This window comes from Schistocerca cancellata, chromosome 7 (genome assembly GCF_023864275.1).
Source record: "Schistocerca cancellata isolate TAMUIC-IGC-003103 chromosome 7, iqSchCanc2.1, whole genome shotgun sequence".
Lineage (NCBI taxonomy): Eukaryota > Metazoa > Arthropoda > Insecta > Orthoptera > Acrididae > Schistocerca > Schistocerca cancellata.
Genome location: NC_064632.1, coordinates 181,085,294 through 181,157,382, shown reverse-complemented (window position 1 = coordinate 181,157,382; position 72,089 = coordinate 181,085,294). Strand labels below are relative to the sequence as shown.

Genomic DNA, 72,089 nt, shown 5'->3' with positions numbered 1-72,089 from the left:
AAAGTGTTTTTCTCAGTGGTTCCATATGTATTTTGGGGTGCTGATTCCGAATTTCATGATTTCTATCCTGTAGGAGGTCGGCAGCACAACGAAAAACGCAAAAAACTCAAAATTATAGCATTTTTTCGCTTATATCGCGAAATCTTGTGTTTTTTGAAGATGACAATTCCACACAAAATTAAAGTAGACAAAATATTCTACAAAAATCATTATAAATGTTTTGTTTCCTGACTAGCGGTATCGACGCTGAAATGCGCTGAATAGCAGCGAATTTTTGGCCCTTCGGCGGTATCGGCGCTAGAATACGCTGAATAGCAGCGAATTTTTGTCCCTTCTGCGGAAACGTCAAAAACACCCGCTCCCACCCTCTACAACTCGAGAAATACACCTGTTGGCAACTAGTCCCCTACACCACGTGAAAGGAAATTTCCCACAACAGACGTCTGTAACACTCACTTTTCTCCTAAGGGGGAAGGGTGCAAAGCGAAAATTACTAAAAAGGACTTCTACGCCGTGCAGCGAAATGATATGTCCATATCTCGTCGGAGATATACTTTCGGTATATTATGCTTAAAAACGTTTGTTTTGAATGATTTGATGGGAAAACATGCTTGATGAAACCGATAACAAGTTATGCTAACAACATATTAGATAGATGACACTGAAGAGAAAGGTCAGTATAAAATCTATGTGTATCATGAAATGAGTAAATGTCGAGCCCAAGGTTGGTTCATTACTTCCAATACATTCACCTTTTGGAAATTAATTAAGGCACTTAGTGAAACAATATGGATATAAAAGACATGTAAGCTGTATAATGAACCATCGATTTATCAGGAATTCATGTCGTGTACGCATTATTTTTACTCGCTTCCTTTTGATGTGGCCCTGGACACTAGAAGGTCCAGTTGAAGGGTCTTGGACAACGGAAGGTCCAGGCAAAGTGTTAATAGCTGTGGAAGGTCCAGGCTGAACAGTTAGTTATTGCTGTTCTTCAGCTTAAAAAATTGTAACCAAATGATTGATGTTACGATAGAGAAATATGATTAGTAAAGATGTCTTAATGCTGCAAAATGTTACATGAGTACATTACGCGGATATAGACTAGCAACCGCACATAGCGTATTCGAAGTGCGTGTATTTGACAACACACTTCTACACAGAACCTCCTGGATGGTTATGGAACTGAGAAGCGGTACCTGTCTCTGAATTGAGGAAATCTATATTGGGGGAAGAATTTTGGAGGTGCGTCATTATAATCAGATCAACATCTTCATCCACAATTGCGATTTACTTGGGCGCCGAAGCAAGAGATTCTGCCTTGCGCACTATCAGTGTGCCTGCATCATGAGCTGCCTGCTTGGAGGCGATTTTACTTTCACTTTCACTGATTTCGTATTCGATAGAAAATTTGCTTTTGAAACTGTTGGTGGGTGACAGTGCTGCTTTTTGTTCGAGCTCTTCAAGCGCTCCATGGACGTCTTCTGTCCGTTCCGAGTACCCATCGAATACAGTCATCGCATTTTGATTGTATTTACTTCGTATATAATGGATATACGAGTCGCAAATTTGTTCGAGGTTATGACCATTCGACTATACGAAACAGCCCAACAAAGACACCTCGTCAATCGAATATACTGTCCTACTTGTATCCAGAGCAGTGGAGGTGGAAATTGACAAAAAATTGGTTGGCTTCCAAAATCACATGGAAACTCCTGGCTCCCAAGAGCCATCTTCAGCTTCTATCTTACAAATACAGAATAGAGTGCCAGCTCGAAGTCGGTGTAGGCAAGCACGAGTGCTCTGCACTTAACTTGTGCCAGTAGTGTGAAGTGTTGTGCTCCAACATCGACGACAATTTTAACACAGAAGACGAAGAAGACATGACTTCTCAAGCAGCTGAAGTGACAGAAGGTATTATCACGTAGTATTTTGCAGCATTAAGCATGTTTACTAATCATTTTTCTCTACCATAGCATTAATTATTCAGTTACAGGTTCTTCAGCTGAAGAACAGCAGTAACTCATTGTTCAGCCCGTACCTTACACAGCTAGTGACGCTTTGCCTGGACCCTCCATTGCCCAAGACCCTTCAACTGAACCTTCTACTGAGGACACTGAACCTTCTACTGCCCAATAAACATAATGTGGCCCACCAACATTAAACGGGAAAGAGTAAAAATAATGCGCACATGATATCACTTCTTTGTACATCGGTGGTTCATTATACAACGTATATGTTTTTTGTAACCGTGTTCTGTCATGAAATGCCTTCTTTCTTTTCCAAATATAGAGTCTACTCGAAGTGATGACTCAATCTTGGGAACGCCATTTATTCATTTCATGATACATGTACATAACTACAAAGAGATTTCATACTGCTCTTGCTGTCCATTGTCATGTACCTAATACGATGTAAACTTAACTTGTTATCAGCTTCATTATATAGGTTTTCCCATCAGATCGCTCAACACAACCTTTATTAAGTATAATGCACTGAAAGCATATCGACAATTAGATATGTACGGTTCAAGTGGGAGAGGTCATTTTTCCGCATGGTACAGCAGACCTTTTTAGTAAATTTCGCCTTGCTCCCTTCCCCATGGGAGAAAACTAAATGTTACTGATGTCTCTTGTAGGAAATTTCCTTTCACGTGGTGCAGGGGTATAGTCGACAACAAGGCTATTTCTTGAGTTGTAGTGGATAGGGTTGGACGTTTTTCACGTTTCCGCAGAAGGACCAAAAATTCGCTGCTATTCAGAGCACTCTAGCGCCAATAGTGCTCGTCAGGAAACGAAACAATACTAATAATTTTTGTAGGAAATTTTGACTGCTTTAAGTTGTGTGGAATTGTCATCTTCAGAAAATGCACAGCTTTTGAGATATAATCGGAAAACCGAAAAAAAGTGCGATAATGTTGAGGTTTTTGCGTTTTTCTTTGAGCTGCCGACCTCCTACAAGGCAGAAATTACGAAATTCTGTATCAGCACCCCCAAAAAACGTATAGAACCATAGAGAAAAATATTTCTGCAATTTGTTTCGCAAATGGCTGTTTTGAGCAACAGTTGGCTGTGCTATAAAACCAGGTGAGAATTGGAAAGTGTGGTGTAGGCTACTGTGTAATCGAAAAGTGCTTTCCAAATGTGGATCGCTGCACACGGGTCGCCTTTATGTGACATGTCGTCCACATGTGAGAATCACAGTGACGGGGCAACAGATAATGTCATCACTTAGATGTTCTGTAGATACCGCGAGAGGCCAGATTACGCTGCAGAAAGAAACAAACCGATGATGTCAGCATTACCGACGGTTTTGTTATCTGTGGTTCACTGATTTCGTGGTCTTCTGTAGAACAACATTTACACAAAGCACAATTCATGAGTTTTAACGTAAGATGAAAAATGGATTCGTTCCTCACCACATGGAAAAAGGGTTTTTATTTAAGGCTGAAAAATAAACTCCATGTAGATCCTCACACAGTCGTTTTTATTTTGAATTGGTTTTTCGCATATTAGGTTATCATCACGTGACAACTGTCTAGCATTCACAAGAGATAAGTACTAGTGCAAAGATGTATGTAATCAACATAGAAAGGCTGTCCATACGTACAGCGAAAGAGAGAAAAAACTATAGAGAGACAACACAGGCGACGAGAGGGGAACAAATTGAACATTTCTGCGCCATGTTTTGTGTTGTCAGGACAGACGGGCGTGGTGTAGGATAGTAGATTAGATTAGATTAGATTAGATTAGTACTTGTTCCATAGATCATGAGTACAACACTTCGTAATGATGTGGAATGTGTCAGGTTAATAAAAGGTGTCTATACAAGATATTACATTACACAAAATATTACATGACATTTAATATTTTTAATTTTTTTTGTGGGGCTTGGGAAATTACCCACTTACTATATCCAAAAATTCATCTAATGAGTAGAAGGAGTTGCCATTAAGAAATTCTTTTAATTTCCTTTTAAATGCTATATGGCTATCTGTCAGACTGTTGATGCTATTAGGTAAGTGACCAAAGACTTTCGTGGTAGCAATATTTACCTCCTTCTGAGCCAAAGTTAGATTTAACCCTGAGTAGTGAAGATCATCCTTTCTCCTACTGTTGTAGCCATGTACACTGCTATTACTTTTGAATTCGTTTCGATTGTTAATAACAAATTTCATAAGTGAATCTATATATTTTGAGGCTACAGTGAAGATCTCTAGCTCTTTAAATAAGTGTCTGCAGGATGATCTTGGATGAGCTCTACCTATTATTCTGATTACACGCTTTTGTGCAATGAACACTCTTTTACTCAATGATGAGTTACCCCAGAATATGATGCCATACGAAAGCAGAGAATGAAAATAGGCGTGGTAAGCTAATTTACTGAGATGTATATCGCCAAAATTTGCAGTGACCCTAATAGCAAAAGTAGCTGTAGTCAAACGTTTCAGCAGATCCTCAGTGTGTTTTTCCAATTCAGCCCCTCATCAATGCATACACCTAGAAATTTTGAATATTTTACCTTAGCTACCGATTTCTGATCGAAGTCTATATTTTTTTAATGGTGTCATTCCATTTACTGTGTGGAACTGTATATAGTGTGTTTTGTCAAAGTTTATTGAGAGCCTATTTTCAGAGAACCACTTAATGATTTTCTGAAAAACATCGTTTACAATTTCACCATTTAATTCTCGTCTGTTGGGTGTGATAGCTATACTTGTATCATCGGCAAAAAGTAACAGCTTTGCATCTTCGTGAATAAAGAATGACAAGTCATTAATATATATTAAGAACAGCAGAGGATCCAAGACCGAACCTTGCGGCACCCCACTCTTGATTGTTCCCCAGATTTTTGCATATTATGTGAACTGCTTATTTCAACTTTCTGCACTCTTCCAGTTAGGTCTGATTTAAACCATTTGATCACTTTCCCTTTCATACCACAGTACTTGAGCTTATCTAGAAGTATTCCATGATTTACACATAGTAGATATGATGTCAGGTAACTGTTAGATTTGAGCATTTAGCAATGACTCTAACACATACATAAGAATACTCTAGTTCTAGACGCTGTTGCTCGATATTCAGAACAGAAGGCACGGTTTGGAAAATTCAGTTCACGATCAAACATCGTGCTGATTAGTGTACCGTTTACTATAATTAAGACACTTTCAGTACAGAAAAAATCCGAATTCATTTGCGGATGTGTGACCTTTAATTTCCGGAGAACAGTCTGAAGAGATAAACATTCTAGAAAAAGTTTACGTTAATAGAAATTGTATGCAACATATTGAAACGGATCTGTAATAATCCACTTCATGTTATTCATACTGTCCCTTTTTCGTTTCGTTTGGCAAGTCTGGCTGACGATCTTTTCTTGTCATTTGGTTGAGAAGAGGTTAAGTACTTGAGAAAAGGATGCGGTGGAGCGTCTTTCTTCAGTTTATATAAAGACGGCAACCTCTTTCCTCCTGCCCCAGCCCCTGAGTAATTTTTACGAAGTACAGTTGAGTAAATGAACGTTTTTAATGGATCGGTGGAGGTCGGAAATAATTATCCGCACAAGAAGTAGTACTAACTTGTCTTGGCCCTTGCATGCGTCCTTTCAGGGTGGTCCCACTATTTCTGTGTCTGCGTTTGCCCAGATTCAAGACAGGTAAGTTTTCCCTACCATTCGAAAATAATGTTGGACTCGCCAGCGGGCAATAGTTTACCTGCATTTCGGACACTGTCTCTGGGTGCCGACGTGTATGCACTGCTGTTCTACGGGATATACGATGATTTAATTGTGGATGTAATATTTTATACACAGTTGCTAAATTTGATTCGGGAACAAGTTCATTCATTTAAGTTATGCGGAAGGAAACATTTCCCGAATCATTTTACTAAAATCTAAGCATAATGAGTGAACCTGTAACTGTGCTTTGTTTCTGGTCAAGATATGACCATGTGTTCAATCCTTGGTTATCTTTAATTATTTCGCTTGGTTTGATACATAAAGTATCTCGTTATGCAAATTGCAAGACCTGTGAAATAACTGATTTCTTTGCACTTTCTGAATCTCACTGAGATTCAAGATCAGCGAGTGATTGGTTTCTGCGCGATGTTCATAGGATTTAAAATTGTGAAACATCATGAATATTTAGTAGCTCGATCACCCTCGGCAATTTTCACCTAGCATTTCTGCGCTATTTGTGTGGACCTTGAATTAGATTTGTAGTGAGTTGCTTTATGTACCTCACTTTTCATCCTTGTGAGAGGTTAGCTCCGTTCAACAGAACTGAGTACTGCGTACAGACCTAATCCTTATACGTGCGGTGAATTTTCACCCATTAATTTTTTTACAGATTTTTAACCATTTTCGTGCAGTCTAATTCCTTTGGGTAAGCAGATACCATAGCCAAGTGTAGTCAAACCAATAGTGTGCCAAATGGAGACCAGCTGCTTTCAGTAGTACGGATAATTTCGAGCAAAACAAACACCTTTACGAACCAAGAAATTTTCATGAATAAGGATTGACCAGTTTTAACATAATTTTTTCTGGTTGGGTTTGAACTGTGACTGCACACTGAACCAACAGTTTTCTTGTAATGCTGTAATGAAGCAGAAACACTCGTAGCTTCCCTTGTATGAGCGATCAGGTAAGTTGTGAAGCAAAGTTACTACTTTCTTGGAGGCTTTTAAAGTCTGTAGTCCAACCCTCTCATGAAGTGATCATGCTGATGAAATAATTAATTTTAATTACATCCTACACCAATGTGTGTCAAGGGACCTGTTGTTGTTGTTGTGGTCTTCAGTCCTGAGACTGGTTTGATGCAGCTCTCCATGGTACTCTATCCTGTGCAAGCTTCTTCATCTCCCAGTATCTACTGCAACCTACATCCTTCTGAATCTGCTTAGTGTATTCATCTCTTGGTCTCCCTCTACGATTTTTACCCTCCACACTGCCCTCCAATGCTAAATTTGTGATCCCTTGATGCCTCAAAACATGTCCTACCAACCGATCCCTTCTTCTAGTCAAGTTGTGCCACAAACTTCTCTTCTCCCCAACCCTATTCAATACGTCCTCATTAGTTATGTGATCTACCCACCTTATCTTCAGCATTCTTCTGTAGCACCACATTTCGAAAGCTTCTATTCTCTTCTTGTCCAAACTAGTTATAGTCCATGTTCCACTTCCATACATGGCTACACTCCATACAAATACTTTCAGAAATGACTTCCTGATACTTAAATCTATACTCGATGTTAACAAATTCCTCTTCTTGAGAAACGCTTTCCTTGCCATTGCCAGTCTACATTTTATATCCTCTCTACTTCGACCATCATCGGTTATTTTACTCCCTAAATAGCAAAACTCCTTTACTACTTTAAGTGTCTCATTTCCTAAGCTAATTCCCTCAGCATCACCCGACTTAATTTGACTACATTCCATTATCCTTGTTTTGCTTTTGTTGATGTTCATCTTATATCCTCCTTTCAAGACACTGTCCATTCCGTTCAACTGCTCTACCAAGTCCTTTGCTGTCTCTGACAGAATTACAATGTCATCGGCGAACCTCAAAGTTTTTAATTCTTCTCCATGAATTTTAATACCTACTCCGAATTTTTCTTTTGTTTCCTTTACTGCTTGCTCAATATACAGATTGAATAACATCGGGGAGAGGCTACAACCCTGTCTTATTCCTTTCCCAACCACTGCTTCATTTTCATGCCCCTCGACTCTTATAACTGCCATCTGGTTTCTGTACAAACTGTAAATAGCCTTTCGCTCCCTGTATTTTACCCCTGCCACCTTCAGAATTTGAAAGAGAGTATTCCAGTTAACATTGTCAAAAGCTTTCTCTAAGTCTACAAATGCTAGAAACGTAGGTTTGCCTTTTCTTAATCTTTCTTCTAAGATAAGTCGTAAGGTCAGTATTGCCTCACGTGTTCCAACATTTCTACGGAATCCAAACTGATCTTCCCCGAGGTTGGCTTCTACCAGTTTTTCCATTCGTCTGTAAAGAATTCGCGTTAGTATTTTGCAGCTGTTACTTATTAAACTGACAGTTCGGTAATTTTCACATCTGTCAACACCTGCTTTCTTTGGGATTGGAATTATTATATTCTTCTTGAAGTCTGAGGGTATTTCGCCTGTCTCATACATCGTGCTCACCAGATGGTAGAGTTTTGTCATGACTGGCTCTCCCGAGGCCATCAGTAGTTCAAATGGAATGTTGTCTACTCCCGGGGCCTTGTTTCGACTCAGGTCTTTCAGTGCTCTGTCAAACTCTTCACGCAGTATCTTATCTCCCATTTCGTCTTCATCTACATCCTCTTCCATTTCCATAATATTGTCCTCAAGTACATCGCCCTTGTATAAACCCTCTATATACTCCTTCCACCTTTCTGCCTTCTCTTCTTTGCTTAGAACTGGGTTGCCATCTGAGCTCTTGATATTCATACAAGTGGTTCTCTTCTCTCCAAAGGTCTCTTTAATTTTCCTGTAGGCAGTATCTACCTTACCCCTAGTGAGACAAGCCTCTACATCCTTACATTTGTCCTCTAGCCATCCCTGCTTAGCCATTTTGCACTTCCTGTCGATATCATTTTTGAGACGTTTGTATTCCTTTTTGCCTGCTTCATTTACTGCATTTTTATATTTTCTCCTTTCATCAATTAAATTCAATATTTCTTCTGTTACCCAAGGATTTCTACTAGCCCTCGTCTTTTTACCTACTTGATCCTCTGCTGCCCTCACTACTTCATCCCTCAGAGCTACCCATTCTTCTTCTACTGTATTTCTTTCCCCCATTCCTGTCAATTGTTCCCTTATGCTCTCCCTGAAACACTCTACAACCTCTGGTTCTTTCAGTTTATCCAGGTCCCATCTCCTTAAATTCCCACCTTTTTGCAGTTTCTTCAGTTTCAATCTGCAGTTCATAACCAATAGATTGTGGTCAGAATCCACATCTGCCCCAGGAAATGTCTTACAATTTGAAACCTGGTTCCTAAATCTCTGTCTTACCATTATATAATCTATATTGATTAAATTATTTGTAAAATATTTGGACTGTTTTTTGGAGTAGCCACTATGTGACGATGATAATAAACTGTTACTTTATTTGAATATAATAACATGGATGCTTCCGTCCTACATACACGCCGCCTTCCTTAAATTCAGCATTAGATCACCTCTCCAAATAATAGATTTATTTCACTCGCAGGTGTATGAAAATGCGTATAACTGAATGTGTTCAGTCATGACGTCGTGTTAGTTATCAATACATGGTCGTAGGGAAAACAAAGTGTTATCGAGTGTGTAATTCAAAAGATGTTATCAATTTTATTGGAATAAATAAGAAAAGTTACGTAAGGTTCTTCTCAGTATTGCAGTTGTAGTGATCGGTATAAAATGAAAAATCTGTGAGCAGTCCACCCCGCTGAAATAAAAAGTGGTCGAAATATTCAGATGGCCAAGTGATTCTCCATGAGCCAAAGACTTGACAGTCAAAAACAAAACACACAATTTTTATCTGGTAACATCTGCGTAGGGCTCTTGATATTATTCTAATCTCCTGATTAGTAGTAGGATTACAGAATTAGTAATGTAAAATTTATGTCTCTGTTGAGATCATGTAGTTCTCATTGTATGTAGATTATGCCGTTGACCACAACGTTATCCTTGTAGTGTGAAAAAGATATATTGGTTCGTGTTCTTGTGGGAAAATTTTTGGATACCTGTGTGTTTCTAATTTTTGTGTAGACATGTGAGGAGGTTACTTGAGGGAACGTTGAGAAACTCTTTTTGAGGCTCGCCACAGGAAATTAATTGCCAGTTGCCTGTGATAGGATTCGAAACGCACCAGCGATATTTTTCAGGGTGCGTCAGAATCGTGTTCGCAGTGGCGCGGCTACACAGGGTGTTTCCGAAAGAAGGTGCAAAAGTTTAACACCACATAGAGGATGCTCCACTAAACAATTTGAGCCAGGGAACCTGGGGTCGGAGAAGCCAGCTTAAGGAAATAATAGAAATAAAATCACAGTACTGTGTACCTTTTTATGTAGATTAGTTAAAGTTAACTGCCACTGCAACTCCCCAATCACAGGATTCCAGGTCGTACGCAGCTGCAGTCCACCGTCTTTATTGTGGGTGCTGATCTGATATTTAGATCTTTATTGCTTCATTTTATTCCGCTACCCCAGAAGCCGTTGGTGCATTTAATAACAGAAGCACCGTCGAATGCAATTCGGTCCTCCGTTTTCAAGTGCGTGCTAGGTCACAGATGATTTTTCGGGAAGGCGTAGGTGAAAAGACCGTAGAAAGTAGGTTGTCTGTGTGTCTGAGGGAGGAGGTTTTTAATAAAACTTTCTTCCGACGACGATCGTTTGAGAAGCTTCGAAGTCTTCCTCATTATTCTGGATGTCGGAACCCGAGTCAGTTCTTCGTACGGCTCTTCTACATCTACATCTACATCCATACTCCGCAAGCCACCTGACGGTGTGTGGCGGAGGGTACCTTGAGTACCTCTATCGGTTCTCCCTTCTATTCCAGTCTCGTATTGTTCGTGGAAAGAAGGATTGTCGGTATGCCTCTGTGTGGGCTCTAATCTCTCTGATTTTGTCCTCATGGTCTCTTCGCGAGATATACGTAGGAGGGAGCAATATACTGCTTGACTCTTCGGTGAAGGTATGTTCTCGAAACTTTGACAAAAGCCCGTACCGAGCTACTGAGCGTCTCTCCTGCAGAGTCTTCCACTGGAGTTTATCTATCATCTCCGTAACGCTTTCGCGATTACTAAATGATCCTGTAACGAAGCGCGCTGCTCTCCGCTGGATCTTCTCTATATCTTCTATCAACCCTATCTGGTACGGATCCCACACTGCTGAGCAGTATTCAAGCAGTGGGCGAACAAGCGTACTTCCTTTGTTTTCGGATTGCATTTCCTTAGGATTCTTCCAATGAATCTCAGTCTGGCATCTGCTTTACCGACGATCAACATTATATGATCATTCCATTTTAAATCACTCCTAATGCGTACTCCCAGATAATTTATGCAATTAACTGCTTCCAGTTGCTTACCTGCTATTTTGTAGCTAAATGATAAAGGATCTATCTTTCTGTGTATTCGCAGCACATTACACTTGTCTACATTGAGATTCAATTGCCATTCCCTGCACCATGCGTCAATTCGCTGCAGATCCTCCTGCATTTCAGTACAATTTTCCATTGTTACAACCTCTCGATACACCACAGCATCATCTGCGAAAATCCTCAGTGAACTTCCGATGTCATCCACCAGGTCATTTATGTATATTGTGAATAGCAACGGTCCTATGACACTCCCCTGCGGCACACCTGAAATCACTCTTACTTCGGAAGACTTCTCTCCATTGAGAATGACATGCTGCGTCCTGTTATCTAGGAACTTCTCAATCCAATCACACAATTGGTCTGATAGTCCATATGCTCTTACTTTGTTCATTAAACGACTGTGGGGAACTGTATCGAACGCCTTGCGGAAGTCAAGGAACACGGCATCTACCTGGGAACCCGTGTCTATGGCCCTCTGAGTCTCGTGGACGAATAGCGCGAGCTGGGTTTCACATGACCGTCTTTTTCGAAACCCATGCTGATTCCTACAGAGTAGATTTTTAGTCTCCAGAAAAGTCATTATACTCGCACAATACGTGTTCCAAAATTCTACAACTGATCGACGTTAGAGATATAGGTCTATAGTTCTGCACATCTGTTCGACGTCCCTTCTTGAAAACGGGGATGACCAGTGCCCATTTCCAATCCTTTGGAACGCTACGCTCTTCTAGAGACCTACGGTACACCGCTGCAAGAAGGGGGGCAAGTTCCTTCGCGTACTCTGTGTAAAATTGAACTGGTATCCCATCAGGTCCAGAGGCCTTTCCTCTTTTGAGCGATTTTAATTGTTTCTCTATCCCTCTGTCGTCTATTTCAATATCTACCATTTTGTCATCTGTGCGACAATCTAGAGAAGGAACTACAGTACAATCTTCCTCTGTGAAACAACTTTGGAAAAAGACATTTAGTATTTCGGCCTTTAGTCTGTCATCCTCAGTTTCAGTACCATTTTGGTCACAGAGTGTCTGGACATTTTGTTTTGATCCACCTACCGCTTTGACATAAGACCAAAATTTCTTAGGATTTTCTGCCAAGTCAGTACATAGAACTTTACTTTCGAATTCATTGAACGCCTCTCGCATAGCCCTCCTCACACTACATTTCGCTTCGTAATTTTTGTTTGTCTGCAAGGCTTTGGCTATGTTTATGTTTGCTGTGAAGTTCCCTTTGCTTCGGTAGCAGTTTTCTAACTCGGTTGTTGTACCACGGTGGCTCTTTTCCATCTCTTACGATCTTGCTTGGCACATACTCATCTGACGCATTATGTACGACGGTTTTGAACTTTGTCCACTGATCCTCAACACTATCTTTACTTGAGACAAAACTTTTGTGTTGAGCCAACAGGTACTCTGAAATCTGCTTTTTGTCACTTTTTCTAAACAGAAAAATCTTCATACCCTTTTTTAATATTCCTATTTACGGCTGAAATCATCGATGCCGTAACCGCTTTATGATCGCTGATTCCCTGTTCTGCGTTAACTTTTTCAAATAGTTCGAGTCTGTTTGTCACCAGAAGGTCTAATATGTTATCGCCACGAGTCGGTTCTCTGTTTAACTGCTCAAGGTAGTTTTCAGATAAAGCACTTAAAAAAATTTCACTGGATTCTTTGTCCCTGCCACCCGTTATGAACGTCTGAGTCTCCCAGTCTATATCCGGCAAATTAAAATCTCCACCCAGAACTAGAGGACAAATGTAAGGATGTAGAGGCTTATCTCACTAGGGGTAAGATAGATACTGCCTACAGGAAAATTAAAGAGACCTTTGGAGATAAGAGAACGACTTGTATAAACATCAAGAGCTCAGATGGAAACCCAGTTCTAAGCAAAGAAGGGAAAGCAGAAAGGTGGAAGGAGTATATAGAGGGTCTATACAAGGGCGATGTACTTGAGGACAAGGCCCCCGGAGTAGACAACATTCCATTGGAACTACTGACGGCCTTGGGAGAGCCAGTCCTGACAAAACTCTACCATCTGGTGAGCAAGATGTATGAAACAGGCGAAATACCCTCATACTTCAAGAAGAATATAATAATTCCAATCCCAAAGAAAGCAGGTGTTGACAGATGTGAAAATTACCGAACAATCAGCTTAATAAGCCACAGCTGCAAAATTCTAACACGAATTGTTTACAGACGAATGGAAAAACTGGTAGAAGCCGACCTCGGGGAAGATCAGTTTGGATTCCGTAGAAATACTGGAACACGTGAGGCAATACTGACCTTACGACTTATCTTAGAAGAAAGATTAAAGAAAGGCAAATCTACGTTTTTAGCATTTGTAGACTTAGAGAAAGCTTTTGACAATGTTGACTGGAATACTCTCTTTCAAATTCTAAAGGTGGCAGGGGTAAAATACAGGGAGCGAAAGGCTATTTACAATTTGTACAGAAACCAGATGGCAGTTATAAGAGTCGAGGGACATGAAAGGGAAGCAGTGGTTGGGAAGGGAGTAAGACAGGGTTGTAGCCTCTCCCCGATGTTATTCAAACTGTATATTGAGCAAGCAGTAAAGGAAACAAAAGAAAAATTTGGTGTAGGTATTAAAATCCATGGAGAAGAAGTAAAAACTTTGAGGTTCGCCGATGACATTGTAATTCTGTCAGAGACAGCAAAGGACTTGGAAGAGCAGTTGAACGGAATGGATGATGTCTTGAAAGGAGGATATAAGATGAACATCAACAAAAGCAAAACGAGGATAATGGAATGCAGTCGAATTAAGTCGGGTGATGTTGAGGGTATTAGATTAGGAAATGAGACACTTAAAGTAGTAAAGGAGTTTTGCTATTTAGGGAGTAACATAACCGATGATGGTCGAAGTAGAGAGAATATAAAATGTAGACTGGCAATGGCAAGGAAAGCGTTTCTCAAGAAGAGGAATTTGTTAACATCGAGTATAGATTTAAGTGTCAGGAAGTCATTTCTGAAAGTATTTGTATGGAGTGTAGCCATGTATGGAAGTGAAACATGGACGATAAATAGTTTGGACAAGAAGAGAATAGAAGCTTTCGAAATGTGGTGCTACAGAAGAATGCTGAAGATTAGATGGGTAGATCACATAACAAATGAGGAGGTACTGAATAGGATTGGGGAGAAGAGGAGTTTGTGGCACAACTTGACCAGAAGAAGGGATCGTTTGGTAGGACATGTTCTGAGGCATCAAGGGATCACCAATTTAGTATTGTAGGGCAGCGTGGAGGGTAAAAATCGTAGGGGGAGACCAAGAGATGAATACACTAAGCAGATTCAGAAGGATGTAGGTTGCAGTAGGTACTGGGAGATGAAGAAGCTTGCACAGGATAGAGTACCATGGAGAGCTGCATCAAACCAGTCTCAGGACTGAAGACCACAACAACAACAACAACAACAACCCAGAACTATAACATGGTGGGGAAATCTACTCGAAATATTTTCCAAATTATCCTTCAGGTGCTCAGCCACAACAGCTGCTGAGCCAGGTGGCCTATAGAGACATCCAATTACCATGTCTGAGCCTGCTTTAACCGTGACCTTCACCCAAATCATTTCACATTTCGGATCTCCGTCAATTTCCTTCGATACTATTGCACTTCTTATCGCTATAAACACGCCTCCCCCTTCACTGTCCAGCCAGTCTCTGCGGTATACATTCCAATCTGAGTTTAGGATTTCATTACTGTTTACGTCTGGTTTCAGCCAATTTTCTGTCCCTAGTACTATACGGGCGTTGTGACCGTTTATTAATGAGAGCAGTTCTGGGACCTTTCTGTAGACGCTCCTGCAGTTTACTATTAGCACATTAATATTGTTATTCCCTGTTGTATTTTGCCTACTCCTACCTTGCCGCGTCCCAGGAGGCGTCTTGGCGGGCCTAGGGAGGGGATTCTCTAACCTAAAAAAAAACCATGTGCACTCCACACGTACTCCGCTACCCTTGTAGCCGCTTCCGGCGTCGGATTTTGGCATCATAGCTTGCTCGTTCCATTAGAACGGCACCGTTACCCCTGTCAGCTGGCAGGACGACAGTGAGTGGATCTTGCAGAGAGGAAGGAGGTTCAACTCTGGTCATGTTTGGTGCTGGTGGCTTGGATTTTAAGGTGCTCCGGAACGCCCTATACTTGCAATGTTAATATAACGCTTATAAATTACATCTTTCCTCACAAAGTATTTGAGGTAGGAAGTTGAACTTTTTACAGATTATTTATTGGAATATGGGCTACAACTTATCACAGGGATTTTACAAAATTTTAGTTCAGTTATTAAAGATGATTTTTTTTCAATTGTAATGAAAATTCATAACATTTGTTTGCAATTTTTTATTTACTCTTGCTTGTATTTCTAGACTCTTTACAGCCCTGCCTGCAGCCCGAAGGCGTTCCTTGTCTAAAGCAAGCATCGCTCGTACCATGTTAGAACCTATCTTCATTCCCATATTTCTAAATACCTTGCACCTTACAATGTTGCCATCATTGAAAGTCGCAACAGCATCATACACACCAAAGTGAAGTGTTTCTATTCCAACAAATACAGTCTTGGGGATTTTTATACCGTAAGTAAGTACTGTTCCAACCAATTGATTCACTTTGTATCGATTTTGTCTCAGCAGTGGAAGCTTGATGCAGTTCGTCACTGACAACGCAACTCTGTTTACACGAAGTTTTTTATTTTTTTTATTTTAGCAATTTTTGATATCAGCAATAAATTTTTCCCACTTAGTGCATCAAATTACGCCTCAGCCACGATATTCAAGGCGCATGTAACGTTTATTCTGCTACTTTAACTGTCAGGTCTAGGCCTGACACTCTCTCTAGTCCACCTTTCAGCCAGCAATGATGTGATTCTCTTCCTGTTCCTTTTTTTCTCGAAATTCACTTCTGATTATGACCCCTGTGAATGGCTAGGACTTCACAAACCAACCTGAACCAGTTCATTTGTTTTTTGGACAACATGATTGTGGAGATGAAGCAGCGATTAGTATGATTAATCAATTATTCAAAAACAGTCTTAATCGCATTTATTATTATTATACCGCCAACCTGTTCAACCCAACGTAGGGGTCATTTTCTGGGCGTTTACACTATGAAATTATAGATATTCATCAGAAAGACTCCATTATAGAACAGCTAAAATTACGTAAATTTAAAATATGTTACCCATTGGTTGACTGCTGGTGGTGTCACTCCTGTCTACATAATGGCAGGAACTATGCAAGACTAACCCTTCGTACGGGCTTAAATAGCGTGCTGAGATCATGTGAATGGACGGCAGCACCTCCAGCGCGATCAACGCCAATTATTACAGTTTATTATATGTAATTACTAGTCACCGTGATTTAACATAAATTTAAGTGACAGTAAATAACAGAAAACGGAACGATTTAATTTAAAAAGAGTTACAATTATAGTGTTAATTAGAAAATAATAACAAATGTTCTGTAGTCAACTCGTAAAATTCGTAAAAGTATATTACTTTATGTGCCATAATACAAAGTAAAACAATTTGTGACACAAAAACTGGTGTCATCTTGTATTATAATATACCTATTCGTACATTTACGTAGAAAATATTTGAGTCAATTAACTAAAACGGCTAATATGGAAGGACTACAAAGCCCTCTACTCCTTCTGATGAGGACGCCGTTGTTGTTGTTGTTGTGGTCTTCAGTCCTGAGACTGGTTTGATGCAGCTCTCCATGCTACTCTATCCTGTGCAAGTTCCTTCATCTCCCAGTACCTACTGCAACCTACATCCTTCTGAATCTGCTTAGTGTATTCATCTCTTGGTCTCCCCCTACGATTTCTACCCTCCACGCTGCCCTCCAATACTAAATTGGTGATCCCTTGATGTCTCAGAAGATGTCCTACCAACCGATCCCTTCTTATAGTCAAGTTGTGCCACAAACTTCTCTTCTCCCCAATCCTATTCAATACTTCCTCATTAGTTATGTGATCTACCCATCTAATCTTCAGCATTCTTCTGTAGCACCACATTTCGAAAGCTTCTATTCTCTTCTTGTCCAAACTATTTACCGTCCATGTTTCACTTCCATACATGGCTACACTCCATACAAATACTTTCAGAAATGACTTCCTGACATTTAAATCTATACTCGATGTTAACAAATTTCTCTTCTTCAGAAACGCATTCCTTGCCATTGCCAGTCTACATTTTATATCTTCTCTACTTCGACCATCATCAGTTATTTTGCTCCCCAAATAGCAAAACTCCTTTACTACTTTAAGTGTCTCATTTCCTAATCTAATACCCTCAACATCACCCGACTTAATTCGACTACATTCCATTATCCTCGTTTTGCTTTCGTTGATGTTCATCTTATATCCTCCCTTCAAGACACCATCCATTCCGTTCAACTGCTCTTGCAAGTCCTTTGCTGTCTCTGACAGAATTACAATGTCATCGGCGAACCTCAAAGTTTTTATTTCTTCTCCATGGATTTTAATGCCTACTCCGAACTTTTCTTTTGTTTCCTTTACTGCTTGCTCAATATACAGATTGAATAACATCGGGGAGAGGCTACAACCCTGTCTCACTCCCTTCCCAACCACTGCTTCCCTTTCATGTCCCTCGACTCTTATAACTGCCATCTGGTTTCTGTACAAACTGTAAATAGCCTTTCGCTCCCTGTATTTTACCCCTGCTACCTTTAGAATCTGAAAAAGAGTATTCCAGTCAACATTGTCAAAAGCTTTCTCTAAGTCTACAAATGCTAGAAACGTAGGTTTGCCTTTCCTTAATCTATTTTCTAAGATAAGTCGTAAGGTCAGTATTGCCTCACGTGTTCCAGTATTTCTACGGAATCCAAACTGATCTTCCCCGAGGTCGGCTTCTACTAGTTTTTCCATTCGTCTGTAAAGAATACGTGTTAGTATTTTGCAGCTGTGGCTTATTAAACTGATTGTTCAGTAATTTTCACATCTGTCAACACCTGCTTTCTTTGGGATTGGAATTATTATATTCTTCTTGAATTCTGAGGGTATTTCGCCTGTTTCATACATCTTGCTCACCAGATGGTAGAGTTTTGTCAGGACTGGCTCTCCCAAGGCTGTCAGTAGTTCCAATGGAATGTTGTCTACTCCGGGGGCCTTGTTTCGACTCAGGTCTTTCAGTGCTCTGTCAAACTCTTCACGCAGTATCATATCTCCCATTTCATCTTCATCTACATCCTCTTCCATTTCCATAATATTGTCCTTAAGTACATCGCCCTTGTATAGACCCTCTATATACTCCTTCCACCTTTCTGCTTTCCCTTCTTTGCTTAGAACTGGGTTTCCATCTGAGCTCTTGCCACGGATTATAAAGCGTGTATCAGGCGCCCTCTAATCTGCGTTGCGAGGACGCCGTCGCCATGGTAGCAGCTGGTGTGCTCATATGGTGTTATCTTTACCCTGGCGACGGCGTTCGTTGCCCTGGCCACGGCGTTCGTTGCCGTGGTAGCGGTATGTCATGGCTCTTCATCCACAGAGAAGGTGTCACTTATTTGAGGTTAGGGAAATATTGACAATCAAGGATAACCCAAAAAATCTATTAATGGGATAAAAGTTTACAACACGTTTCTAGTACCCATTAAAGGAATTAAAGTATTAAAATAATAAAAGAATAAGTAGCATCATTGTATAGAAAAAATATTTTCGAATAGTTTGAAATTTTTTTTATCATGACTCTCTATGTGTTCATTCAGCATCGCTGCCTGATTCTGTTTATCATGTATAAAAATTTCCAGGCTCTCTAGAATATCCATCATAGGTTCTTTTTGGGTTGCATGTAGTCTCTTCAGATTTTCCCTTATATTGATTTCTGCATGTTTTTCCATATCTAAATGCTGTCCGTAGAGTGATTTATTACATGCTGTTCCAGTAGTATGTTCTTTAAATTTGGTATTAAAATTTCTCCCTGTTTGCCCAATGTAAATTTTGCTACAATCTTTACAAGTCAATTTATAAATTCCTGATTTAGCAAGCATCTTGCTTTTAACATCTCCTATGCTATGCCTAAGACTATTAGCTATGGTATTTGTAGAGAAAGCAATCATAACATCCGATTTCTTGAACAGTTTGTTTATCTTATCTGATATAGTGCCCATAGACAGAATCTTCGCAAAAGTTCTCTTTTCGGGTATTTTCGCCTGTCTGGCGTGTAATTTCTGTTGTATCGTCTCTATTTTATTTGTTATATCCATTAGATATCGCAATTTGCTTTAATATGTTAATCTCCTTCTGTCTCTGTTCCGGTATTAGTGGTATTGTATTCAATAATTGAGTTCAATGAAAAATTGAGTTCATTTGTATTCCAAACATGGAAAAATCATCTGGATTGTTCTTCAAATTTTATTCTAATTTGTCTTTAGCTTATTGATCAAGGATTACTCAAAAACTCACCAACTTTTTCCATTGTTCCTTCTTCTCCATACCATCTTCTTCCAAATTATAAGTCATATCAAGCAAATACCTTAAAGTTCCAACTCTATGTCTCTTGTTATTGACTAATTATTGGGCCTCCTTGATGACTGCTACGTCCACTGAGTCTAGGGCATATATGAAACGTATGATTTTATCAAAGTTTTAACACAAGAAACCTGCGCATCCATACCTTGAAATGACAGGAAACTATGAATGGTAATCCTGCCATTTCCTGATACAACACTTTACCAGACTCTTATTCAGGGCAGCAATTAAACCATTTACCTTGCAGTAATCCTTCCTGATACTTTTGCAAACACAGCGAATATCACGCGCAATATGTGTAATGCGATTGAGGTAGGGGTCCATGCCTTTCAGTTGTTGGAAAGCCAAAAGCATGCAATGTTCTTGATCATTCACCACAAGCATGACTTTTTCGTACTGTATTCCCCTAGCCACAGGTTCATACATGAGTTGTTGACTAATAGCCTTATCGTGGGAGCATTTGTCTTTTCGAGTTGGTACATTTTAAGAAGCATAGGTTTTATCCGTTCGCCAGATAATGGAATAACCGACACATTCAAAAAGTATTTTTGTAACTCATCAGTAGTTTTATCTGAAACAAATCCAACTTCCTGTTTGCTGACCACCTCTTTTATTTCCTCTAAAGCGTTCTCATGAATGAACTGCATGTAACTTTTTCTCAGAGTGCTCTCATCCAGTTGTAAGGTTGCTATAATTTTGCACTCTACAAGCACTCATCTACATACTTTGCCATGATTTACAACCGGAGTTAGGTATCATTTGCTAGGTTGTACATCGTATATATGAATATTTAAAGAAGACTGACATTGTCACGTCCACCCTGTAAATAGTTGTTAATGCTTATTGCATGAAAGGTGATGAGGTGTCTTTATTATCAAATTGGTGTAATGAATGGTTGCTTGTACCAGCAGAGGTTGGAACGCCAGAGGAAATGAAGTGGCAGGCACAACTCAAGCCCTGACTGGAAAGCCCACACAGATGTGATGGTCCTGCTTGACACAGGAAGTTGCCAAGACGGATGGTCAGAGCACCTGAGCACTGAAGCACAATACAGCGGCGGCCGGCCGGTGTTGTAGCGGCGCCGGGAGGATAACTCGATAATACATCAGGAACTCTGAAATTCTTGGAGTAACGAGCAGGGAGGAACGAGGAAGCGTTACCTTGGAAATCATGCAGGCTTGGCTATTTTCAAGGATATTTTCTCTGAGGAGCGTACCATTGCATGTATTAATTAATGGGGATAGGTATTTCCTCACAGACTTTCCTCGCTGGACGACAAAATACTAAAATATGATTGGTTGGCATTCGGAAGAATCTGTAGAGAGGGAGAATAATCCGTGGTTTCGAGAATAGGTTTCGCTTCCTGCAGTTATGAGGGAGGGGAGCCGAGCTTTGCTGGGAAGCCAGCAACTCTCCATTTCGCATATCTGCGTTAAGTGGGAGTTTCGTGATTTTTCATTTTCCCCAGCAAATGTACAAACTCCCTAACAGGTATATTAGTTCGCGAATTTACTTCCAGGCTGGAAATAAGTTATTCTTGCGCTGCACCCACACAACAACTTGGGCTAACTGCACGTGTCGTTGTCAAATATTCGCTTGTCGTCATGCTTATTTGATTTCGTCAATCTCTCAATTAAAGTATTTGTTCTCGGAGGGTCTAGTTCCTTTGCGGCTAACTTCTGCTGGTAAGATACTATTCTGTTCCCCGAGTTAGAGTTTCACTCAGCAGTGGGGTGTACACATATGAAATTTCCTGGCAGACTAAAACTGTTTGCCAGACCAAAACTCGAACTGGGGACCTTCGCCTTCCGTGGGCAAGGGCTCTACTGCCTGAGCTACCCATCTGCAACTCACGCCCCGACCTCTTAGCTTTACTTTTCTGTTAGCATTTAAAAAGATGAACACACAAGCTCTTTCCCACTCTGTAAACAACTGACTCCAAACACAAAGTGTCATTTTTGGATATGATTGAATTCAAGTAGTAATGGCTATCGACATGGTATCGACATGGTAACTATAATACGAATAGGCACTGAGATCCATAAGTGCCTAAAGGACACAACTGCCTATCCTACATTGAAGTGAATATCGGGGAAACCAGTGATACAGATTTTCGTGAATTTTAATATATACAACATAGTCCTACAGCAGAGATAAATCTATTCACCATTAGATCAACAGATTTCAGAAGCATGAATAAATGCTACTATCTCACGGTGATGTGCTTTAGGCCTATATCATTCTCAGCGCCTCAAATGGGTTGCAGTTTGATAAATTTCAAAACTTAATATGCACTCCTGGAAATTGAAATAAGAACACCGTGAATTCATTGTCCCAGGAAGGGGAAACTTTATTGACACATTCCTGGGGTCAGATACATCACATGATCACACTGACAGAACCACAGGTACATAGACACAGGCAACAGAACATGCACAATGTCGGCACTAGTACAGTGTATATCCACCTTTCGCAGCAATGCAGGCTGCTACTCTCCCATGGAGACGATCGTAGAGATGCTGGATGTAGTCCTGTGGAACGGCTTGCCATGCCATTTCCACCTGGCGCCTCAGTTGGACCAGCGTTCGTGTTGGACGTGCAGACCGCGTGAGACGACGCTTCATCCAGTCCCAAACATGCTCAATGGGGGACAGATCCGTAGATCTTGCTGGCCAGGGTAGTTGACTTACACCTTCTAGAGCACGTTGGGTGGCACGGGATACATGCGGACGTGCATTGCCCTGTTGGAACAGCAAGTTCCCTTGCCGGTCTAGGAATGGTAGAACGATGGGTTCGATGACGGTTTGGATGTACCGTGCACTATTCAGTGTCCCCTCGACGATCACCAGTGGTGTACGGCCAGTGTAGGAGATGGCTCCCCACACCATGATGCCGGGTGTTGGCCCTGTGTGCCTCGGTCGTATGCAGTCCTGATTGTGGCGCTCACCTGCACGGCGCCAAACACGCATACGACCATCATTGGCACCAAGGCAGAAGCGACTCTCATCGCTGAAGACGACACGTCTCCATTCGTCCCTCCATTCACGCCTGTCGCGACACCACTGGAGGCGGGCTGCACGATGTTGGGGCGTGAGCGGAAGACGGCCTAACGGTGTGCGGGACCGTAGCCCAGCTTCATGGAGACGGTTGCGAATGGTCCTCGCCGATACCCCAGGAGCAACAGTGTCCCTAATTTGCTGGGAAGTGGCGGTGCGGTCCCCTACGGCACTGCGTAGGATCCTACGGTCTTGGCGTGCATCCGTGCGTCGCTGCGGTCCGGTCCCAGGTCGACGGGCACTCGCACCTTCCGCCGACCACTGGCGACAACATCGACGTACTGTGGAGACCTCACGCCCCACGTGTTGAGCAATTCGGCGGTACGTCCACCCGGCCTCCCGCATGCCCACTATACCCCCTCGCTCAAAGTCCGTCAACTGCACATACGGTTCACGTCCACGCTGTCGCGGCATGCTACCAGTGTTAAAGACTGCGATGGAGCTCCGTATGCCACGGCAAACTGGCTGACACTGACGGCGGCGTTGCACAAATGCTGCGCAGCTAGCGCCATTCGACGGCCAACACCGCGGTTCCTGGTGTGTCCGCTGTGCCGTGCGTGTGATCATTGCTTGTACAGCCCTCTCACAGTGTCCGGAGCAAATATTGTGGGTCTGACACACCGGTGTCAATGTGTTCTTTTTTCCATTTCCAGGAGTGTATTATAACCGATTCACAAAACCCACAAAATAGTTTTACTGTCAGTACAACTTTAACATATTCGGACATCAGTTCAAATTTTACAACGATATGTAGTGAGTGAATTAGAGTATCTGTGGAGTGTGCTTTCATCTAGCAGGATTTATGCTGAGCGAATGAGAATAAACGTCATTTATGGCCGCTCTATCCACCTCACTCCTGCCCTCAAATTCCTTGGTCTCACCCTCGACTGCCACCTCTCCTGGGCTCCCCATATCCTTACAATCCGACACAAAGCCCACAACTGACTCCACCTCCTGAAACTCTTTTACAGTTGGACATAGGGACTGCAACCTTCCACCATCTTTCACACCTACAAATCCTTGATCTACTCCATCCTTTGTTATGCCAGCATCAGTTGGGTTTCAGCCACTCCCATGTTCTATAAAGCCCTCCAAATCCTAGAACGCCATACACTCTGCCTCACCTCCCATTTCCGCCTTCCATCCCCCACATGCACCCTCTACAACTTCTTGCCCTTCCCTACCTTCTCGTTTTCCTTGAACACATCTGCATCCTGTATACTGTCCACCGACTCTATTTCCCCCACCCCCTGGTGTCCCTGTTCCTCTTCACCCCCAGCACATTGCCGTGCCTTTACCATTGTGTCCTGTCCTGCCTCCATCTCCGAACCCTCCACCTCCTTTCCCAATGCAACTTCCAACACCTACACCTCCTGGATAGTGAACAACGCCCAGACATCTACCCCTCCTACCAACTCTAACCTCACCTTCCTCCTCCCTCCTCCTCAGGGCTTCCTTTCCTTCCTTCCCTTGAGTGGCTTCCCTCCTCCTAGATCCCCTCCCTATCCCATGCTCGACTTCAGTGTCTTTGCACTTCCTCCTGTCTTGTCTTCCCTCTTCATGTCCCGCCCTGCCCATCTCCTGGCTGTTGGTGTGCCCCTTGTCCCCCCATTTCCTCTTCCTCCCACCCCAATCCTTCCCCCCTCTTTTTCCCTCCTCTCCAACCTCCAGTCCCTTGGCAGGTCTCTAACAGTGGTTTTTATTCTTTGTGAGTGTTCCGTCATTTCCAGTGGTTTTGTTTTTTAAGTATCTCGCTCTGTGTGATTTTTGTACTGTGACCGACTTTTACCTTGTGTTTAACTCCTGTGATTTTAGGTGCACAACCAATTGCCAGCTGTGTTCTTTTAACTTCATGTCGACATTTTAACTATTGCCTCTTCGCATATCCCTGTACTAGTGTATATCTTAAATCCCATCATTTCCATTTGCTGTTCTTTTTATGTCATCCTCTTATCACCCCTTTTCTGTAAGCATTCCCCTTGCATGTATGTTCTAAAACCGTTTGGCTGAAGAGCAGTGGACTGTGCCACTGCCACCAGCCCTCGCCATTACAGTAAAGAAAAGAAAAAAGAATAAACAACTGCTGCAGTGTGCTATCGTCTGGTGACACTGAAGTAAATTTCTAGTTGAGTGGCAAGGGCTAGCTGTGCACATCATTAAACGTGCACATTGTTTGTCAAATCCGTATGTTTTTGTCCCCCCAAAGGCAATTACATTACTTGAGTCACGCATATGCAAGAGCTCCTTAAAATGTGCACAACTGAGTGCCAGAGTTTAGCGCGAATTTCAGTTAGCGACAGCGTGATCTCTGCTGGAAAGAACTGCACTCTGGGCTAGGTTTTGGTATGGTACAGACACTGATTTGCCATTTCATTACGCTTTATTACTTACTTCACCGATGTGATTACAAGCTGTTGGCTTTAAACCGTGTCATCATGAGTGTTTCGCCAACGTTACTTGCAGAATTATTTTAGAATCATATTTCTCACAGCGTAATTTATCATGTAACATTTTGTTTAAGTACTAATGGACAATGGTATTCTTTTGTGTTAGATTTGGAAGCAATGGCTCATGGAGGTAAAGATATCCAGTTGTGCCTCTCATATTCGTGTGAGCCCTCATGCAAATCAGACCTTCTCTCTGATAAACGTTCACAGGTAGTGTTGACCATGAAACATTTTTGCTACTGTGCTGCAATTACGAATTTGTCGTTTTTGTGTAGCATTTGTCGGCTGCCTGTGATGTTTCCAAACTACTTTAACATTTAATTGACTTTACAAGAAGTTTCAGAATTTGTCTTTTCACTATATAAAATTGCATTTTTGTGAACATCAAACAATGTTGCTTCACTTATTTACGACCAGTACTGATTTCTTCGTGCCTCTTTGTCTCGTTGCACGGATCATTTGCTACAAGTAACGCACTGGCTTTATACTGACACACACTAGGTTTTATCCTTGCAGTATTTTCACATCTCTTATATGTATTGCTGTTGCACTTTGTCACTGAATGCAGTTCCACTGGAAGCCACAGCTCACATCAGTCTTCTACGTAATTTTTTCGGTAATTGTTAGAGTCTAAAAATTTATTTTCTTGTATATTTAGGTTCAGATCGTACAAACTGCAAAGACATTGCAACTGCAAGAGTCTTCATCTATAAAATGATAGTCACTACATGAAACAATCATTTTCTAAGCAGAAATCCACGCTAAGTTAAATGTGTCAGTTTCCTTCAAAATCACACATATAAAAGTCACATTGCGCTTGTGAAAGTTCAATGATCTGTCGATAAAGCATTCCAAGTAAGATAGAATTATCACAGGGTTACGCCTAAAAATGGCCAATAATCAGTTTCAAAGTTGTTCCAAAATTTCTATTGAGCACTATCGTAATGTTTAAAAGACAGAAGTTAGCTTTCAAATTGCTACCACTGAAGCAAATATATCTGTGTCTTGTGTTCTCTGTCAAGACCAACACAGCTTCCGAATCATTTCTGAAGAAGAACATGAGATTCACTTTCTGCTGTTGCAGTTCCTGTCGTCGAAACATATCATTCTGGTATCCACATGAATGAAAGCCGGGCGTGGGTCAGTGCCTTCGCTAACTGAATATGGCGATAAAGAGCATGAAAGATGCCACCTGTTAAATAGAGGAAGACGAGGGGGTGACCGGCAGTGACCCCACGTTGAGGAGTACGCACATCATGGCTACGTTTCCTAGCAGGCTACTAGCCGGCCCCAAATTGAGCGTTATATAACAGCAACTTGGCGTCTGTGATGTTCCAGCAATTTGTACGCCGTCTCCACCCCTGCAGTGGACGAACATTTGAGTACAGCCCCAGAGGAAAGCTGCTAGCAGAACAACTTCTCGGGCTGTAGGTACGACTTTGTTGCCATCACAATGAGGACTGCGCCACGTTACCACTCTACGCCACATCACATCACGCCAACCATTATGTTAAGTATTTATTCTTGCAGTTGCTTAACATATCTTTAAGAAAACAGCTGGCAGCAGCATGTAAAACAAACTAATGAGAATAGCGTTCTGCAGTTGAAGTGTAAGAAAACTAACTTTCAGACTAACGAAAAAGAAACGCAGAAAGTGTAGGTATTGAATCATTTGGTCATACTACAGAATAGACTATTATTGTTGGCGAGGAAAAGAAACTAAAAATTAATAAGCATTGTGTAGTACAGCTGTCAACTATATAGCATATAATTGAAGCAGCCATCGCTAGTTGACCCTTCACTTGCCCAAAAAATTCCAAGATGGTTGAGGTGGGAAACTGAAAAAGTCAAGATGGCGGTGACAGATATTTTAAAAGTGCAAGATTGGGGTAGCAAGAAATTTAAAAATCTACGATGACAATGGCAGGAAATTTAAAAATCCAGCCGGCCGCAGTGGCCGTGCAGTTCTAAGCGCTGCAGTCCGAAACCGCGGGACTGCTACGGTCGCAGGTTCGAATCCTGCCTCGGGCATGGATGTGTGTGATGTCCTTAGGTTAGTTAAGTTTAAGTAGTTCTAAGTTCTAGGGGACTGATGACCTAAGATGTTAAGTCATAGTGCTCAGAGCCATCTGAACCATTTTTTTTTAATCCAACATGGCAGTGGCAGGAAATTTAAACCGTGGAAGACGGTGTTGGCAGGAAATAAAAAAAAAAGTCCAAGTTAGGGTAACTAGCCAAGCTGTGCTAGTGGCTATTATGGTACCATATTCAAAAGTATTAGAATTATCTGTATTAATCAAAATTTTTCGTGTCAAATACTGTATTTATTAACTCACATACGCAAGAAACAAAGCTTAAAAAAAGTATTCCCAGTATTACAATATTTTTCAAAATTCACTAAAAATTGTTTGTGGCAAATACTATACTGTTGAACGAGTAAATTTCATTTCATACTGCCTCATCAGTAAACTTCATCTCTCTCTCTCTCTCTGGTTTACACTCTACATCAATAAATTTCATTTCTCTCTCTGTCTCTCTCCTCTCTCTCTGCCACTCACCCCGCCCCCCCCCCTTCCCTCTCTATCTATCTGTATATCTCTCTCTGTATTATATTTCAATAAAAACGTTTACGTAACATTTTATTGCTGTCCTTGTCGCTGGTTACCTGAATGAGGCTCATTAATATTATACGCTACGGAGGGGAATGGGGGGAAAAAAAAAACGAAAAATTCTACGTACAAATTTTATTATAAAAGTCCAAAAAGAGTTAGATTTTACATTTTCATATATACACTAAAATCGATGACAAGCCACACTTACTGTTTTTACATTTTCAGGTGGTAGTGACTCCAAGGTAAGGGAATCACATCAATTATATTTTTCACACATACATTAAAGTCACAAGTCACATCACATTTTACAGGTAATAAGGACCTCACGCTAGAGTATTCACAAATTTCGCGTCATTTACATTGTACACATATTAAAATCAGTTGCAAAACGCACTATGCACGTCAGTAGGTGCTACAACTCGTGAGCAGGACTTTCAGCCACTGATTTCATAGTAATTAGACTTACATATTAGGGCGAATAAATCAGATCAAATCAATGACGTACGTGGAATAAAATAACCTTCTCCAGCAAAATTAGCAACGATCACATAAACTTCAGTTATGAGAAACTCAGTTCGAACTCTTGCCACATAACACTATCAGCGCCACGTACAGAGGGAAACAAGTTGGTTCAGCATCACTAAACCTCTAAAAATACGCTTTTGTGTGGGGTATCTAATGAGGTTTAGAAAATTGAATAGAAATCTACCTGACAAAACTTAGCAAGCTGCACTGGATTAACCCCTTACCGCATAATGTGCCAGATATGGCACATACCACTTTTCTCTTTGTCAATCTCATATCTGAGAATATATTTCCAAACTGCATGTTGGGACAGTTATGGCGCACAGTCAAGAGCAGCTGTGCAATTAGTGTATGCCATCTGTTGGGAGAGTAAGGAATTACGTGTTATGAATCTTTGCTTTGTGGTGCTAGCTGTTTACATCCAAGTTTGGTCACACAAACAGTTGCATCAGGTACAGTAAACGATTGATTTCAGTGTTTATATTATTTGCAGAGGGAAAAGGACATCTGTGGACAGTTATAAAGAGGTAAGTTTATATACACTCCTGGAAATGGAAAAAAGAACACATTGACACCGGTGTGTCAGACCCACCATACTTGCTCCGGACACTGCGAGAGGGCTGTACAAGCAATGATCACACGCACGGCACAGCGGACACACCAGGAACCGCAGTGTTGGCCGTCGAATGGCGCTAGCTGCGCAGCATTTGTGCACCGCCGCCGTCAGTGTCAGCCAGTTTGCCGTGGCATACGGAGCTCCATCGCAGTCTTTAACACTGGTAGCATGCCGCGACAGCGTGGACGTGAACCGTATGTGCAGTCGACGGACTTTGAGCGAGGGGGTATAGTGGGCATGCGGGAGGCCGGGTGGACGTACCGCCGAATTGCTCAACACGTGGGGCGTGAGGTCTCCACAGTACATCGATGTTGTCGCCAGTGGTTGGCGGAAGGTGCACGTGCCCGTCGACCTGGGACCGGACCGTAGCGACGCACGGATGCACGCCAAGACCGTAGGATCCTACGCAGTGCCGTAGGGGACCGCACCGCCACTTCCCAGCAAATTAGGGACACTGTTGCTCCTGGGGTATCGGCGAGGACCATTCGCAACCGTCTCCATGAAGCTGGGCTACGGTCCAGCACACCGTTAGGCCGTCTTCCGCTCACGCCCCAACATCGTGCAGCCCGCCTCCAGTGGTGTCGCGACAGGCGTAAATGGAGGGACGAATGGAGACGTGTCGTCTTCAGCGATGAGAGTCGCTTCTGCCTTGGTGCCAATGATGGTCGTATGCGTGTTTGGCGCCGTGCAGGTGAGCGCCACAATCAGGACTGCATACGACCGAGGCACACAGGGCCAACACCCGGCATCATGGTGTGGGGAGCGATCTCCTACACTGGCCGTACACCACTGGTGATCGTCGAGGGGACACTGAATAGTGCACGGTACATCCAAACCGTCATCGAACCCATCGTTCTACCATTCCTAGACCGGCAAGGGAACTTGCTGTTCCAACAGGACAATGCACGTCCGCATGTATCCCGTGCCACCCAACGTGCTCTAGAAGGTGTAAGTCAACTACCCTGGCCAGCAAGATCTCCGGATCTGTCCCCCATTGAGCATGTTTGGGACTGGATGAAGCGACGTCTCACGCGGTCTGCACGTCCAGCACGAACGCTGGTCCAACTGAGGCGCCAGGTGGAAATGGCATGGCAAGCCGTTCCACAGGACTACATCCAGCATCTCTACGATCGTCTCCATGGGAGAATAGCAGCCTGCATTGCTGCGAAAGGTGGATATACACTGTACTAGTGCCGACATTGTGCATGCTCTGTTGCCTGTGTCTATGTGCCTGTGGTTCTGTCAGTGTGATCATGTGATGTATCTGACCCCAGGAATGTGTCAATAAAGTTTCCCCTCCCTGGGACAATGAATTCACGGTGTTCTTATTTCAATTTCCAGGAGTGTATTTGTTCATTAGAATACATATAATATTGAAAAATTGGTCTGTGGTGGATATGGCACAACATGCAGCCTTGAAAGTGTAGAGTAAAAATTGAACATAACCTAACCTTTCCTACTAACATATAGCAGTTCGTTTTCTTTCTTTTCAGCTCTGTTACTGCAATGAATGTAAGAAAGTTTTATGGCTCTTCGGCAGAAACACTGCTCTTCCTCAGGAAGTATTGGAACTTGACACTCCAGTGGAATATTTCCAATATTTCTTCACTAAAGACATAGTGCAGTACATAGTCGAACAATCTAATCTGTATTCGATACAGTGCCGACCCAATAAATGTGTAAATGTTAGTGCTGGAGAAATTGAACAATTTATTGGTACTGCCTTGTTTATGTCAGTCATTCAACTCCCAACAACAAGACATTATTGGTGCAAATATCTTGGCCACCCTGCTGTGGTTGACATAATTAGTTGCAATCGGTGGGAAGAAATAAAGTGTTTCATACACTTCTGTGATAACAGTAATCTAGTTGCCGCTGGTGAATCCAACCATGACAAACTTTTCAAAATTCGCCCTCTGCTAGACCAACTGCGTGAAAGACTGTTGCGAGTACCAAAAGAGGAATTCATAGGTGTGGATGAACAGATTATTCCAACAAAAAGCAGATCTTCACTAAAGCAATACAACCCCAGTAAACCACATAAATGGGGCTTCAAAGCTTTTGTTCTCAGTGGAATGTTAGGCTTCAGCTATGATTATGAAATTTTTGCTGGAGCTCAGAGTAATATCATAATACCTGGTGCTATGGATCTAGGAGCTAGCAGCAATGTTGTTGTGCGTCTTACATAAACAGTCCCACGACATGTGAATTGTTGTGATTTGGCAGGAGCCAATTCACGGAGTTTGGAGGAAGCCGAAAAGCACGCGATTAAGCTCACGTAGGCGGGCGTAAGGTCTGGAACAGGTCAGAGAAATAAGACTAGCAAAACAAGAGTAACTGGTAGAATACTTAACTTTAATCCACAATTGTAGAACATCGCTCTTGTTACTGTACAGGCTTCACAATAATAATTATCAAATGCTATGGCGCCTTGCTAGGTCGTAGCAAATGACGTAGCTGAAGGCTATGCTAACTATCGTCTCGGCAAATGAGAGCGTATTTGTCAATGTAGCATCGCTAGCAAAGTCGGCTGTACAGCTGGGACGAGTGCTAGGATCTGTCTCTAGACCTGCCGTGTGGCGGCGCTCGGTCTGCCATCACTGACAGTGGCGACACGCGGGTCCGTCGTATACTAGCGGACGCGGCCGATTTAAAAGCTACCACCTAGCAAGTGTGGTGTCTGGCGGTGACACCACATGAATCACAAGTTATTTTTTTATAACTGGTTCACTAGTGTACCCTTGGAAGTGTATTTGCACAAGGAAAGTATATAATCACTAAGGACAGTCTGGTCCAATCGAGTAAGTGGTTGCATTTTACCTAAGGAGGCAGCAATGAAGAAGAATGGTCGAGGTAGCATGGAGGAAAAGATAGCAACAGTAGACGGCGTGCAACTGTCAGTAGTCTCCTGGTTTGATAATAAAGTAGTCAACACTTTGTCAACTTACATTGGATGCAAACCAGAAGGTGAGATCAAGAGGCTTTTCAGGAAGGAAAAAGAATATAAAATGGCACCTTGTCCACGCTCTGTGATGATCTACAATGACTACATGGGGGGGGATGTCGATCTATTAGATTCTATGCTAGGATATTACGGAATTCAAATCAGATCAAAGAAATGGTACTTGAAGATATTCTTTCATCTAGTTGACTTGGCTTGTGTGAACAATTGGCTGTTATGGAGAAGAAGAAATACGGACTACACGCCCATTGTTGATTTCAAGGTCGCAGTTGCAGAGGCCCTCTGTAAAACTGGGAAATCCTTATCCAAGAAACATCGTAGGCCAAGCAGTGAAATACAAAAACATCTTGACAGCAAGAAGAAGAGAGGCCCTACAGCAGATCTTCCACAGCATCAGGTGTGACTGGATGGGATAGATCACATGCCTATGTGGCTGGAAAACCGTGGTCGTTGCAAGTATCCAGAAAGCAAGGGAAAATCCTACATAGCGTGTATGAAGTGCAGTGCGACATTGTGCTTGAATAAGGAGAGAAATTGCTTCATCAAGTTTCATAATAAATAGAGAAAAATGGAAACAGAATTTGGTTATTTTCTCAAAATATGTATATTGTAATGAATAGAAAGTGTAATTGTTTTATATAAATACAGTTCTGCTAGTTCATGTACGTATCTTATTGTATATTTTCCACATTGTGCATCATCAATCCCAAAACTGGTATCACATGGTATTAGTCGTTACTGCATGCTGTCCCATATATGGCACAAACCCTTCATTCTAAAATAACCACCCCTACATAAGATTTACAATTTTTAAGCATTTTTTATGAAATCAGAACATTGAACTTAACATGTAACATTTTTTTCAGAAAAATAAAAAAAATCATGCAGTATGGGCTTAAAGTCATCTACGGAAGGTATATCATGTGTGGCCTAAGGGAGAGCAACACGGCCGTGGCCGTTGTGTTTTACATTAATAACTAACAGGAAACTATTGATTGCAATATGAGGACTTTAACAGACGAAACAATTGACTTGCTATTTCTGCAGTCAGATCTACTTTGATTTTGCGGTATAGAGCTGGGACATCAAGCAAAATATAATTATATCAGTGAACATAAACATTTACTTGTGAGAAGGGACTTTTGTTTTAATAGAGTTACCAGTTTATGCTCTGATGGATTCTGGAAATTCTTTGAACCACACTGAGCAGATAATATGCGGACTATGGCGTGCTAATTTTCATAAGTGCTCTTTGCCTGAAATTACAATGGTTATTTCGTGTGCTATAGTTATGTTTCATAGCATTCTGGTATGTCATCCTGATGTGTGTATATACAGGGCTATTACAAATGATTGAAGCGATTTCATAAATTCACTGTAGCTCCATTCATTGACATACGGTCACGACACACTACAGATACGTAGAAAAACTCATAAAGTTTTGTTCGGCTGAAGCCGCACTTCAGGTTTCTGCCGTCAGAGCGCTCGAGAGAGCAGTGAGACAAAATGGCGACAGGAGCCGAGAAAGCGTATGTCGTGCTTGAAATGCACTCACATCAGTCAGTCATAACAGTGCAACGACACTTCAGGAGGAAGTTCAACAAAGATCCACCAACTGCTAACTCCATTCGGCGATGGTATGCGCAGTTTAAAGCTTCTGGATGCGTCTGTAAGGGGAAATCGACGGGTCGGCCTGCAGTGAGCGAAGAAACGGTTGAACGCGTGCGTGCAAGTTTCACGCGTAGCCCGCGGAAAATTGGCTCATGCCACAATTGGAGACCGACAGCGCCGACTTCATCTTTCAACAGGATGGCGCTCCATCGCACTTCCATCATGATGTTCGACATTTCTTAAACAGGAGATTGGAAAACCGATGGATCGGTCGTGGTGGAGATCATGATCAGCAATTCATGTCATGGCCTCCACGCTCTCCCGACTTAACCCCATGCGATTTCTTTCTGTGGGGTTATGTGAAAGATTCAGTGTTTAAACCTCCACTACCAAGAAACGTACCAGAACTGCGAGCTTGCATCAACGATGCTTTCGAACTCATTGATGGGGACATGCTGCGCCGAGTGTGGGAGGAACTTGATTATCGGCTTGATGTCTGCCGAATCACTAAAGGGGCACATATCGAACATTTGTGAATGCCTAAAAAAACTTTTTGAGTTTTTGTATGTGTGCGCAAAGCATTGTGAAAACATCTCAAATAATAAAGTTATTGCAGAGCTGTGAAATCGCTTCAATCATTTGTAATAACCCTGTGTTCTTCATTCATATTAACTCTGCTTGTATGAAGAGATAGTGTTTGGGCTCAACACTCAGCGTTACTGTTAAGTCGAAAATTACGAGCCCTGCCCACTATGAGATGGAATGCCTCCCAATGGCTTTGCGGACACGTTACGCGGCATGGAAAGCATGTTAGCGGATTAGGGAAGAATGTGGAATTATTCTAGCAACAAATGGGGAAATCCACTGACATAAGTGATTTTAATAAATGCTGGATTGTTATGGACCGGCGAGTGATGGAACGGTCATCTCGTAAACGATAAAGTTGGTCAGCTGTTCGCCTACTACTGTCGTGAGCGTCTCTGGAAAGTGATTGAAGGGCGGTCGAAGCAAACACTTGTTACAGAATACGGAGTTCATAGGCTTGCTCACACTGTAAAGCAGGATAAGCCGCGATCTGTGGCAGATCTCGCGACAGAGTACAGTGATGGCGCAAACTCAGAGGTTTCTGAGTGCACTCTTCAATGCACATTCTTGAACTTGAGACTCAGCAGAAAACCACTCATACGAGTTCTTAGTTGAACCAACGATAGTCGGTTACGATTGTGCTGGGCACGGGATTATCGAGATTGAACAATGGATCAATGGAAAATTGTCGCCCTGTTCGATGAATCACGTTTCTTGATACAAGAGGTCGATAGTCTTTTCTGCATACGCCGTCATCCAAGTGGCCAGCTTCTCGAAATGTGCACTGTGCTATGTACTCAGGCCGGTGGGGGCAGTATTAAGTTATGGGGGACATTCACTTAGGCTTTAGTGGAACTGTGGTAGTAGTCACAGACACCATGACAACTCTGGACTACATTAACATTACAAAGCATGCCACCTACACCCCTTCATGATGATATCTTCCCCAACATCGTGGCATCTTTCAGTAGGATAACTGTCTGTGAAAGAAGATCCGCTACACTTTCTTGAGAAACACGATAGCCACCAATTTTTCCTGATATGAGCATGGTGGAACACATCTGCGGCGCCAAAGGGCGCGAGCTCCACATCCAAAATCAATCGGTTCGTAATTGATGGAAATTTTGTGATCTGTTCGTATGCATCCGGTACGATATATCTCCAAAAACTCTCTATGGGCTTGTCAAATCCGTGCCACACAGAATCGCTGAAATGTTGCCTTCTAAAGGTGGACCAGCGCTATTAAGTTGATGGTCACTGTGTTTTGGCTATCTTTTCTAACACTGATGTTCTGCTCCAGTGCACATGGGCAGCACAAATCCACAGTCCACTCCATAACATGAGCCATTTGAAAATATTTTGGTGCTTCACATTTGATGTTTGTTCTTTGGGCCGGTGAAGTATCGAAGTGTTCAGGCAGATGGCAGATCCGTAGTGCAGCGTCAAAATAGTGTCTACACACGACTCACGTTACAAACAGCGTGCTATTTTGAATTCTTCTGTGCAGAAAAAGAAACCGTGGTGAACATCCACAAACGTTTGTGTGCCGTGTATGGCGATGCTGCTGTTGACAGGAGTACAGTTGGGCGATGGGTAAAGAAAGTTACAGCCTCAGGAAATGCAGAAACAGAGCTCCATGCATGATCAGCCACGCTCGGGACGTCCTGTCACAGCCACTGCTCCGGACATGCTGAATCGTGCGAATACCATTATTCGTGCCGACCGCCGTATCACAATTCGACAATTGGCTCTACAGTTTTCGGTCAGTTGGAAGTGCGTCTGAAATGATCGAGACCATCTGATATTCAAAGAGATGCTCACGATGGTTTCCACGAATGCCTGCAGCGGACCACAAGAATCAAAGAAAGATCATTTCGTCCGAATTGTTAGAGTGTTTTGAGACAGACGGAGAGGCTTTTCAGTCAAGGATCGTTACGGGGGACGAAAGCTGAGCGCACCACTTTGCGCTGGAAACAAAAAGGTAGTCCATGCGGTGGCATCATCCTCATTCACTACAAAAGAAAAAAATTCAAGACAACCCCCTCTGCCGGAAAAGTCGCGGTGACGGCCTTCTGGTACTGTAATGGCGTCATTCTCGTGGATGTGATGCCAAGAGGCTCAACCATCAGTTCAAAGGCATACGTGAAAACTCTGAGTAAACTCAAGAGCCCGTTCCGACGTGTTCGATCGGACAAGAATCCAGCAGAAATCTTGCTTCAAGACAATAATGCAATCCCAAACACAAGTCTGAGAACCTAGGAACACATCGACATATTGAGTTGGGCATCACTGCCTCATCCACTCAACGGCCCAGACCTGGCACTCTCGGACTTCCATCTCTTGGGACCGCTTAAAGATTCTCTGTGGGGAACACACTTTGAAGACGGCGAGAGTGCCAGTCAAGCGGTGAAAACATGGCTACGCCTGCAGGACAAGAGCTTTTACCAGCATGGAATACATTCTCTTCCACAATATCGGCGTGCAGCAATAGAACGTAGAAAAAGATGACATGGACAATACATGTTGATGTATATTGTCACCAAACTCTGACTCTTAACAACAAATATGTTCTGAGAAAAAAATGTGGGGCACTACTTATTGAACGACCCTCGTATTTCATCTTGTTTCCAAAATAACCTTTAATTCACAATTCCGTAAATACTTTGACATAAATAGGCATGTCGTACATTGAAACTTCCTGGCAGATTAAAACTGTGTGCCCGACCGAGACTCGAACTCGGGACCTTGCCTTTCGCGGACAAGTGCTCTACCATCTGAGCTACCGAAGCACGACTCAGGCTCGGTACTCACAGCTCTACTTCTTCCAGTATCTGGTCTCCTACCTTCCAAACTTTACAGAAGCTCTCCTGCGAACAAATGTCGTACATAGTTTGTAATGACTGGTAATGGCAAGGTACTTGTTCTGATATATTAGATTTATCGTTTGTATTTTATTATAGGTTTCATATTTAGTCAAAACATATGACATACCTTTCAAATTTTTCACATGTTTTCAATTAAATTAATGAGGCATTTACGCGTTGACAAATAAACTTTATTCAAATCACATACGATAGGAAACTGATAGTACAATTATTACTATTTCTCTAAGACTGCGTATGATGATGTTTCGAAATTAAAGTATTAGAGACGTAATTTGTAGCGGAATAGTTGAACTAAATCGTGCACTTTACATTTCATGTTCCCCTTATAAAAAGTTCAAGGAAACTGTCTCTGTATTTGCTCTGGTATCCTCATCTACTACAAGAGCATTGTCACAATTTGACAACAGCTTTCCCAAAATTTTCACCTCGCAGCATACCGATGAAGGCTTTTGGAGCGTTGTGGAAGCCGTCGGTCACCGTCTCCCTGTACTTGAGTTTCCCCTCTCGGACCCACTGCATCAGCTGGCTGATGCCCTCGTCCCAGCGGTCGTGCCATCGCAAATAAGAGCAGCCCTCAATCCGCAGCTGATTGGCTAAAAATGAAAACGGCAGAGTGACCAGTTTTTGGATCTCTGATTCGTTGTACTGGGAGATGCCGCCAATACTAGCGATGCGGCCGCGGTAGCGCATGTTGCTGATGATCTTAGTGCTCATGTCTCCTCCCACGTTGTCGAAGTACACGTCGACGCCATCTGGAGCAGCCTGCTTGAGGGCGGTGGACACGTCTGTCGTCTTGTAGTTAAAAGCGTGATGAAAGCCCAGGTCATCTTTCAGCCATTTCACCTGAGAACAAGAGACTTAGGTCACATCAAAACCAGATACTGGATCGACTTATTTGCTCGGTCATTTAGTCTAAAGAATGAATTCTGTCTATAGTATAAAAAAAGTCTGGATATTTCAATAAACGCATTAATCCGTTTCACTTGCGAGGAAACGCTAGTCGCAAAACTAGAAGAACATTCGATAGTTTCAGTGTAGTTTTTTTTTTTTTTTTTTTTTTGGGCGGACCAACATATTTGATTGTTCTTTCACTCGAGTTGTGAAGTAGTAAAAGCTTTTATTGTCCACATTAATAAGTAGGTAGACATAGCACCTGGATTCTTTCTGACACAAACAAAGGTAAGACAAAAATACGTTCTAGAATTTTGTTTCGGTAAGTATTCAACGGATATGGCACCGCCCGTTCAGAAAGCTTTCTCATCGTTTTCAACTGAACCATGTCATGCTCTTCCCTATGTGTCTATGGCATCTGCAGTATCGTACGAATTTAATCTCCTGTTGTTACAGTTTCTGGATGTTATTCGCTTAATCTGAAGTGTGTTAATATTTGGATTCAGCTGCACTTATGTTAGCAGTTAACAGCGTAGCCTGTCATTTGTGTGACGCGCTGTTTGAAGTAGCTGACTGAACTGAGTGACTGGAGACAGTAACTCTGCCTCCAGAGCATGACTCCATTTGCTGCCAGGGGTGGGAGTGCAGATTTTAGGACACCCCAGTGGATCAGCCCATAGTTCCTCATCACTCGATAGGGTGGGCAGAGTTTTGTGATGGCAGAACATACCCGAATACGTAAGAGACGCTCTCATAAGGCACTTAACTTAGCGCCGACATGTCGAAGAGCTGAGGAAGGAAAGCAACACACAGGCAACGCCAGCTCTATAAAAATGAGAGGAAAAATAGTCTATATCGCGGTGGTTATTTTATTAAAATGACCCGTTTCGGCCTAATCTTAGGCCATTTTCAGACAGCACCATCAGCCGAAGTTGATGATGTCTAGAACAGCCAGTAGACTTTAAGTTGCTGAGCAGTTTCAGCGACTGAGGTCTACTGGCTGTTCTAGATATCATCAACTTCAGCTCATGGTGCTGTCTGAAGATGGCCTAAGATTAGGCCGAAACCGGTCATTTTAATAAAATAGCCATCGCGATCTAGACTGTTTTTTTACTGGTTTTATCTAGTTAACAAGATCTTTGTTTCCCAAAAATGGTACCAAAAATTTTGACACCTTCTCCGCCGGCTACTAAGACTCATATCAGCACTACGACAGTACCTTTAATTTGTTCTGTACAAAATGCTGGTGCACCTAGTTTTGTTAATACGACCGGAGAAATGCTGATGATACGTGCACTGATCGCTATAGTCGGTACAAAATCGATCTCTCAGTTTCGCACTGCACATATCCCAGGATTGCTGACGACTAAACTGCGCTAATGTATTGAATCATATTTTTTTTCTTTTCTTTTAATATACATAAGCTAAATGTAAACTGAATGAGCTATAAACCTAAGACAACGCCAAAAGTAAATTAACGAGTTGTTTTGTGGCAAGGATAATGTTTGATACATCGTTAAATATCTGTATGAAACAAAGAAGAAGCTCTAATTTATTAATTAATGTATCTTCACCCTTTCGATTCTGGAAGTGGTAGCGTACGGACGTACGCTTGGATCCGTCGTACTAGCATTGTTAAAAATGTTTTTTTTTTAACCGTTCATTAAAAGTATTATGAAAAGTTATTAGAAAATGAATATTTATTCGCACGGTTATAAGTTTAACTCCTATCTATTCATCATTTCACTTGCCACCGAAATGCATCGACATATCACACTCAAGACTAAACACGATAGAACTAATGTGAAGGTAATGACTCAGACTTGATAGACACCTATTGAACTTGGTTTACTTGTACTAAAAATATTGTGCTTCTTGTGTTTAAGAACTTATAGCTAGATCGACAGTTTCAATGGTTGCAGTGATTATTCGGTACCGCACACTACTGCAAGCAGCAGCACGTAATGCGAATTATGTTTATTGATCTCGAATGTAATGATATTCAAGGTCTTTTGATATTGGTATCAGTTAAAGTTCACCCAAGATTGTTCACTGATTCATAAATTACCTTCAAAATTTTCTCAACTATGCTTTCGAACCAATTTTTCCAATTATTCAAGAAATTATTAATCCATTTCCACAGACCTATTCACTGGGTAACCTAGATACCTAACCCACAGGTATATACGAGTATCCGCAACCCAGACATTAAGGTGCTGCTCCAAAGTACCTTACTCACAAGTATATATCCGCAACTCAGGCATTAGAGTGCTATTCCAAAATGTCCAAAAATGACTATACTGTAATAGTGCTAGTTACAGAATACTAATGTAACTTTGTAGTATGTGTCAAATCGATGCTAGAGAGTACAGAAAAACAGCCGTTCGTATGAGAATGTCTGCACAAATAACTAAGAGGACTAACCCTTCATAGAAGGGCGAGAATCAAGTATAGGCGTGGCAAGAGAATAGCATGTATCAGCCCTTCCTACTTCAGCAGTCAGATGTAGATGGTAGCTTGTTTCGCTGTCGAAAATTAGTATGAAAACAACACTTCAACCAGAAGGAACACCAGACACAAATTTCAATCACACTTTTACCAGAAAGAATATGATGGTCAACTGTGGTCCTGAAAAGGACCAAGATGATGTTTCTGGTGTGAAAGGACCAGCTGCCAGAGAAACCTGACGCACAGGGTACGCCCGATTGCAAGTCTTATCTTGGTCGGAAATCATTGCAATCTTCGAGGACGCTCCTTTCATTTACCCCTTTCATGTACCCCAACATCTCTTCAACATCTATACCAACGACCACCCATTGACCCCAGGCACAAGGAGATTCTTATATGCAGATGACCTAGCCCTTGCTACGCAGAGCTCATGCTTTGGAAGAGTGGAAAGAAACCTGACAACAGCACTTAGAACACTGTCAAGCTACTACAATCGGAACCAACTCAGACCAAACCTTTCGAAGACACAAGTGTGTGCCTTCCATTTAAGGAACAGGGAATCTAATCGTGAGCTACATATTGCATGGTCAGGTATCCAACTCCAGCATCATCACGCACCTAAATACTTGGGAGTCACTCTCGATAGAACTCTGACATTCAAAACTCACTGCAAGAACACCAAAATGAAAATCTCCGCTCGAAACAACCTAATTCGCAAACTAGCGGGGACACAGTGGGGATCACATCCAAAAACTATTCGCTGTTCTGCAATGGCACTGTGCTTTTCTACTGCTGAATATGCTTCTCCAGTCTGGTACAGGTCATCTCATGCCAGACAAGTAGACATTGCTCTCAACGAAACCTGCATGTTGATCACAGGTTGCTTAAGACCTACCCCAACTGATAAGCTCTACTGCCTGGCTGGAATAGCGCCACCATGGATACGCAGAGCAGTGGCTGCCAACAAGGAGAGACTGAAAGTGGAATAGGACAGTGCCCATCCACTGCACGGACATAATCCACCGCAGGAACGGCTGAGATCGCGAAAGAGCTTCCTGAGAACATCCGAGAAACTCACCATTTCACCAGAGAAGGCAAGGCTGGAGTTATAGAAGAAGTATACGCCTCACCTGCAGACGCCAGAAGCTGAAGAACTACCACCTGGACACAACGAGAGCTGGCTGGTGTGGAAATCTTTAAACAGATTACGATCAGGAGTTGGACGATCCAGAGACAACCTGAAGAGATGGGGCTTCACAACAGAAGATACGTCCTGTGATTGGGGACAAGAACAAACCACAAGCCACATGCTCCAGTGCCTTTTGTGCCCTACATCCTGCACGAAGATTGATCTCCTGCAAGCCCATCCTAGCACCTTGGAGGTTGCAAAGTACTGGGCACATGTAATATAAATACAATGTGTGTATATGTATGTACATATTTATTGATGTGTATGGCTAGTGTAAATTTGTATGTTTCTGATTCGAGAATAAAACCATAAAGAATCTTTGATAATCTATTGAAAAGACAATTTCAGGACTATTTGTGTGCTGTAATGAGAAATGTTACCTTCTCTATTGAACACGCACATTTTAAGTTGAAAGAATGTTGCTGCGTACCTTGGCGTCAGATCCGGCGAAGCCGATGACAGTGCACCCCTTGATGAGCGCTATCTGTCCCACTATGCTGCCCACAGCCCCCGCTGCGCCGCTGACCACGACCACCTCTCCCGCCTTGGGCTTGAGGACATCCAGCAGCGGAAAGTAGCCGCTGATGCCAGGCATACCGAGCACTCCCAAGGACAGGGATACTGGCAGATCCCCCAGGTCTGGAGCCAGCATGGGCGGCGACATGTGGAGGGGTAACTCTGCGTTGGGCCCCACGTCGGCCACGGTGCGGTCGCGCCATCCCCAGTAGCCCACCACGTGGCGACCCACCGGGAAACCAGCAGCCCGGCTCTCCACAATGCGCGCCACCTGTGGATAGGCTTGTGTGTTACACTACCACATTGCTACACTGACTCAAGACAGTTGTATCAGTAACAATTTATTTGACTATTCTTGGAAATATACACTACTGACCATTAAAATTGCTACACCACGACGATGACGTGCTACAGACGCGAAATTTAACCGACTGGAAGAAGATGCTGTGATATGCAAGTGATTAGCTTTTCAGAGAATTCATACAAGGTTGGCGCCGGTGGGGATACCTACAATGTGCTGACATGAGGAAAGTTGCCAACCGATTTCTCATACACAAACAGCAGCTGACCGGCGTTGCCTGTGAAATGTTGTTGTTATTACACGTGTAAGGAGGAGAAATGCGTACCAATACGTTTCCGACTTTGATAAAGGTCGGATTGTAGCCTATCGCGATTGCGGTTTATCGTATCGTGACATTTCTGCTCGCGTTGGTCGAGATCCAATGGAATATGGAATCGGTGGGTTAAGGAGGGTAATACGGAACGCCGTGCTGGATTCCAACGGCCACGTATCACTAGCAGTCGAGATGACAGGCATCTTATCCGCATGGCTGTAATGTATCGTGCACCTACGTTGCGATCCGTGAGTCAACACATGGGGACGTTTGCAAGGCAACAACCATCTGCACGAACAGTTCGATGACGTTTGCAGCAACATGGACTATCAGCTCGGAGACCATGGCTGCGGTTACCCCTGACGCTGCAACACAGACAGGAGCGCCAGCGATCGTGTACTCAACGACGAACCTGGGTGCAGGATTGGCAAAACACTCATTTTTTCGGATGAATCCAGGTTCTGTTTATAGCATCATGATGGTCGCATCCGTGTTTGGCGACATCGCGGTGAACGCACATTGGAAGCGTGTATTCGTCATCGTCATACTGGCGTATTACCCGGCGTGATGGTATGGGGTGTTACTGCTTACACATCTCGGTCACCTCTTGTTCGCATTGGCGGCAGCTTGAACAGTAGACGTTACATTTAAGATGTCTTACGACCCGTGGCTCTACCCTTCATTCGATCCCTGCATAACCCTACATTTCAGCAGGATAATGCACGCCTGCATGTTGCAGGTCCTGTAAGGGCCTTTCTGGATACAGAAAATGTTCGACTGCTGCCCTGGCCAGCACATTGTCCGGATCTCTCACCGATTGAAAACATCTGGTCAATGGTGGCCGAGCAACTGGCTCGTCACAATACGCCAGTCACTACTCTTGATGAACTGTGGTACCGTGTTGAAGCTGCATGGGCTGCTGTACCTGTACACGCCATCCAAGCACTGTTTGACTCAATGCCCAGGCGTATCAAGGCCGTTATTACAGCCAGAGGTGGTTGTTCTGGGTACTGATTTCTCAGGATGTATGCACCCAAATTGCGTGAAAATGTAATCTCACGTCAGTTCTAGTATAATATATTTGTCCAATGAATACCCGTTTATCACCTGCATTTTTGCTTGGTGTAGAAATTTTAATGGCCAGTAGTGTACAAGGAAATGACTCCACTCAGCACCTCTATTGTAACATCTGCCACTTGAATTGTGTGAGCATATCCGTGACATTCCTTTTCTTGATAAGTGACTCTTTGGCGAAATGTGCTCTAGCTACAATTTCAAAGACTTTTAATCATAAACGCAGGAGACCATATCCACAAATATTGGTCGAACCTTAAATCTCCTCCAACTTCTATCATGAGGCACATTTTAATTTTTTTCTGCAAATTCACAAACAAATCACCATAGAAAATCCAACACTCTCTGTGTTCTCTATGCCCAATTCTGACACGACATAATCAGGTTCATTACCAAACTCTACATACAGTTTTTTATTTTCCTCAGGCTTTATACCCTTATCCAGGCAAACATAAATTGTTCTATATCAGATAATACTAGATAACCAGGTCAGATTTTATCTCAACTCAGGAGTCACATACTCACACGTCAGATACTTTTTGTAACTGTCTCGATCCGGCACACGGTTTTAATGTGCCAGAAAGTTGCATATCAGCGCACACTCCGCTGCAGAGTGAAAAATCTCATTCTGCATACACTTTGTAACTCTTTATCAACTTTAGTTTAGGTTACCCACTTCCCTACCCAACTTCCTATAGCTCAAATGAGGCGAGAAAAGTCCAGTGTACTTTACTGCATCTTATGCTACCTGGAAACAACTAATTCCTGATCACCGCTGTCTGCATTCATAAAATCACCCATGGATTGATTTCAAACAGAATCTTCCTTGAAACTTGCTGCAGCAGTCAGCTGGTTACCCTGTAATGTTCAACATAGTGACAACAGTCAACCAGCGGCCAGAAATGGCTTTGGTAATGTACGTCTGGTAAAATTTTTTGATTGGTTTGAGTGTGTTAAATTTCACATGTTAGATCGTAAGAATACCATCTATTCGCACCGTTTATTTGTGCTTAGGTTATTGTTACATTTGTCACAAACACTCACCATGTTTCCACAGACGATACAGCATTTAAGTACACACAGCACTTAGGAACCATTACTTTCTGTACACAGATTTATGTGTTACGGAAACATGGGTTGTCAGAAAAATTCTCAGTGATGAACCATCAGTGTTATGTTCAATGTATAAAGGTCTCAACTGTCTCATTGTTCAACTTTGGTTGTTCTGTCCAGTTTAAAACATTTTCTTATCAGTTCATAGTGTAGTTCCAAATATTAGACAATGCTATACTTCGATTTATTAGACGGAATTATCTGACGCTCACTCAGCCAGTCTTGTAGGGGATGGAAATCAACGCAGATCTGAGGCAGAATAAGTTTTGATGATACGCTTTTCAATGTAAAACACCTGTCCCGTTCGCCGCGATTTGCTGCTAATTTATTTCCTGGATCCTGTTAAGAAAAGACAGTCTTGAACGACGTTCCTCTTATAGACAATACAGCGGTAAAAAACAGAAAAAGAAATTTAGGTTGTTCTCCTTCTATTTGATTATGATCGAGTAAATTTGGTTTTAAAAGCTACACTACGGATAGCAGTGTTTCTTGTCACAAAATGATGTGGACTGTCTTTCAGGGAGACCAGAGGTTGAACGATCGATCTAAGGTGTTGGGGGAAAACTTTTGCTTGTGGATGCTCCACTACTGAGGTTAAGAAAGTCACGCTCTACGGAAACTTTCAAAAAGAAAAAAATGGTTCAAATGGCTCTGAGCACTATGGGACTTAATTTCTAAGGTCATCAGTCCCCTAGAACTTAGAACTACTTAAACCTAACTAACCTAAGGACATCACACACATCCATGCCCGAGGCAGGATTCGAACCTGCGACCGTAGCGGTCACGCGGTTCCAGACTGTAGCGCCTTTAACCGCTTGGCCATTCAAAAAGAACTGAAGGAGTTATATTGTCTGCAAAAACGGGTGGTGAAGAATTTTCCTGAACCTTCCAGAACTAATTCTGGGCTGGTAACAATTTTAAACACTAACGTGTAAATGCTCGTGCGCAAGATTAAATGGATATCTCGAAAATTACGGCCCTAGGCATAATTCTTAAAGTGGGGAATTTGCAAAAGAAATATCGCACTCTGGCTAACGCTCTCTGACTGGAGTAATATATTGGGATATCGCATTATCCTGAAGGAATTGCCCAAGTCCGTCTGGATGCACAATGGGCATGAATGGATGCAGGTGATAAGACAGGATGATTACGGAGGTGTCATCTGTCAGAGACGTATGCAGATGTATCAGGAGTCCCATATCACTTCACCAGCACACGCCCCACACCATTACAGAGCCTCCACCAACTTGAATAGTCCCCTGCTGACATGCAGGGTCATGGATTCATGAGGTTTTCTCCATGTTCTTACACGTCCATCCACTCGATACAATTTGTAGCGAGACACATCCGACCAGACAACAGGTTTCCAGTCATTAACAATCCAGTGTCGGTGTTGACGGGCCCATGTGAGGCGTAAAGCTTGGTGTCCTATAGTTATCGAGGGTTCAAGAGTGGGAGTTTGCTCCGAAAGCCCATATCGATGATGTTTCGTTGAATGGTTCGCATGTTGACACTTGTTGATGGTCCAGCACCGAATTCTGCAGCAGTTTGCGGAAGGGTTGCACTTCTGTAACGGAGAACGATTCTCTTCAGTCGTCGTTGGTCCTGCTGTTGCAGGATGTTTTTCCGGCCACAGCGACGTCGGAAATTTGATGTTTCACCGGATTCCTGCTATTCAATGTACACTCGTGAAATGATCGTGCGGGAAAAAAAACCACTTTATCGTTACTTCGGAGATTCTGTGTCCCATCGCTCGTGCGCCGACTATAACACCACGTCCAAACTCATTTAAATATTGATAACCTGCCATTGAGCAGCAGTAACTTATCTGACAACTGCACCAGACACTTGTTGCTTATGTAGGCGTTGCCGAAAGCGGCACCTTATTCTGCCTGTTTACATATCTCTGTATTTGAATACGGATGCCTATACCGGTTTCTTTGGGGCTTCAATGTATAATGATCAAATGGAAGGCAGAGACACCCGTATCAGTTAATACTTCGTGTCATCGTAAGACAACTATCATATCACATAATGTTTGAGGAGAACTGTTATTGGAAGTTGGTGATTAAAAATCCAGAAGACCGCACATTTTTTAAGCTCACATATTCATTACCACTGCAAAGAAGATGAGACAGGCGAGCGACCTGGATCTCCTGTTGGAGCTGCCAATTACACTAACTCTACATAAGGCTGCAATGTGCCGAGCTGAGCAATGGAGACGTGCAGACACCTTTTGGGGTCCAGTCACCAACGGAAAAATTACGAAGCTCGGCGATCCAGCTAATAGGATTCGCTCCAACACAGAATCCCTAGAAAACTAGCGCTTTTCACAGCCTCCAATGAAATATAAAATCCTTCCCTACTACCAAAAAGAATTTATTTCAACGCTGCGATCAGACGACACTCTTCCTTACACCAACTGCAAGTTTTCCCGCCAATGTCCGTATCCTCATAAACAGTTTCGAGAAATTCAGAAAGGACCGGTATGAGGCTAGAGCTGGTATCCAGTGTCCTGCGCTCTCTGCAAGGGGCAGATACTATTCTTTTATCCTTCAAAATAAGTCAGAAAAAAAGATAAAATGTTCTTGGTTGTTAGGCCGCGTCATGTTTCCTTCTAAAGTAATCGACGTTTCGACCCCTTTGCTGGTATCATCTTCAGGATGTCCGAAAAATCGACGTTTCGACTCCTCTGCTGGGATCTAGAGTAGTGTTCTAGCAGTAGTGGACACCAGAACACCCGAAGAAGATCCCGGCAGAGGGGTCGAAACGTCGATTATTTTAGAAGGAAATATGACGCGGCCTAACAACCCAGAAGATTTTATCTTTAGTGACAACGGCCACGAAAGCCTGCTGACTTACATAACTCAGAAAAACATGGAAAAGTCGCCCCTGACTACTGCACGCGGTGCCGCACCTCGCAGCAGTTATTGTGGGAGGGCAATGCTTGCCACTCCCTGTTGGTTCGGGCTGACCTCACTTCCAAGAATCTTACGCCACCCAGACTGCGGCCTCGAACACCTGCCACCGATCTGCTCCTCCAAAGCATTTCCTGTCGCTCCGTCTCGTAGCCTCAGCAGTTTTGCATATATCCCAGACACTCATAATTCATTAAAATAGCCTCTGAGATTAAAGGAAAGAGCTATAATTGCACACGGTACCAACTACCAGTCACCACGTTTAATGATATCAATAACATTTTTCATACCGCATTTCCCAGTTGTCAGGCTCATAAAGATAAATACACTGACGGAAAAACATCGCAACACCTAGAAGGAGTAGTCACATAAACCAATGTTGATAGACGTTTTTCTACATCTGAAAGATGATATCCATTCAAATTTCGCACCAGTCGCATAAGAGCGGCTCTATTACAGCCACTAAGACGATGCAAATTAAATGCATACTGTAAGACAGAGATTTAGGAACAAGATTTTAAATTGTAAGACATTTCCAGGGGCAGATGTGGACTCTGACCACAGTCTATTGGTTATGAACTGTAGATTAAAACTGAAGAAACTGCAAAAAGGTGGGAATTTAAGGAGATGGGACCTGGATAAACTGAAAGAACCAGAGGTTGTAAGAGTTTCAGGGAGAGCATAAGGGAACAATTGACAGGAATGGAGGAAAGAAATACAGTAGAAGAAGAATGGGTAGCTTTGAGGAATGAAATAGTGAAGGCAGCGGAGGATCAAGTAGGTAAAAATACGAGGGCTAGTAGAAATCCTTGGGTAACAGAAGAGATAGTGAATTTAATTGATGAAAGGAGAAAATACAAAAATTCTGTAAGTGAAGCAGGCAAAAACGAATACAAATGTCTCAAAAATGAGATCGACAGAAAGTGCAAAATGGCTAAGCAGGGATGGCTAGAGGACAAATGTAAGGATGTAGAGGCTTATCTCACTTGGGGTAAGATAGATACTGCCTATAGGAAAATCAAAGAGACCTTTGGAGAGAAGAGAACCGCTTGCATGAATATCAAGAGTTGAGATGGCAACCCAGTTCTAAGCAAAGAAGGGAAAGCAGAAAGGTGGAAGGAGTATATAGAGGGTCTATAGAAGGGAGAGGTTCTTGAGGACAATATTTTGGAAATGGAAGGGGATGAAGATGAAGATGAAATGGGAGATACGATACTGTGTGAAGAGTTCGACAGAGCACTGAAAGACCTGAGTCGAAACAAGGCCCCCGGAGTAGACAACATTCCATTGGAACTACTGACGGCCTTGGGAGAGCCAGTCCTGACAAAACTCTACCATTTGGTGAGCAAGATGTATGAAACAGGCGAAATACCCTCAGACTTCAAGAAGAATATAATAATTCCAATCCCAAAGAAAGCAGGTGTTGACAGATGTGAAAATTACCGAACAATCAGCTTAATAAGCCACAGCTGCAAAATTCTAACACGAATTCTTTACAGACGAATGGAAAAACTGGTAGAAGCCGACCTCCGGGAAGATCAGTTTGGATTCCGTAGAAATGGTGGAAAACGTGAGTCAATACTGACCCTACGACTTATCTAAGAAGAAAGATTATGGAAAGGCAAACCTACGTTTCTAGCATTTGTAGACTTAGAGGAAGCTTTTGACAATGTTGACTGGAATACTCTCTGTCAAATTCTGAAGGTGGCAGGGGTAAAATACAGGGAGCGAAAGGCTGTTTACAATTTGTACAGAAACCAGATGGCAGTTAAAAGAGTCGAGGGACATGAAAGGGAAGCAGTGGTTGGGAAGGGAGTGAGAGAGGGTTGTAGCCTCTCCCCGATGCTATTCAATCTGTATATTGAGCAAGCAGTAAAGGAAACAAAAGAAAAGTTCGGAGTAGGTATTAAAATCCATGGAGAAGAAATAAAAACTTTGAGGTTCGCCGATGACATTGTAATTCTGTCAGAGACAGCAAAGGACTTGGTAGAGCAGTTGAACGGAATGGACAGTGTCTTGAAAGGAGGGTATAAGATGAACATCAACAAAAGCAAAACAAAGATAATGGAATGTAATCGAATTAAGTAGGGTGATGCTGAGGGAATTAGATTAGGAAATGAGACACTTAAAGTAGTAAAAGTGTTTTGCTATTTGGGGAGCAAAATAACTGATGATGGTCGAAGTAGAGAGGATATAAAATGTAGACTGGCAATGGCAACGAAACCGTTTCTGAAGAAGAGAAATTTGTTAACATCGAGTATAGATTTAAGTGTCAGGAAGTCGTTTCTGAAAGTATTTGTATGGAGTGTAGCCATGTATGGAAATGAAACATGGACGATAAATAGTTTAGACAAGAAGAGAATAGAAGCTTTCGAAATGTGGTGCTACAGAAGAATGCTGAAGATTAGATGGGTAGATCACATAACTTATGAGGGGGTATTGAATAGAATTGGGGAGAAGAGGAGTTTGTGGCACAACTTGACCAGAAGAAGGGATCGGTTGGTAGGACATGTTCTGAGGCATCAAGGGATCACCAATTTAGTACTGGAGGGCAGCGTGGAGGGTAAAAATCGTAGAGGGAGACCAAGAGATGAATACACCAAGCAGATTCAGAAGGATGTAAGCTGCAGTAGGTACTGGGAGATGATGAAGCTTGCACAGGATAGAGTAGCATGGAGAGCTGCATCAAACCAGTCTCTGAACAGAAGACCACAACAACAACAACTGTAATGGTCGTGAGCGATGTTACCTCTTACACTGATGTTACTTAAGAATGCGTTTAAGGTGACAAAGACCACTTTATCAACACGTCTCTGACTATGAACGAGGTCGTGTAATAGGTTATGGTAAGCAGGATGTCCCTTCTGTGATACTGCAGAAAGACTTTACAGCAATGTAGCCACTATACATAATTGCTGGAAGCTGTGGTCACGAGTGGGTGCGGTCGCAAGAAGACCGGGCTCTGGATGGACACGAAGCCCTACCGAGAGGGACGAACATCGTGTTCGGCATTCGGCAACGTTCTGCATCTGGAGCAGCAATTTGGGCAGCAGTTGGCACCACAGTGACACCAAGAACCGTTACAAATCGGTTACTTCAAGGCAACTTCGAGCCAGACGCCCCGTTGTGTGCGTTTCAATGACCTCAAACCACCGCCATTTTCGACTTCAGTGGCGTCAAGCAAGACCTCACTGGAGGACAGACGGAGGTGTATTGAATTTCCTAATGAAAGCTGGTTCTCCCTCGTTCCAGTGATGGCTGTGTGGTGGTTATAAGTAGCCCAGTTGAAGGTGTGCAACCATTTGTGGTCTGATGTGCGATTTCGTATGATATGCGGAACACTGTCGTTGCTATCCCACGCACCCTGACTGCAAATTTGTACGTCAGCCTGGTGATTCCACCTGTTGCGCTGCCACTCATGAACAGCATTTCACGTTTGCAATGCCTTATTCGCGCTTTTAACCTGCAATTTTGCAATATTCATCACTTAATTAAGTATGTTTCCTGGACAAATGTATTTCTGGTGTTTTACTATTCTACATTAATTATATTCTCATGTTGATACATGTTTTCTGCCAGTACGTATTGTAATTATTAATGAATAGGGCGCGCAAAATACTTGCCGCGTTTTATTATGACCAAACAAACAGCTAAGCCCTATGCGAAACTAGACAATGTTAGATGATGGATCAGATTTTCTTTTACAGCGAGGACGAAGAGTACTTCAGCTCAAAAGATCAGTCAACACCTTGTGACAAAATAAATAAATAAATAAAAATAAAACTAAAATGGAACAGCTGAAACACAAATTTGTCCAACTTAGCCAGTTGCAAGTGCAACACATACATCAGAAGAGAGTGTTTCGGAGCTAGGTTCGTCATCAACAGTGCAACGTTTCAGACGTTTTGTGTTTGAGTAAAGTTACTAAAAGTTTTGACGCTGAGATAATCTTTGAACAGAAACTCGTAGAAGATTCCAACTTGGTAATTAAGTTACAAGAACTCAAACGTGTAGTATGATGTTAATTTCATAGGGGAATCATTACTGCTGAATACAGTTTGAATTGTCCTAATATTCTTGTACTGTGATGGTAGACTAAATATGGATGCGTTTTCGTTTTGGAGAATGAAGTGAATTACTCTTTTTCTCCACAATTGATTGTCTCGCCTGGTGTCTTATAACAGCGATATCGCAAGGATAAAAGAGACATGTAAAACGAAGTATCCTTCTGAGAACCCCCTAAATAAAGATTCAAGGCTGTCGGGTCAGCACTACTGTATTTCATGTCTCTCGCCACATGGACGTCACGTTAGGGTCAGAAAGTACCACTGCGTATATTAACAAAAGTTCTCTGGCTTAAATGTACTTTTCAGGGACTGTTAGTACTGTTTAAAGCAGCAGGAAGAATGATGGGCGTATTATCAAAGCAAATTATTGGTATGTAGCCGCCCTTTTAATAGCCGAAATTTGGTTTCTATAATACGAATTGTATATAAAATATTTGTGTGTTGAATTCACACAGTGGACGTTGCATATGGAAACGAAAAGTGCCTCCAAGGAAGAGAGGCCCCTACAAATGCCAGTAAACGATAAGTTTACGATTAAAAAGGCTCTGAGCACTATGGGACTTAACATCTATGGTCATCAGTCCCCTAGAACTTAGAACTACTTAAACCTAACTAACCTAAGGACAGCACACAACACCCAGCCATCACGAGGCAGAGAAAATCCCTGACCCCGCCGGGAATCGAACCCGGGAACCCGGGCGTGGGAAGCGAGAACGCTACCGCACGACCACGAGATACGGGCTACGATTAAAACAACCACATGATTACAAAGAAGGCAAAGGTAGCAACGAGACATTTATTAGCGCCTTAATAATATATCAAATTTATTTTTGTTTTTAACGAGAACAACAGCGGGTTACCGGTAAAACCACAGATGCCAGGCGTTAATGTCAGAAATGAGGATGTTGGCCATTTACAGACAAGTATACACAGATGGGTGGTGTTTCGCAGTGTAATCACCACGCAGCAGTAGGAAGGCCTTCATCCATAGTTGAGGAAAGCTAATGGCTTCACAGACTTAAACGACTCTCGACAATTTGTAGAGTAGGGAAAGATGGAGCCACTACAAAGATGCCACCAGAATTTGCGTATCGCCTCATGAAAAGTTAGGCAACGGCCTTGCCGCAGTGGATACACAGGTTCCCGTGAGATCACCGAAGTTAAGCGCTGTTGGGCGTGGCCGGCACTTAGATGGGTGACCATCCCGGCCGCCACCATGCGCTGTTGCCATTTTTCGGGGAGCACTCAGCCTCGTGATGCCAATTGAGGAGCTGCTCGACCGAATGGTAGCGGCTCCGGTCAAAGAGAACCATCGTAACGACAGAGAGAGCGGTGTGCTGACCACACGCCCCACCTACGTATCTGCATCCTCAAGTGAGGATGACACGGCAGTTGGATGGGCCCGATGGACCACTTGTGGCCTGAAGACGGAGTTCTCTCTCTCTCTCTCTCTCTCTCTCTCTCTCTCTCTCTCTGTAGATGTAGTTCACCTCACGGGGTCAGATTAGGATCGAAAGCGAATCAGAAATACTTCACCTGGGCGGCTACCATGGTGTCTCCCACTTTGCGCGCTGCCCTGTACCCCCTCTGGAAGGGGTCGACGCTGAAGTAAACAGCCTCGGCCAGGATCTGTCCATCCTTGACAGGCGGCAGGTCCTCCTCCTCGACGCGGAAGTCCTCGGCTCGAGGCTCTCCCTGGAAGTCTCGGGCGAGTACGATTTTGCGTGCCTTCACCATGCTCGCTGATGTTGATCTGGTGGCTCGTACCCAGCCGCTATTATAGCACTATCGCCGATGGCTTATCGAGCTGTTATCGGTATCTCTATGACGTATGTCTCTCTGATAAGAAGAGTGTCGTGTGCCTCATGACTAAGCAATACGGGGAATTACTGGTATATCTACATCATAAAATCGTTGCACCGTAGTAGAGTTGTTATCAGTGTCTATGTAGTTAACTTCACTTTTACTGTCCTGTACATTCTGATAAACTGACACTTATTGTGTCCAGTCGATAGTTGAACGTCAAGTAAGACAACTTCGCATTAAGAAGTACGATTGTACTGTTAAGCTCTCATTTTGATGAGCTCTTGTCTGTAGAAAAAGAAAATTGGATTAGTCCAACAACTGTTCAATTGATTTGCCTGAGTTCTGATGATAATGGAGTGTCCTTTCTCATGTCTCCTTTCATTTTCTAAACTTCTTTCATCGCCGTCCAAGGGCTTAAGGTCAGCCCCAATCCTGCAAGCACTGACACTCAAGCGGGAGAGTAGATAGAGAGAGAGCAATATGGAACACCTCCACAAGTAGAAGTTGCAATATTTTAGTGACTGTAATGGAGAAAAAGTTAGCAATCTGCTCGTACACCAACTGACAGTGCTAATCAAAACAAGAAACTACCAAATATTGGAATCAAGGTGTTAAGTTCGTGAAACAGCGACTATTCCGAAGAAGAAACTTCATCACTGAAATAACTACCTCAATATAAAAGAACGCTACCTAAAATATTTGTCAAGATAACTGCTTGGGTGGTAAATGGGATACGTTTATTAAGATGCTCTTCCTGCTTCACTCGTATGCTGTAAGACAAAAAATGACACACCACGAAGGAATTGTCCGAATGTGACGGAAATCCGTAGATATAATGTATGTGCACAGACAGAGAAATGATTACAGTTTCAGAGAAACGATCGGTATCTCTGTGGCTTATGTCACTCAGACAAGGAGAGTGTGCCACATGACTAAAAATTGTACACAGCATTACTAGCATACTTTGCACAATAAAATAGCTGGACCGTAGTAGATTTGTTACCTGTGTCTCTGAGACTAACGTCACTTTTAATGTAATGTATATTCTGATAACGTAGCACTGTAGCATTATATTGTTTAACGTCGAGTAAGACAGTTTCGTATCAACAGATAAAATTGGACTCTTCAGCTCTTATTTCGATTATTTTGATTGATTCATGTCTGTAGAAAAAGAAAACTGGATTTGTCCGCCAGAATCTCAGTTGATTTGACTGGGTTTTGATGATAATGGTGCGCCATTTCTTCTGTCTTCTTCCGTTTCCTAAATTGCTTTCATTTCCATCCAAGGACTTAAAATCAGTACCAAACCTGCAAGCACCAACCCCCAAGTGAGAAGGTCTGAAAAGAGCAACGTGGAATAGCTTCACAAATAGAATTTGGAAAATTTTAGAGTTTATAAGAGCCAAAAACTAGTGCTCAGCTCTTGCAGTGATAAATAATGCTAATTAAAAATTTAAATTACCAAAAGTTGGAATCAAGTTATTTAGGTCCTGAAGCAACGATGATTTCAAATAAGTACCTCCATTGGTTCACTCAGCCAAGTATTTTAATAATATGGGACGCTATCTGAAAGATTTGTCATGAAAAATGCTTAGGTGTTGAAAGGTGCTCTTCCTGCTTCAGCTGTGGTTCGGCTATTACTGAAAGACATTTATCTCTCCTTTTTGTCTCAATAAATGACTTTCATTCGCGTTTCTGTAATTACTTCGTTTGATATAAATATTAGTCATTTGTATTGTCGCTAACTTGTAGCATAAAATATCACAAATTGCAACTTTGATGACCCAGCATCGAATGTGCATCCGTTTGTTACGACCTAGTCGCACCAAGAGGTCATCTCTTCATGATCTGGACTGTTGATGAGTCAAAGGGACAACATGTACAGTCAAAAGAGCACTGTTTGTCCAAGCAGAAAATGCGACGCATGCCAAAGGCATAAATTTAGACCTGCACATGGGTATTGTTGTACCATGGGAAGGTTGCACAGACTGCTTCAAGGCGGTGGAGCGCTGTTTAATCTGGCCAAAACCAATCCTGGTGAAGGTGTGTGACTTACGTCCGTTACCAGTACATTCTTTCCTGGATGGATTGTAGATGTAAACATACATCAACACCGACAATTTCAAGTGCTCCGAATCCTGCTGAGAATACTCAGATTGAGGAGATTTGCTTACCAACTTTGAGCAAATGTACTTATACAACGCTTCCATCCTCAGTTAAATACTTTTCTCACTTTGGATGTCTCAGAGAACTGGAGGGAGACACCGATCTTCCTATTTGGAATGCAAAACGCCATCATAGATGACAAGAATGCAACAACCACAGAGACGACCTGTGCACAAAATGTACCTCTACGAGGAGAATTTTTTTAATACCACTCTCAATAACGATTGTGAAGTATCTGTCTTTGTACAACAGGTCCGTCCACAAATCTGCTGGTTTAGACCTACAGTACCCAAAAAACATGAAACTGACCATATTTCTTTCAAAAGCTGCGATCAAGTAAGCGCATCTATGTGTCTCATAGTGGAAACATGAGGTCATTGAAACCAATACACGACAGCCATTCGAAGTCATCACACAGAGAAGACATTTGATATTGACATGCACCAGTTGCCCACCACTATCTCAAACCATACGTTAAATCGAGTCTTTAGTCTAATGAAACCGCGTAACTACGAGCAATGTCGGGTCGGCTGACAGTGATCCAGTGGTAACACGATGCGGACATCTTTTCCGTTTTAACCTTGAATAAAACTGAAACTTTGGGGGCAGTAGTGTCGCTTCGTTAACAGGCTTTTGCTTGCATAAAGCCTCTGTGATTATCGAACTTCTCCAGTAATAAATGAAATGTGTTAGTGCTAGTTGGCGGGTCATGGCCCATCGAACATAGGCCGGTGTGAGGTGGAGCGTACACCATAAAGTAAAATAGTGGTTTTGACTTTGTACATATGTACTGTTTGTGTTTTCCCTTTTTTTCATTTATAAATGTATTGCTATGGTGTTCTTTTAATCATTGACAAAGGTCTTCTTAGACACTTGTGGGTTTTATTGTTCTGAAGAAGGTGTAGTTATCTACGTCGAAGCCTAGGTTAACACTAGGTGCTTTTTTCGCAATCGAGGCGGGTTTCTAGTTTTTTAATATATTAACCAACGATTGCTGACGCGCTCCGATGTTGAAGGTTCCTAGTTAACAGTATTTGTGTACTGGAATATCTGTGAAAATTACAAGTGAAATTAACGTCTACGTGCCTGTTAAGTTACATCAAAACGTTTGTTTGTAACTTACTACAGTTCTCCCCTCACAGTGCATTATGTTGCTTTCAAATGCTATGCAGTCTTTTTCAATGAAATTTTTAAATCATTTTTGTGTTGGTGTTTAAATCCAATCCACATCCCGTTATAAGGGAACATGTTGATTTCAAATCTGGTGTGTGTCCCAAAATGTCAGTCAATCTGACAGACCCTTCCAATTTCTCCTTGAGGCTATTTTCGGATTAGAATAACCGGAATCAGGATCTGATTCAATAAATTTTTATATTCAGTGTTTAATCACACACGTGATTAATTAAACCACTACAGTAATGGAAGAAATTTGGTTACATAAGACTAAAACACGATATTTTATAATATTTGTGGTGTTCTATTCTTATCCGCTGTCAGTGGAGGGAGGTACATAAAATAGGTTACTCGAAAATCGTAATTATCGTACGGAGTGGAATAGAGTGTGTCCCGACATGTCAGGCCAATAGATGTTCAATGTGGTGGCCATCATTTGCTGCACACAATCGCAATCTCTGGTGTAATGAATGTCGTACACTCCGTAATTGAAAACGGAAACCACGTGTGTACGTGTAACTCACCCCTCATGGTGATGTACATGTGCGTCAGTGAAAAAGACCAATAAAAAGGTGTTAGCATGTGGACGTAATGTGCTGTTCCAGTCTCTTCTGTACGTAAGGTCCATCACCGCTCCCTTTGGATCCCTACGTAATTCGGTGCTCTCCGATACAAACGATCGAACAGCGGAGGAGTGGTACTCAAGCGTCAACTTTAGGTTACAATATCTCCGGTTCAAATGGTTCAAATGGCTCTGAGCACTATGGGACTCAACTGCTGTGGTCATAAGTCCCCTAGAACTTAGAACTACTTAAACCTAACTAACCTAAGGACAGCACACAACACCCAGCCATCACGAGGCAGAGAAAATCCCTGACCCCGCCGGGAATCGAACCCGGGAACCCGGGCGTGGGAAGCGAGAACGCTACCGCACGACCACGAGATGCGGGCTATCTCCGGATGTAATTAACATTTTACAATGCAACAAACGGCAGTGATTACGTATTTGTTTATATGTTCAGATGTGCTAACATAACTAACGGGGTTCCATTTAAAAAACGTAGGTTTGTGTTAAAAAACATACTTCCGTGAATTTTTTTTTATGGTTTGTATTAACCAATTACACTAGCCCCTCTCCTCACGTTCGGTCTGTGGAATCGATTCGTCAGTGTTTGATGTGGTTTACAAAATATATCCAGCGGTAACGTTAGGTGACTCACCCTGTATATGGATGGCCTAGTGCTGGCATAAGTAAAAAAAAAAAAAAAAAAAAAAAAAAAAAAAAAAAAAAGTGAGTGTCATTAGGTAAAAGTGGACGGCATTGCGCCGTTTTTAGTGAAAATAGAACAAAACACGAGTGTTATTAGGTACAAGTGCATGGTACTGCATTGAGATTAGATGGAAAACGTGTGTTGTTTAAAAACGGATGGCATTGCATTGACAATATGTATTGTTTAGTTCCAATCGTATATAAACATCAATAAGTGTAGTGTGTGTTTATGAGGAGATTTAATGACTCAGGTGCCAATGTTTACTGTCGAATAACAAGACTACAGAAAACTTAAGGGACAGCTATGTGATGAAAATCATAAATGATATTTTGTAGTAAGAAGATCATGATGTAATTTGTGATTAGTTTAGGTTTTTTGATAGAATTAAGATGAGAAAGTATATGTTTAGTATCAATAAGTCTATGTTTTTGGTTAAATGGGATGATATTTTAGGACCAACAACTTTCTAGCTATTTTTATAGAATTTCCATGAATGAGAGAGTATGGGAACTACTGAGAGATTGGAAACTTCAATTTTTTTTAAATATGGGGCAAAATTTCCTCCTTCCCAAACTTGTTAGTTGTCTTCGAGAAGACGCTAATTTTGGAAATAAAAGCAGGCAGGGGATCAGTGATATTCCTGGTTGTGGCCGCCAGTATTTTATCTTTCTAGAAGCTCACCTTGATGCAGCTTGGTACACGTGAAGTAGCATATGGTACAAAAGTGGAGTGAGGTACAAGCAGCAGATGGTACAGTTTGTACCATTCCCGTGAGAGAGTCCACCAGTTGTACTGAACTTGCTTCTGATTGGTCGGCACAATCGGGTGTTAGGCGCCAAAACGCCTAAATTTTCTTCTTAATTATTTATATACTCTTTATTGCATTTAACTCAGTTTTGAGTATGACAATCTGTCATGATTACCCTACGAGTCTACCGTTTCAGTTTATTAAATCACTTGTTTTGAGAAGTATAAGAGTAATAATATTACAGCCGAACTGCTTCGGACACCTTTGGGTCGTTTTGGCGAGTCTGGGAGACGAAGTACTTGGGCTGCGCTAGTCACTCTTTTTCAGGTGTTCTTGAGAGCCGGACCTGTATCTCTGTTTTGGAGGGACATGTCGTACTCTATATCGGAAGTTGTCAGAAAAGTTTCCTGTCTATTAAGAAAGTTATGTGTAGTGTTGTAGAAGACACAGTAATAAGTGATATTTTAAAATATAAAGGAACAGGATACATTAATGAGAGGTGTCGCCTACCATCATTGTCAGTACTACAGATCTTACCCTCTGTAGATACAGAGAGTAACCTGGGCAAGTGGCATCCCACAAAAAGAGCACAAACTCAGATTCAAGTTCGAGATGACAGCATAGCAGCCTCCGTCGAAAAAGATCCCACGACCAAGGAGCTATCTTCTGCGCTGGGGACACAATTTTAGTAGGCGACAGGTTGGTGGAAAGAATGGTTAGGGACTCTTATTCAGTCTCTACAGATCTCTACAGATCTCTCCAGCTTCCAGCTCTGGCTTCCAACAGATCAACGTATAATTTTATAACGTATTTAATATGCAAGCTTGTATTATTCAATGGTACTGACTGTCTCAGTAACAAGTTCACCCCCAAAAGCAGCCAGAAGGTATATTTAGCTCGACTGGATATTTTAAGTGTCCTAAACAGTCACTGACCCAGGACTACTTGCGAGTTAACACATTCAGTCGTTCAGTAGGCTTCTTGCAAATAAGTTCTCGCCATAATGTGTCGTAAAGTGTAAGAGGCACGCCACTCAGAATTTATACACGATATGAAAGGTTCAGACGGATGTGCATGTCTTTTAACTTGGTACACCAAGTCAAGCTGAATTAAGGGTACGATGACTAGGTTTTAACTTGGTTTTGATCTTTATCACGTCATTTACCTCTCTGGATAGTTTGTAACATGGAATGTGAATGAAGACACCGTAGTACGGATTGGGATACTGGGATATCGTCTTTACGGAGTTTAGGCGGGCCACAAAATCTGGGAGTTATAGGATTCGTGTTGGTGAGGAAGTATGTAAAATTCTGATATTATACTTCTACACACTTTTCCTAACAGTTATAATTTTATCATTATAGGATTGTTTTGGTCTTTCTGTGTCTGTTAGCAGTTGGTGGCATTGAGGATGTCTTCCACTTTGTTAACATAGTCACATATGTTCATTAAGACAATAGCATTTCGTTTACCTGATCGGATGCTATAATATCATTGTCAATCATTTTCATCTTGAAATTGTTTAATACTCTTTATTCTTTAGCTGGTGGGGCACTAGAAACAGGTTAAATGTTTCCATTTCGTCGGCTACCTAGAACGTGCATTACGTGAGGATATCGCCACTAAATATCTAGTGGTCCATCTTATTTTTCTTCTCTGGAGATGAAGATACTCTGTACATGCATTAGTTTAATATCTTTGATGCAACGAAATTTCACTGCACCACGTACTTATCTTTCCACCCGATAATGGCTAACAGCCGAAAACTGATTGTGTATTAAGTAATAAATGTTGTAGAACATTACACCAGTGTTGTATGTGTTTCATTCGTAACGTGCAGTTTAGGTGCTTTTCAACGTCAAATATGAAATGGAATGACGAAACAGTTAATCTTCTTACACCTCACTAATTGTTCTGCATGTAAATGATTTTGTATAGTAGAACTTGAATTTAGTGAAGTAGGGACAGTGAAATGTCGGAAATGGTGACATCAACTTTTTGTTTGTTTTGCAGCGTAATCTGACCTCTAGCAGTATCTACAAGACACCTGTGGGAACGTGAATGGTGCCCTTATCTCTGCCGCGTCACCGTGACTGTCATGCGTGGACGACAAGGAACGTACGGTCAGCCCGTGTGCAGCCACCCATATTTGGGAATCATTTTTCTCTTACACAATGACGTGCAACAAGGTTTCCATACAACAGTTCACATCTGACGTACAGCACGGCAAGAAAGTCATTTCATACTATTAAAATCAGGAAGCAAAGCATTACACATTTTATAAATATATTTTGTCCTTCTTACATATCGTCACGGTTTTATTTACTTTTACAAAGAAAGTACTTTCCTTGCTCGGTAATACGCCGGCTATTTTCCTGATGTACATGAATGCTTTGCATTCAGCTGCCTAAAACTATTTCATTTGTTGTTTAACGAGCGTAAAAATTGGTTTTGTGCAAGTATTTGCAATACAGACAACCATCAGCTGTATAATGGAATGACAACAACCTAATCAACCGCGACAGTGGCTATCATCTCAGCACAGCCTGAGAGTCTGCAATCAGGAAAATCAGAGAAGAACGTTCCGTTCCACGAAGGGCCGCGGACGGAGCAGACAGAGACGGACGCCGGGACTCGAACCCCGAGCACGCGTCCCCCCCCCCCCCCACCCCCACCACCACCACCACCGGCCGATCCAGGCCCATCGGGCGATTCCGCGGGCGCGTGATTGGCCGGCCGCGGGAAACAGAGAGTGGTCCAGCAGAGATATAAGGCTGCGACCGACGATATCCCGACTGACTCAGTATGGCATAGAGGGCTACTCTACAAGTTGTACACGCAAGGGTTCCCCGGGAGCATAGTTAAGCTGATTAAAAGCTATCTCACGAATAGAACTTTCTCCGTCAAAGTAGAAACTGCCACCTCCACCAAAAGGCGTATTCGTGCTGTGGTGCCACAGGGACTGTGCCCAGACCGATCTTTTATCTTTTTTAACAAACTTTTACCGTTATCTTACGAACTAACCTAGTTAAAACTACAGTGTAAACTGGAAATTATTTTACACTTGATATGGTTTCTTGTGTCTTGATGTTCAATACGGAGGGGAGGACCAATTACATGGACACCTCACTTTCGTGATCTCATGCATCTTGATTTTACTTATTTATTTTTCGTTTTTGCATATCAAAGTCCTGATGTCCCCGCCGAATGTACACTTCCCGCCAGGATAATTGGCAGCGTTTCATAAGGTCCGTGGGATGAACGTTTTATTGGTACAGTGCGACAGAATTTTCTATGAAGGTGTTATGCCTGTACTGAGTCTGGGACTCCCCATTTTGGATACTTTCTGTATGGTTTAAAAGTGTTGAGTAGCTCGTACATTATCTTTGCTGAACTTATGATGTGGGTGCATTGAGTGTTCTTGTTGTTCCTGAGATTCCTAAATGTTTAATGGCCCAGAATTACTTCCAAAACCATAAGCTCCCATAGTAAAGTTTTTGTCTTTCGATTCCTCTATCATATCCTCCAATTTTAGTGCAGCCTTTTGGAACATGCTACATATTAGTATGTGGCGTTGTTGCTTTGATGCAGCTCTCCATACTACTCAACGCTGTGCAAGCCTCTTCATCTCCGAACAACTACTGCGCTCTACCTCCTTCTGAAATTGCTTGTTCTGTTCACCTCTTAGTCTCCCTCTACAACCGGTACCCTATACTCTTCCCTCCAACACTAAATGATGATCTGTTGATGTCTCTGAAACTTTCCTATCAACCGATCCCTTCTTTTAGTCAAGTTTTGCCACAAATTTCTTGTCTCCCCAATTCTGTAAGTACCTCCTCATTAGTAACGTGGTGTACCGAATTATTCTTTAGCATTGTTCTATAGCACCAAATTTCAAAAACTTCTATTTTCTTCTTGTTTAAACTGTTTATCACCCATATATCAGTTCCATACATAGCTACACTCCAGAGACTTACCTTCAGAACTTAAGTCTATATTCGATGTTACCCAGGGAAATCCTTCAGAACGTAAGTCTACATTCGATGTTAACAAGTGTCTCTTCTTCAGAAATGATTTTCTTCCCATTGCCAGTCTACATTTTGTATCCTTTCTTCTTCAGCCATCATTAGTTATTTTGCGGCACAAATAACAAAACTCGTCAATTAATTTAAGTGGTTTGTTTCCTAATCTAATTCCCTCAGCATCACCTGATTTAACTCGACCACATTCCATTATCCTTGTTTTGCTTTTTATGATGGTCATCTTATATCTCCCTTCCAGAACACTATCCATTCTGTTCAACTGCTCTTTCAGTCTTTTGATGTCTTCGACTGACTTACAGTAACATCGGAAAACCTGAAGGTTTTTATTTCTCTCCCGCAACCATAATTCCTACTCAAAATTTTTCTTACTATTGTTGCATTCTTCATGAAGTTTGGGGGTATTTCGCCTGTCTCGTACTCTTCGCACACCATATGGAAGAGTTTTGTCATGGCTGGCTCTTCAAAGCTATAAGTAGTTATGACGGAATATCCTCTAATAAAGAGGTCTACCTGCCTACCACAGTAGTACAAGTTAATACGCTAACTAGCTCCTCAGATGATGAAGAGACTGAAAAAGTCTGTGACGAGACAAAAGAAATTATTCCGATAGTTAAGGAAGACGTAAACATCATTGTGATTAGGGACTGGAATTCGATAGTAGGAAAAGGAAGCGATAGAAAAATTGTTGGTGAATATGGAGGTGGGAAAGGAATGAAAGAGGAAGCCACCTCATAGAATTTAGCACAGAGCTTAGTTTAATCACGCTAACACTTGGTTTAAGAATCATGACATAAGACTGTACACCTGGAAGATACCTGGAGACAGCGGAAGATTTCAGGTTGATTATATAATGGTAAAACAGAGATTTCGGAACCATTTTTTAATTTTAAGACATTTCCAGGGGAGGATGTGGATTCTGACAATTTGGTTGGGAACTACAAATTAAAACTGAAGAAACTGAAAAGAAAAAAAGGAAGTTAAGAAGATGCGATCTGGATAAGCTTAAAGAACCAGAGGTTGTAGAGGGTTTCAGAGTGAGCATTAGGCAACGGTTGACGGTTGACAAGAACCGGGGAAGACGAATGGGTAACTTTCAGAGACGAAATAGCAAAGGCAGCAGAGAACAAAATAGGTAAAATGAGACGGGTTAGTATAAATACTTGGACAACATAGCAGACATTGAATTTAACTGATGAAAGGAGAAAATATAAAAAAGCAGCAATTGAAGCAGGCTAAAGGTAATACAAACGTATAAAAAATGAGACTCACAGGAAATGCAAAATGTCAAATCAAGAATGGTAGACTACATACGTAAGTGTTTAGAAGCATATTTAGCTCTTGGTGGAATAGATACAATCTACAGGAAAATGAAAGAGGCTTTTGAAGAAAAGTGGACAAGGCATATGATTTAGAAGAGCCCAGTTGGAAAACCAGTACCAAGCAAAGAAGGGGAAGCTGAAAGGTGATAGGAGTATACAGAGGACCTATGCTAGGGAAATGACCTTGGAAGCACTGTTATAGAAAAGATGAGATGGGCGATTGATACTGCGAGAAGAATTTGACGCTTATTGTAACAGTTTCAAATGATCGAATATTTCGATGTAAAAGCAAGTAAAACTTTGTTCAATAGAACACAATAAATTGCCTTCCTTTCTCAGTATTGGCTGAGTTTAATTTAGTTCTTAATTTCTTCTTTTAAATAAACTGTCATTTTAATTGTAACTGAAAATATAACATTATGTTCCGGCGTATCGACCAGAACCGTGGCCGTTCGTAAAAATGGTGTTTGAGACGGCGACAGTCGCAGTTTCTAGAGTCGCGGTTGAACTAAAGCTGTGTATACAGGTATATTAGCACTCATGATTAATTCACCTTACATCAGCCATACGTTTAATCCCATACCCAGTCAAGAGGGGACGGCGCAGTTCAGCATTTCACGAGAAATTGGGTTTTGGCTTTGGCTTGCTTATATGTGATCGGTACTGACTCAAGTAACTTTTAGAACGTTTGCAAAAGTAGAGACTGAGTTTATCCTGAAAAGGCTCGTTGCCTCTCAAATTTGATATAGCATTTTACTCTTTGGCACCCCTGCGCCAGCCGAGATCCTCGAGCTTTATTGCTCTCGTAAGACCAAGTTATTTAGATTTAATAACAGTTAGTTTCGATCTAATTACTCATTAAATACGTGTATATGTGCGTTTAAACGCTTTCTATTAAAGGTACCACTTTCCTTCACTTATTCTTTCGGAAAAGGGATAAAGATTGTGGCCGGCCACTGTGGCCGAGCGGTTCTAGGCGCTTCAGTCTGGAACAGCGCTGCTGCTACGGTCGCAGGTTGCCTCGGGCAGGGATGTGTGTGATGTCCTTAGGTTAGTTAGGTTTAAGTAGTTCTAAGTCTAAGTCTAACCTCAGATGTTAAGTCCCATAGTGCTTAGAGCCATTTGAACCATTTTTGAAAAGATCGTGAGGTCGGGCTGTAACGGTATATTTGTTGTTCTGGCACAATTAATTTAGTGAAACCCTCTTAATTGTTCTGTTTTTCTTTCAGTTTAATTTGAGCATGTTCATTCATTGTTAATTTCATATTTCCGGAAAGTGGCATAAATCTTAATTTGTTTAATCTAGAATCTTTCGCACTTGTCGGTTGTATATTTTCTGTTTGCGTACATTTAAATTACATTGTGTTGTTTTTACGATAATTAACGGCTACTGTAACTGAGAGAATGCTAAGTTCTGGCTGTAAGGGGAAATAAATACGTTTTTACGTTACTTCATATACCTGAAGTGCTAACCTGTAGGCCTAATTTTTGCTGCTCATAAGTAACGAAAATCTGTGTAGTGTAAAGCGTGTTAAGTGATTTAATTCTATTTCTAAGCGTACAATATGTGTTACAATGCGTGATAAGTTTGGTGTTGCCGTAGGATAGTCAAAGGGACAGTGATATGTGTAGACCGTGGGTTGGAATTTTACTTTTGTGACTGTAGTGGTGAACTGAATCGGGAACGCAGTGAGGCCCTCCCATCGAACTGTAGGCTTTGCAAGAAAGACAAGAGAATCGCTGAGCAGTAATCAAATAATTGTGCCCTTCGGACTGAATTAGATCACGCGTAATTTGAACTAGATAGGTTGAACGGGGGAAAAGGTGTTTGGAACTGGGTAAAGGTAACAAGCAATTGGTGAAAGGGGACTCTACAACTTCATCTACATTGGAGCTAACAGTAGCCAAAAAAGTTAACTTTTTACCAGAAACAGGTAGAGGAAAGCCTCTTTAAACTGTATGACACAGCAGGGTGCAGCAGACTTCTAGCGAAGAGACTCAATGCAGGTTTAGTACCGAAAGAGATTAGGAAGAAAAGAGTCTTGCTGCTTGGTAGTAGTAGTCATAGGAGGGGTGTAGGCCAGATGTTACAGGACAGATTATGGTCAGAGTAGCAGGTACAAGTATTGTGGAGCCAAGTGCTAGAAGAATGAGGTTTTTATAGTTGGTGGAGCGGGGAGCAGCCTGGCTAAGAACATTAATTACTGCATTACGGGTGAACTGGTTGAGATAGACGTAGCAACTTCATTGAAAAATTTTAGTTTTGTGGAAGTCCTGCAGCACCAGTCCTGCTGTGAACCATGTGAGTATTGAGTTGAGCTAGCTGCTGCTGACTGAAACGAAATCTCATATGAGTTCCGTGCCTGTTGATACACTTGGGAGATGGGGACGTACCGGACATGGCTTCACCTGGAGGGAAAGATAGGTTAGCTGAACTTCTTGCAGATGATACATGGGGGGGGGGGGGGCACCATTACACGCAGCAAGATCCCTGTGGTTACTGATGTCAACAGGCATCTTTTTTGGGTTAGAGTAGGAATTAAGGCAATAAGGGAGTGAAAATAACAGAAGAGCCCCACAAAATTCTTAACAATGCACAGAAAATTAAAGTTAGCTTATTTCATCAAAGTGTTAGAGGAATGAGTAGTAGGGTACATGAGCTTCTTGTCTGATTGGAAAATTTAGACAGCTCTGAAAAAATAAACATCCTGTGCCTGTCTGAGCACCATATAACCAAAGGGTTGGATAAGTTACATATAAAAGATTACTCCATGCAGCTTACTCATGCAGAACGAGGAGTTGTTAAATACGTTAAGACAGAACACAAGTTCAAAAACATTGAGATAAGCAGATTTTGTAGTGATCAGCACATAGAAGTGTGTGCTTGTGAATTAACCTGAAAATTAGTTCGCTTTTAATCGTAACTGTATATAGATCCCCACAGGAGAAGTTCGAACTGTTTATGAGGAATCTGGGTTCCTTACTGTACTATCTGTCAGATAGCAGCAAGCAGTTAATAGTATCAAACAGTGATTTCAGTGTAGATTTTCTAAAGGATTCTTATAGGAAATATGATCTGGAAACCTTATTTGGATCCTACAATTTTTCTCAGTAATTAACCTTGCAACATGGGTGGATAAAGACAGAACGACCCCTAATTGATAATGTTTTCTTTTATGAAGCTCAAAGTAAGAAAGTAACTGTTTACCCAGCAACAAACGCTATCTCTGAGCATGATGCGCAATTAGTTGGGATAAATAATATAGTGCCTTACAATATGATCACTCCTCAGTGGAAATCAATCAGTTAGAATAATTAATGACTCCAGATAAATGTTTCTAAGGATAGCTGACAGACGATGAAGTAGGATGTAACATATAATGAACAAAATGCTAATATAAAATTTAATATATTCTATGGTAAATTCATACCATTATTTGAAAATAGCTTTACACAAAGCTAATCAGAAAGGACACTAAAGAGACAGGTGAAAAACCGTGGATCACCAGAGGGATTAAAGTATCTATCTTTCTGAAAGTAGGGATCCTGAAGTAGCTGAACATTACAAAAAGACTCCAAATTACTAAGAAAGGTTATGAAAAAAATCAAATAACACGTACATAATGTCAGAAATCAATACTTTCGACAACAGACTTAGGCAATATGGAATGTAGTGAATTGAGAGACACTAACACTAGTCACAGAACAGCACAACACCACTATTGAACTGAATGGAAGGGCTGTAAATGATGAGTCGCTGGTAAAATATGCATTTATCAATCCTTTCCTAAATACAGTACAAAGCATAGAGAGGACAAACAGTCCAAGATAAATATCACAGCAGTATGTTGAAAAGGTAATTTCCATAAAATTCAGTCATATGAATATATCACCAACGTATCCTTCTGAAATTAAGAAAATTACGGTTTTGATGGTGCTTCCGAGAAAAAACTAAAAGTTTGTTCCCATATACGAGGGTTGGAACTTAAATAGTGGCAACTATTTATTCACAACCGATACAAAAGATTTCCTCCGCTGAGGAGGCCATTTAAATGCACATTCACCAGATTTTCAAGCATTAAATACTAAAAAAGCACCGGTTGGTATACTCTGCGACTTCTCTAAGGCATTTGACTGTCGGAATCACTGTATTCAGCTAGATAAATTAACATTTTACGGGTCTGATGGTATAGGCAACCGAAGAATAATGTCGTATCTAACCAAAGGAATGAAGAAAGTTGTACTTAGTAATTCAAACAATGTAATTAAAGGAAATCATTCTGACTAGGGAGAAATCATGTATGGGGTTCTTCAAGCTTCAATTTTAAGTCATTTACTGTTCCTCATATATATAAACGGTCTCCCATCTAGTATACAACAAGCAGAATTACTTTGCAGATGACACTAACACTGTAATCAATGCAAGCATGCATATAGAAACAGACGAAATTGTAAACAATGTTCTTAAAAGTATCATTCACTGGTTTTCTGCGAATGATCTTACCCTCAATTTTAAAAATACCTGACATATTCAGTTCTGCACATCTAAAGGCACTATGTCAACGATAAGTGTAACACGTGGTGAGGAAAAAATAAACAGGGTGGGCACTTAAAAATTCTTAGGGGGTCATATTGATGAGAATGTAAACTGGAAAAAAACTCATTTTGGAACTCCTAAAACTTCTTACTTCAGCCACATTTACGCTTAGAATCATTGCAAATCTTGGGAAGAGGTAAATCAGTAAGCTGACACATTTTCCATTTTTTTTTCAATAATTTCATGTGGAATAACGTTCTGGGTAACTCATTTTTAAGAACGGAAGTTTTCATTGTGCAAAAAATACTGTGAGAATAATATGTTGTGCTCACCCATGATCATAATGTAGGCATCTACTTAAGGAGTTGAGGATTCTGACTAATGCTTCACAGTACGTTTATTCCCTCAATATGAAGTTTGTTGTAAATAATCCACTACAGTTCAAGAGGAACAATGAAGTATTTAATTACAATGCCAGAAGGAAAAATGACATTCATTACTCCACATTAAGGTTGTCTTCAGCAGAAAAAAGGGTGCGCAATGCTGCAACAGATATCTTTAATCAACCACTGATAAAAAAATCTCTGACAAACAGCAAAGTAAATTTTGATAACGAACTGGGAAAGTTTTCTACCTGACAAGTCCTTCTATGCTGTACAAGAATTTCTATTATTGCGATGTGTAAAAGGTGGTGCGTAAAAATTACTAACTCACATCTGTACATCTTTTTCTTTCTTTTTGTATAAAAAATTAGAAATGTCCAGAATGTAACTGTCTCTACAAATTAATTTGCGATGTGAATTTCACTCGTTCCACATCATAACGATCTGTCGTGCCAAATAATCCATGGAACATGTTGCTAATTAACTAACTCTTTTTTTGTCTGACATGTTCATAGATTTACATGCATAGCATTCAAAGACTCTGATAAATGTTTCTTACCGTCACAAATCCAGTTTTGATGAGCATAAACTGGACAATTACACTACAAGATTATTCTGGGTTTTTCGACAGGCGTCCACGACATGTAATCGGTTGGCTCTGGATTGTAAACCTATAGACATCATATTCAAGATAACTAAATTTTACTTGTACAGCATGTACTGAAATGCACACAGCCAGAAAGACGAAAAGAGATTATGTTTTTTCCAGTGATTTTCAAGTAGCACCAAATCTTTTACCTGCCCCTGTACATCGAGCTGCATTGATAAGTGTATTGGGAGAAGAAGTTAAAGCCCAGATTAAGTGATAGTAACTGAAACTAACGTGTAATAAGGAAGTTAAAAAGAAGAGGCAGTTTTACAGCAGAAAAGCCTTCGACTGTCACATTTAAAGCCGTAGTTTGCCGCTAACAGTCTTCAGCTCTTGAGTAAACACATCCAAGAAATACGTTGCAGAGTGCCACCCACTTATTTGCACTTTAGTTGAATTTTGCAGCTTAGAAATATATGCAGCACAAAATCGATGTTTACAGTTACAGGCAACTGAGTTCGATCTATTAATCTATGTAAGGAAAAGAGTTGGCGTAATACCAAACAAGGGAAGGGAGATATTTCTGAAAAGTGTAAGTTCTGTTTCTTGATTTTCTTACTGTTAAGTGACTGTCTTACCATGTTATACATCAGTTGAGTTTTATTGAAACGGTGTTGTAGATCACTGTGTAACGGGAAAGTGGTTTCCTAATATGGATGGCTGCACACGCGTCGGAGGTGCGTCCCACGTCGTCCACACGTGATACTCACAGTTTCACAGTGACGGGGCACCAGATAACGGCACCATTAAGGTTCCCACAGATATTCTCCACATACCGCAAGAGGCCAGATTACGCTGCAGAAACAAACAAACCGATGCCGTCAACCTTCCCATCGCTTTTCTGTCCGCGCTTCACTAAACTAAAGTTCTTTTACGCTGAATAGTTTACGTGCAGAACAAATAATCAGATGCAAGAAAATTAATTGGTTCATCTGTTACATTTATTAGAAGAAGATTTTGCTATTTCAGGTTGAAAACCAAATACACTGAATGTTGTTCCACTACTTCTGTTTTTATAGTGACCAAGTTTTCGGCTCATTAGGCCATCATCAGATGTGAACGAAGTTATGCCGTCACGAGACACTGGTGCGTAAGAAATCAAAGCTTTAGCTATGGACATTATCGTACGACGTAATCTTTAGTTTTGAAGTCGGCAGACAGCGTCAAATCGAGTGCTCATCAGTTGCGTTACGTATCACAAATGTTGCAACAGTTAGCAGCTTACAAGAGGAGGGTATACATCGATTTTGATCAAGTTTTGCAAGCACGTTATATATTGAAAATAAAAAGACGCGTGCTACGGATTTTAGCTGGACACTCCCTAGTTAAAAAATGTATAAAACGTCTGAAAGAAATCTAAAAAAGTCTAAAAGGAACATTTTTGATCAGTGTGATGAGGGGTCGAAAGTTAATAATATGCGAGGTACTAACGTTTTTGTGTTTCCATGCTGTCTGTAGCTTGGGTACCAGTCTTTCAGTGCGGCCAACATAGCGAGGTCTGCAGACGAACTGTGTCTGCTTCCAGAACGTAGTGTTCAGCAAGGCTTATCGTCATTTAGAGGGCATGGGTTCGAGTCTCAGCTCGTTCGGGAATTTTCACCTCCCGGGATCGGGGCGTTTTGTTTGTCCTCATCATCATGTAGCCCACAAGTTAGTTCACCTCTTTCTGCCAAAGGGCATGCTGCCCCTGTAATGAAAAATTAAGTGAAGTGTTCAACGACACCTTGACGGGGTGTTATGTGACGTCCGCCCAGACCAAACGCCGGCAACAATGATGAACAAAGTGAAGGAAAGCAAAGAAAAAAGTGAAGCTTCCTGGCAGATTAAAGCTGTGTGCCCGACCGAGACTCGAACTCGGGACCTTTGCCTTTCGCGGGCAAGTGCTCTACCATCTGAGCTACCGAAGCACGACTCACGCCCGGTACTCACAGCTTTACTTCTGCCAGTACCTCGTCTCCTACCTTCCAAACTTTACAGAAGCTCTCCTGCGAACCTTGCAGAACTAGCACTCCTGAAAGAAAGGATATTGCGGAGACATGGCTTGGCCACAGCCTGGGGGATGTTTCCAGAATGAGATTTTCACTCTGCAGCGGAGTGTGCGCTGATATGAAACTTCCTGGCAGATTAAAACTGTGTGCCCGACCGAGACTCGAACTCGGGACCTTTGCCTTTCGCGGGCAAGTGCTCTACCATCTGAGCTACCGAAGCACGACTCACGCCCGGTACTCAGAGCTTTACTTCTGCCAGTACCTCGTCTCCTACCTTCCAAACTTTACAGAAGCTCTCCTGCGA

At 41.9% G+C, this 72,089-nt stretch overlaps 2 protein-coding genes across 2 annotated transcripts; one reads left to right on the top strand and one right to left on the bottom strand.

Moving 5' to 3' along the window:
- Positions 1-31,663: 31,663 nt before the first annotated feature.
- Positions 31,664-32,194, top strand: LOC126092691 (piggyBac transposable element-derived protein 4-like). The gene has a single exon (XM_049908414.1). It carries the CDS (start codon positions 31,664-31,666, stop codon positions 32,192-32,194), a length of 531 nt encoding a protein of 176 aa, XP_049764371.1.
- Positions 32,195-37,043: 4,849 nt separating this feature from the next.
- LOC126091880 (prostaglandin reductase 1-like) lies at positions 37,044-53,439 on the bottom strand. The gene is made up of 3 exons (XM_049907162.1): positions 53,239-53,439; positions 41,831-42,187; positions 37,044-37,715 (listed from the first exon to the last, which is right to left on the bottom strand). The coding sequence occupies exons 1-3, from the start codon at positions 53,437-53,439 to the stop codon at positions 37,263-37,265; spliced, it is 1,011 nt and encodes a 336-aa protein (XP_049763119.1). The 3' UTR covers positions 37,044-37,262.
- Positions 53,440-72,089: the final 18,650 nt, after the last annotated feature.

Coding starts and splice junctions, on each gene's coding strand:
- LOC126092691 (XM_049908414.1), top strand. CDS start 31,664: ATGAAGAAGAATGGTCGAGGTAGCATGGAGGAAAAGATAGCAACAGTA.
- LOC126091880 (XM_049907162.1), bottom strand. CDS start 53,439: ATGGTGAAGGCACGCAAAATCGTACTCGCCCGAGACTTCCAGGGAGAG. Junction 42,188..53,238: donor ACACCATGGTAGCCGCCCAG/GTGAAGTATTTC, acceptor GCCTATCCACAG/GTGGCGCGCATTGTGGAGAG. Junction 37,716..41,830: donor TCGCCGGATCTGACGCCAAG/GTACGCAGCAAC, acceptor TCTTGTTCTCAG/GTGAAATGGCTGAAAGATGA.